General features: G+C 34.2%; 1 protein-coding gene and 1 long non-coding RNA gene across 7 annotated transcripts in view; both read right to left on the bottom strand.

Annotated features, from left to right (window-relative positions):
* Nucleotides 1–41,748: 41,748 nt before the first annotated feature.
* LOC107862066 (probable acetyltransferase NATA1-like) lies at nucleotides 41,749–52,880 on the bottom strand. The gene is given in 5 exon segments (XM_047402552.1): nucleotides 41,749–41,988; nucleotides 42,732–42,878; nucleotides 47,566–47,663; nucleotides 47,977–48,111; nucleotides 52,736–52,880. Coding segments are annotated over 5 exon segments (765 nt in total).
* Nucleotides 52,881–69,111: 16,231 nt separating this feature from the next.
* The window catches only part of LOC107848391, a 6,928-nt gene continuing 3,950 nt past the window's right edge, over nucleotides 69,112–72,089 (bottom strand). For 4 of the 6 annotated variants that reach the window (XR_007049323.1, XR_007049322.1, XR_001667985.2 and 1 more), the window contains one exon: nucleotides 69,112–72,089. This exon is cut by the window's right edge and continues 353 nt beyond it. This is a non-coding gene — a long non-coding RNA (uncharacterized LOC107848391). The other 2 variants (XR_007049324.1, XR_001667986.2) reach the window with 2 other exon arrangements.

Below are 72,089 nucleotides of genomic sequence, written 5' to 3'. Positions count from 1 at the left end.
TCATTGGTTGTACAGACATGAATATTCAGTATATTTCATTACTGTTTCCATCCACTTCTCTCTTGCCATTGTGATTCAGATTAATGAATGCATCATTTATCCCAGGTGTAGTCGTTACGAGATGGTTGCCCTCTTTCATAGGCAATCGAGCACCCTGGAGTAGATGTTCATTAAAGATTAGAATTTCATCCACCCGGTTAAGTATCTCCAAATCTAAAGCCTTTAGGATCCTAAGAAAAAAGTATGGGCTGTTGCAGGCAGACAAATCCACTTCAACCAACATCGTTGTCCCATCATCTGCGTCTATGTTTTTGGAAGGTCATTCACAAGCTTTCTTTGACTCATACTTGTTATTTTCGACATTCCTATTATCAAACATTTTTTCTGCAAGAGCCTCAGCAAGTGCTGTCTTTCCATGAACTGGAGAACGGGAACCTAACAAGAGGAAAGAATACAGAGTGTTTGATCCAGGATTATGGGTTGACATTACATTTATGATGGTTCTAAATTGATTATCTAGACCCACATGCTATGGGACTCTTTGCACAAGGAGTTCGGCCGAAAGCTGGAACAGAGCAGCAAAGAAACTTCCAAGAGAACCAGTGATTGATGTTGAGTAATGGTGAGATGCTGTGTAAACCTTATATATATAGTTGCCAAAAGTGCAGAAAAGGCACCATAGAGATCTCGAATGGCCTTGGAAAAAACTGTCCATGTTCCCCTGATCTTCCGTGCCATTAAGAATACCCCAAAACGTGCTGAGCAGTGTCTAAATATTTATCTCAAACCATTGTGATATGATGTTGATTCATGTAGAGGGGCTTTATAAAAGCTTCCAGGGCACTTTGAACCTCCTCTAGTTCTTCTTTCCCTCAAGGAAACAAAATCAAACCCTAACCTAGGGAGAAGAATAAGCCAGAAGCCTTCAAAGTTTCCAATTAAAAAAAGGACAAAAAAAAGGACAAGTGGTCCCACAAACTTGGGAGAGTTGTTGGACAATTATATTTGTTGTTTGAACAATTTCGTGCAGTTGTTCAACAACTAGGCTCAGTTGTCGAACAACTGCGCCTAGTTGTTCAACAACTTGCGTAGTTGTCAAACAACTTTGGTAGTTGTTCAACAACTGGAACAAGTTATTGAAACGGAAATTTTAAAAAAAAAAAACCTCAAAAAAGTTTTGGCCCTCCCACCTAATTTTTAAAACTTGGAGGACTTTCACTTAATTGGACAACTTGTTTGTCCTTTTTAATTGAAAGTCCTTAACTTAGAGGTGTGCATCGGTCGGTTCGGTTCGATTTTATATATTATAGATTCGGTTTATAGGTTTTTAAATATGCTAAATCAATAACCAAACCAATAAGATATTTTTTATCGATTTTCGGTTTTCGGTTTATCAGTTTGTAGTTCTTGACGGTTCGATTTTCAGTTTAACCGATAAGAAAATACTCATAAAATAGAAATAGTAGTAACTAACATGAAAAAAAATCGAAACTTAGTTGCAACCAAAAAGACCACATGATGTGTTTTAATTTACAAGAATCTTCATGTTTGAACTAAATGTTGTTAGGAGAAAGTAAAAGCTTGTATAATTGAAATAATATGTTTGTTAATTTATAGAAATTAAAAAGAAATTAAGAGAAATAAATAATAAGTCATATATATATATATATATATATATATATATACTTTTATTGGGTTATCGATTTACCCAATAACCCAATAAGAAAAACTCGAACCGAACCAATATCCCAATAACTTTTTTTATAAAACCATTAAAAAACCATTAACCCAATAACCCAATAACGATAAACCAATAACATTTTTATCGGTTCAATTTGTCGGTCAGTTCGGTTTCTGCACACCCCTACCCTAACCCAGATATGTATATTATCAAATATCTGGATTTGTATAATCAATGACAGATTATTACCGTACAGATGAAAATTGTAATTCATGGTTTGTAAACAATATTTAGTACAGGAAACAAAATCTTCCTGCATGGATCAAAGACTTATATAGCGCACATCCACAACTTCAGAACACTAATTGTCTTAGTTTAATGAGATGAATTCTAAAATATACACAAACAATTGTCTATCTTGCAAAATTAGAAAAAGAGAACTTCAGATAAATACAACAGAATTTCGGAACGAAATAATCTCTAAATATATTAATTGACATAATTATCAAGTTAATGTGAAGGGCAAAACTGAAGCTAGACACATGGGACAATCTTTTTTCCTCAGCAACCACTGTTTGATGCAGCCTGCGTGATATTCATGTTTGCACTGAAGCGTCCCAATGATTTGTTCATGCTCAAATTCTGCTAGACATATGACACAAATCTCTTCAGTTTCTATGGGATTATTTACTCCGTCTTTAGGCGTAGCAACACCATGAGTTCTTCTTTTAAAATACCTCAATAAAGTATCCTCCTCTTCCTCCACCATATAAGCCTCTTGATGACGGGTGGGAAGACTTCCAATCCTCTCAAAGAGTACCTCATGCTCATCAATTTGTTCGCTTGTTGACTGAGAATAATCCGGCAGATTTCCCCAATTTTGCCATGATCGACCATACGAATTGTCTGCTACATCGAGCCTTGCGAGAAAATCAACTACGTCATTTATAGTAATTGTGAGTGAATAGCACCAGTAAACGGCCCGAATCATAGTTGTGCGGAGTAGTTGCACCTTGATGCCTTGAAACGTACGGTTCATTGTGACGAGCTGAAGAAGACGGATGATCAACTGAAGTATGATGTCGTCTTGTGGAAGAATGATCAATGATCATAGGGGGAATTGCCTATTTGCAATTCGATCCGATGGACTTGTTGCGGACGATGATAATTTGAGTTACTCATTGTTTTTGAATTTTGCCATGATCGGCCATATGGATCTTCGGCAACATCTGGCCTTAAGAGCCTATCAACTAAATAGTGATCACTAACATTAGCTATTGAAATCGAGTTACTCATGGTTCGGTAACAAATTCACCAGAAATAATAATGGGACTTTTTCTTTTTGATTTCTTGAGAGGAGAATAGGAGCAACAGAATTAATGAAATTAGAATAAGTTCTAAGTGAGAACATTGAAGTATTTATAAGGAATGGGATTATGCAGGGTGGCTCTGAATTCCATTTATGGTAAGTTTTTAAACTTCAAACTCCGACAGAATTCTTGTTTTTTTTTTTTTGGAAACTTGGACGGAAAGAAAGTAAAAAGAAAATATTAATTGTTCACAAGATGAAATTAATTAAAAAATTTCATTTTACCTAAACAATTAATACTCTCTAGAAGTATAATGAGTTTGCAAAGTTCTAAAAAAGTATCTTAGGAATAGAATCCCAAATTTCTTATCCACTTATTAAATTAAGATAAAACTAATTACTCCCTTCCGTTTCATTTTAGTTGGCCCTCTTTCTAAAAATATTTGTTTCAATTTAGTTGTCTCATTGATAAAATCAAGAGGATTTTAATATGTTCTTCCAATAATATTCTTATCATTAAATGACTAAACAAGTTATATATATTCAAATTCATTTTATCAAAGTATAATTAATGGGGCTAATTTGGTAAAATAAATCCCTAATAAATATTTTTCTTAATGGATGTGCAAAGTCTATAGGGACCAACTAAAACGAAACAGAGGAAGTAAAATTTTCTTATTTTACCTCTACCATTAATACTCCTTGGAAGTGTAAATAAGTTTGTAAAGTTCTTAAAAAGTATCTTAAGGAGTGAATTAGTAAAATTATCCTTCTTATTTATTTTTTCTTAAGAAGTATGTGTGATCACATAATCTATCTATCTATCGATCTATCTATCTATCTATCTATCTATCTATCTATCTATCTATCTATCTATCTCTCTCTATATATAGAGGAATCATACAAGGCTGCTGATGTGGTATGTCTCAATGATCAGGATTTATATTTATCTTTTTTCCTGTTTTTTTGCCTTTTAAAATCTTATTTTTCTTCTAAAAAATAAAAGCAATTTAAAATTAATTTATCTCTTTCCTTATTAATACCACTTAATAATACTTCCCTAGAATCTCTCTATCCATTGTAATTCTTCCATTATTTTCTTCCATTGTAATATTTCTTTCCTTATTAAAGAATCTCATTAACTTCCTTTACACTCACATTCATTTCCACTTGCTCGAACATTAATTTTAAAAAATATAATTATCCATCATCTAATCAGATTCAATGTATCACCAATACACTTCTCCTTTTCTTTAATACCACGTTTTCTACTTTCCCATAAAATCTCATTATTTTGATAATTTATGACATAAACTTTATTACAGCAATTAAAGAAAAAATAAAAAACTTCTAACCTATAAATACAAAGCCAAGCATTTGGTTTCAAGCACAGAATCTGTTTCAAAGGGTTGACAAGAATATATGAAAAAATATTGTGCAAAATATTCGCCATTATTTATCAAAATCCACCTAAGAAGTTTGTTGCGTCAAAGTAAATAGATGAACGTGAGGATGAAAAGAGATATTGATGATAGACGATCCGACAAAAAAAATACAAAGATGATAAAGAGATAGATCATTGATGAAAAATATGACAAATACATTAGAAATGAGTTCAATAGGTTAGTGAAAGGGAGTGTACTTAACTTATTTTCTTCTTGGATTGAAATTCAAAGCCAAAGCATTTGATTTCAAGCACAAAATCTGTTTCAAAGGTGATACAAACATGAAGAGCACAAAGAGTATGAGGTATTGTCAAAGGTTCAAGTTGCAGATAGAAGACCCTTTTGGAGCCTTTCAAACCTTGTTCATGCAAACAGGAGCTTAGCCTTGTGAAGAACAACTTTTAATACACTCCAAGGCAGCCTTGAATATACTCCAAAGGCGCCTCAACTTAGCGGCATTATGGTCTTTTGAGACTCCCTTTCTACGCTCCAAAGGAGCACCCTTCATTAAGGGTATTTTGGTCATTTGGTTGTAATAAGTATAAATAGACCCTTTAGCTTGTATTTTCCTTAGACTTTTATGAAATTGGATATTATTCTTAGATTATAGCTTTAGTCTTGTAGTTTTATCTCTCAAACCCGAAATTGGTTCCTTGAATATATTTGAAGTTAGGGTTTCACTTGTATTGGGAAATTTGGCAAGAAAGGTATGCTTGAGGAAGAGTGTTTCCTTTGGGTCACCTAAGAGAGTGGTTTGATCTTACATTGGTGATGTGTATTTGAAGGTTTGATACACCTTCTAGTGCTATTCATTGGTGGAAGTGAGGGTCTCTCTATCTATCTTTAATTTCATGCAATTCTTCTTCTTCATCTCCTTCTAGTGTGTTGTTTTCTCTTTGTAAACTTACTGATTTTTGTTCGTTTAGTGTCCATTTCATTTTTGATAGTCATTTAGGCTATCATTTGGTATCAAAGCCTTGGTTAGGGTTGTTCCAACATCCTTAAATCTTGATTTTAGTGTTCTTATATAGAAAATCTCATCAAAAAAGAGTCGAAAATCAGAAAATACCAAAAAGATTGTGTGTTGTCTTGCGTGTTTGTTGTAGATCCAAATTTTCCAAGTTAGATCTACAAGTTTTTGTTTTGTTTTGAAGGTTTCTAGTTCTAGATCCTTTCTCTCTAGCACATAGGGAGTCTAGATCTATTTTTAGAGTGAAGTTTGGTTATTTTTGAGCTAGAACCACCATTGTTGTGGCTTGTTTGAAGCTTTTGGAGAGGGTGGCATTTTTTGGCTTGTGTTGGTGACTTGATTTGTTGCTGATTTTTAGTTGATTGAGGTTGTTTTGGCATAAGGAACCTAGATCTTAAAAAAAAAAATCAGATTTAGTGTTCATTTGGTAGGTGGTCAAACTTTGGTCAACTCTTAATTATTCATCTTGTTCTTCCATGTACATCAAGTCTTGCTAAGGAAGAATATTCAAAGAGTGCGTTTGATCCAAAAAAAGGAGAAGAAAGAGAGAGTACTTGGTGTTTGTGAAAATATATTCCTTGGTATTTTCATACTCATCCAAAAGAAAGAAGAGACAAAGGGAATAATCAAGTACAATTAAAAGTAAAACCGGGGGGGGGGGGGGGGCAAAACCCCTTTTGAATTCATTTGAAGCTCCTAAAGGGCTCCAAAACCTTCAATTTTTCCCTCCCACACGAAATTTCTTCTTCTCTTAAGTGTGTTTGGCCGAAACAAGTGTATTGAGATTTGAAAATTTTGAAAAGTGACGTCCAATAACAAGCTGCCACGTCATCACTTATACAAACAACCAAACTGAGTTCTAAAATTAGATTTCCTAGTTTCTATTTGTTGTTTCTAGTTGTTTTTGTGTTGATTCTATTACTAATTAGCTAGTAATTACCTACTGGTTTGGTAATTAGATTAGAGTCCGTTGTTTCACGTCTTCAATTTTTGTGTGCTTTTCTCGTTTTCAAGTCGTAGTATTTTTGTTGGTTCAAGTTCGTGCATCACTTATTTTGAGTCATTTCAAATGAAGATCCATTCCGATTCAAAGCTTTTCATCTCTCAAGTAACTTGCCAAGTATTGCCGGTTCTCCAACACTTGTGAAGCCAAGCGTGAGGTGAGGTTGAGTGTGAGTGAAGTGAGGCTTTTGAACTAACTCGTTTGCTCGTTTTGTAGGTTATTTTGCTTGCTGTTTTTTTCACTTAGTAGGTACATTTTCCATGAAAACCGAAGGTACTACTTCCCAACCTTTGGGAAATGATGTTATGGGAGCTTTGATGGCCCAAATGGAGGCCTTGAGTCGAGAAATGAAGAGCAGAAATGATGCTATAAGGAGTGATATGGATTCAATGAGGGGTGACATGATTAGAATTAGAGAGAGGGTTGATAGACTATGTACACCAAAATCTCCACAATTCCAAACACCTCAAGTCCAAAGATCCTATACTTCACAAAATCTAATGACTCCTCTCCATGAGTTAGAAACCAAAGAGAGTGAGCCCAAGCCTCAAGATAGAGAGAAAATTATTAGTGAGGTACAAGAAGAATGTGAACAAAGAAGGTAAAAGGAAGGGAAAACTATAGGTAGTGAAGTTGGAAGGGAAAAAAATGCTTGATTGTGGATCTTGTCCACAAAGGACCCTTTTTATTCACTAACCCAAATACTAGCATTTTGTCTAGTATTTTATATTCTCATGTGCAGGTTCAAGACCCTAGAAGTCCCGAGGAAAAGCCCAAAAAAGTTTCCTTTAAGCTCTTGACCGAAAGTTCCCATTTTGGGATAAGGGAGGAAGAAGTGAATCCAAAGGGAAACCTCGACACATTCCCTTGTAATGTGGATCATGAGGGCTTCCATGATGTGAAACCAAGTGAATAAAACACTTCTCATAATCTACAAGGTAACAAAGCTGTTTTCTACACTCCTAAAAACTTGAATTGTTGTGATGTGGCTTGTAGTAGCTAAAGTAGTGTAGTTTCGGATTGGATTAGTCAAGAAGTGTATGAATCTCCCTTTTGTGATACTCTTGGTGTTGATAGGTTGTATAAGGACCAAAATCTTGTTGTGAGTACGCAAACACTAGTTGATCCTTTAGATGACAAAATCAATTCTTTTCGTAAGAATGATTTGTGTCCATCTAGTGCTAGCACTTATAACTTGAATAAGGTTCCATTATCATGTGACAATATTATTCACAAACTACATGACCCTCTTGTAGATGATATTACCTTGGTTGAGGTCTTCACACATGATTCCCTCCTATACTACCTCTTTGCCTATGATGATAACCATGTTAATTTTGAATTAATATTATGTAGAGGTAGTAAGCTGGGTGGTTGTTTTCCTTTCTTGAATGAAGACGATTGTGCGTTTGACTCTCTAGTAAAAGGAATGGCTAACCTCCGCTTAGATTCTTGTATATTTCTTCCATTTGACCCCGGAATACTCTTGAAATGTGAAGGTTATAGTTGCTGGTCGTGCTCACTTACTTTTGATATTGATGCTATTCATGTCTTTGGTATCCTATATGCTAAGATTTTCATGTCAAATACCAAGGATAAGTGGATGTATGTTAAGTGTAAACCACCTTGGAGTGAGGATAAGTGGATGTATGTTAAGTGTACACCACTTTGGAGTGATGATATAATTGTGGTACTAATACTAACCCTCCCACTAAGAGGATTGTGTGCTTGTTTTCTTCCCTCTTTGGTTTTGCAAGGTGTGAATTTGAGGAAAAATTCCTTTCAATATGGAGAGGATGATATAAGAATGAAGATCACAAAGAGTATGAGGTATTGTCAAAGGTTTAAGTTGCGGATTGAAGACCCTTTTGGAGCCTTTCAAGCCTTGTTCATGCAAATAGGAGCTTAGTCTTGTGAAGAAGAGATTTTAATACACTCCAAGGCAGCCTTGAATATACTCCAAAGGTGCCTCAACTTAGGGACATTATGGTCTTTTGAGACTCCCTTTCTACACTCTAAAGGAGCACCCTTCATTAAGGGTATTTTGGTCATTTGGTTGTAATAAGTATAAATAGACCCTTTAGCTTGTATTTTCCTTAGACTTTGATGATATTGGATATTATTCTTAGATTGTAGCTTTAGTCTTGTAGTTTTAGCTCTCAAACCCGAAATTGGTTCCTTGAATACATTTGAAGTTAAGGTTTCACTTGTATTGGGAAATTTGGCAAGAAAGGTGTGCTTGAGGAAGAGTGTTTCCTTTGGATCACCTAAGAGAGTGGTTTGATCTTACATTGGTGATGTGTGTTTGAAGGTTTGATACACCTTCTAGTGCTATTCATTGGTGGAAGTGAGGGTCTCTCTATCTATCTTTAATTTCATGCAATTCTTCTTCTTCATCTCCTTCTAGTGTGTTGTTTTCTCTTTGTGAACTTGCTGATTTTTGTTCCTTTAGTGTCCATTTCGTGTTTGATAGTCCTTTAGGCTATCAAAAGGATTGGGAAAAATATATTGTGTAAAATATTTGCCATTATTTATCAAAGTTTGCCTAAGAAGTTTGTTGAGTCAAAGTAAACAGATGAATGTGAGGATGAAAAAAGATATTGATGATAAACGGACCGCCACGAAATACAAGGATGATAAAAAGATCAGTGATGAAGGGTATGACAAGGACATTAGAAATGAGTTCAATAGGTCAGTGAAAGAGAGTGTAAACTTATTTTCTTCTTGTATTATATGTGTATACACAATAAAATATATACCAAAGAGTTTATGAGAGTTTTATTCTCCTCCTCTTCTCTTTTTTTTTTAGGATTCCTTTATTTAATAAACCTATAAATTTATAGTATATACTCTCTCTTTCTCTCTCTCTCTCTCTCTCTCTCTCTCTCTCTCTCTATATATATATATATATATATATATATAAGTATAGAGATAGTAAAAAATAGGGAGAATACTCACAAAAATACCTGAAGTTTGACCGGATTAACAGTTGAGCATATTGAACTTTGCGCTTTGCGGGGGTCCTATTACACACCTATACTTTTTTAAGTGGAATTAATTGCCCCCCACAAAGTTATACCCAGTTTTTGACGTCGGAAGTGTAGTACACGCGCTTTGTCTTCTCCGTTTTATCAGTTTTCAATATTTTTTCACCATTATAACTATATTAAAGACTCCAAAACTCAAATTCCTCCTACAAATCAAAGTCCAAATGATTCCATTGACTTTTCATCATTTTTTTTACCATTTTAAAGAAAATTTGTCCCCAAATTTCAAATTGAAAACTTTTTTCAATAATTTTATTCAAATCGAACTAAATAAATAAAATTTGAAGAAATGGAGTCTTCAATAACTTCAACAATGGAAATACGTTATAGACTTCCGGAAGACATTCAACAATTGAAGACTTTCGGAAGAAATTTTATTGAAGTCACTTTCGGAATAAAGTTGAAATTGAAGTGTAGTACATTGAACGCAATGAAACTGGAAATTGGAAACTGGAAATTGAATTTGGATTCAAGTATAAAATTGAATTTGAATTTGAAATTATTCAAAGTTTCAAATTGAAAACTTTCTTCAAGAATTATTCAAATTTGTTTCTAGTTTCGACGAATAATTTTTTCCCCTCTTGATGGATTTTCTTTTTTGATGAAATTGTGTTCAATTTCAATTCAACAATGGAGCAACCATTGTTGAAGACTCCATTGTTGGAAAGAATAAAGAAAGAAGATAGAAGAGAAGAGAGAAGAATGAAAAAATAAATAAAAAATATAAAACTTAAAAAAATTTAGAAAATTTAGGGGTTGTCTGGGGGGGGGGGGGTGTAATAGGACCCTTGCAAAGTTCAGTATGCTCAACTGGTAATCCGGTCAAACTTCAGGTATTTTTGTGAGTATTCTCCCTAAAAAATATATAAAAAGAAAGAAATTTCTGGCCTTAAATTTGGAGTAAAATGTTAATTTTACTTAGGCAAAATTTAGGACAAGGAAATTAAGAAAAGAATTAAAAGCGAGTTAAAAATTATTGGTGAAAATTAGCAATTGCAATGAGAGAGGTGGTTAGTTATTTTAACAAGTGAAAATTAGCAAAGGCAATGAGATAGCCGAGAGGTGGTTATTTATTTTGACAAGAAAGGAGGAATGAAAATAGTTTTTTTTTTAGAAAAAAAAAAGAAAAGAAAGAGGATAAGTTTTATATAATATTGGCATTATTCACGCTCAATTGTAGCCAAGATTTATGTTCAGTTAATTAAGAGCATTACTCCTTATTACTTCCGTTATTCTGTTGTTTTTTAGTTTGCCTTTTTATTCTTCAATTAAGGGAGAGAATTAATCATGCTAAACTATGACATATATAAAATGTATACTAAATAAAATCTGAGGAAATATAATTTCTTTTTTAAATTTTCTATATGTAAAAATGGAGATAGTTATGTATAGAAATAAAAATCTCCTATAAAAAAAAAATTATAAATAACATACAAAATTAGTTTTCACAAATAATACAGTCATATACGAATAAAGAATGGCAAAGGCAATTAAAGCTTCACATTTTCCTTCATCCATGAACAAGATCTATTCATCTTTATCGGTGATAGATTTTATATATATATATATATATATATATTATAAATGATAAAAATAAGTAATTTCACTTAAAATTGGATGCATATTTTTTTTAAAATAAAATTTGATATAATGATGAAACATAGAGGAGAACCAGTTTTTTTTTTTTAAATTCTCCTTTAGTAAAATATTTTTGATGTGAAATAATAATTAGTTTGATGTTGTTATAAAAAAAAATATACCATTTTGGTCATGCGTTCATCTGAACTCATAATTTTTGACACGAAGTATGTATATATATATATCTATATATATATATATATATATATATATAAGATAACAAGAAATATTAGATTTGCATTTATAATCTACCAGTACAATGAATACAATTCTAAAACTTTTAAAAGTTGAATCCATTAAATATGAATCATGAATACATCTTTTGACTGTTATGGTACTTTTATATTTTCATAAGATTGTGTTATGATTTTAAATTTATAATTTTATTTTTAAAATAAAATTCAATTGAATACTTTTGAGTAGAAATTATCATTTTGTATTCAATTGAATGTTGTAAATATTTTAACCACAAAAAAAGAATGTGTTAAATATTTGTTTTAGTGTTTGAATGTTCAAGAATAAGAAGGAAAAAAAGAGTATTCTATAATATATCTATGTGTTTATTTTTTAATCACGCGAAGCGCGAATCTGTTTACTAGTTTTTAAATATACTAATTTAATCATATATGTCTCTCATGCGTAACGTTTGTTTATTTAAAATTAAATGATTTTGTCTATTGCAAATTTTTTAATGAAGTGTAAAAAGTTCAAACTACTTTTTAAAGATCCTTCACACTTTGATATAATAATGTAAACATAAATATATATTCTAGCGTAAGCACATACATATTTTACCATCAGAAGTTTCAAGTGGTGATGGATCATCATTTTTGCGTTTTTCATGCAGTACCTCTTTCCGTTGCTGCTAGAGACTAAGAGAGACACATCAATTTAAATTGTATTTGTGGTACGGTTATTTTTTTTTCTATATTAAAATATTTTCTAGTTTTTAAAGTCAAATCCTTAATCATTGATTACATTCTTATTACGCATTTAAAACTTTTAAAAATTTAATACTTCTTAAATTTCTTATTCTAACACTTTTATGTTTATTTCTATTTTTTTAAATCTTCTTAAAATCAAATTTAGCTGATTTAGAATTCTTAAACTAATGAAAAAAATTAGTTGTTATTAATTATGATGACTTCTAACAAGGAAAGATTTTACAGTAAATATATTTAATTAATTTTCAACTCTTATAAATTAGAAAAAAATAGTGAAACATGATTTTGTCTAAAACAAAAACTTTTAATGAATGACAAAAAGGTCAAACAACATTTCTAAGGCCATCCACACTTTTAATATATTATAGATATAGATATAGATTAATTCAAATAAATATTGTGGATTAATATGATTGAATTAATTATTTAAATCCAAATAAATATGAATTTGATTAAAGTCTGATTTTTATTGGGCTAGTCTATTGATTTGGGCTACAAGTGATGAGCCTACTTTGCTAAGCCTAATCTGTTATCTTATTCTAGAGCCCCAATTGAGCGCCACATGTCAAATGTAATGGCATGGCAAACAAGTTAAGGAGCCAATAAAATTATGCCACATATCACTATGATGCAGCAAACCTAGTGAAATCAAAAGCCCATAAAAAGGTGTCATGTCACTTAAATAGGGATTTCATAATTCAGAAAAATATCAACAACTCTATCAAGAATCACGAAAGAGCTCACGAATCAAATGCCGCAAATTTCTCTACGAATTCAAGCATTCAAGATCAGTTCATCAAGGTTCAAGTCAAGACCACAAGATTCAAGAACAATCTTAAAAGCCCTTGAATTCAAGTACAAGTCAAGATCAAATCCATCAAATCCAAAAATCAAGTTCAAATTCAAGATCAAGCTCGAAGCCCTTGAATTTGTATTTGAAAAGATGAATTAGAAAAATCATAGAGATTGTAATGATCACATATTGAAATCAATAAAATGATTGTTGCAATATTTTTCTTACTTTTATTATTATATTTTTTTCAGTCTAGAATTTTATTGTTCAATAAATTCTGGCACGCCCAGTAGAATAATCTCTACCTTACATCTCAACTTTTCCAACATCAATGTTCAAAAAAACTGAAATGACTTCTAAGAAGGTCAGCTCTCAATCAACAGCCTTCAAACCTGTTGATTCCAAATTCTCCACTGAAGTAGAAAGTATCCTTGGTGGTACTTTTGGAAGCTTTGGAGTTGTCACAATGAGCAAGGCTATCATGTTAGGAAAACAAACACATCAATTATCGTCCACACCAACTCCAATTTTTAGATCTTCAACCCCCAAAAGAGCGAGGTTCATTGCATGTGCTTCAGAAAAAAAGAAGCCATGTGACAGAGACACTTAAGAACGATGGCCATTCAACTAATGCATCATCTCTACTTACACTGCATAAGCTGAGCACTTCGGAGATCAACTTGTGCAATAATTCATGTTACTCTCCAACGTCTTCAGTGATCATGCAAACAATGGTAACTGACGCCTCATCTATGAAGGAGAAGCTTGCAAACCTGACAAAGGCAATTGAGGGTTTGACCAAATATGTGAAAAATCAAGATGCTCTGATTGATAAGTTCATGAATAAAATAGAGCGCATAATAGAAATACATTCTAACTATGCACTTAAAAAATCCCCAGAAGTGCACGATATAGAGCATCCCACAAAATAAACACCACCTACTAAAGAGGTGCAAATCTTTTCTAAGGTAATGATCCTGATTGATCAATTGAATGAGTTTACCGAAGGGACCCTCAAAGACAAGTATGATATTGTGACCATGTATTCTCTAACATACTTCAAGCCATTACTGCAAGGATTGAAGGCCTCAAAATTACTGCCGACTATCAACTCCCCAAAATTTAACAATTTGATGGTAAAGGGAATCCAAAGAAATATGTCTCACACTTTGTTAAGACATGTGATAATGTTGAAAATACGTTGACTATCTTGTAAAATAATTTGTCTATTCTTTAAAGGGAAATATCTTTGATTGGTACATGGACCTTGAGCCTAATTCCATTAATAGCTGGGAGAAATTAAAGCATGAGTTCTTGAATTACTTCTATAGAATAAGGTGCATAGTGAGCATGGTAAAGCTCACAAATACTCGATAAAAAAAGGATGAAACAGTCACTGACTTGATGAATCGATAGAGAAATTCGAGCCTAACCTGCAAAGATAGGCTCAGTGAAACTTCTGCAATGGAGATGTGCATACAAGAAATACACTGGGAGCTTCTTTATATCTTGTAAGGCATTAATTCAAAATCCTTTGAAGAGTTATCTACTTGTGCTCATGACATGAAGTTGAGCATGTATTCTCTTGAAAAATGAGTAGCGCCTATCCATGATCCACAAAAGGGAAAACATAAGTGCAAACCCAAAAGATGGATCAAGTTTGTACCCAAAAATAACAATAAATAATCCATGAATGTCGACGTGTCTCCTGTGAATTTCACCACAAAGGTGATTCAGAAGCAAAGTGTAAAGATGACTTCTCGAGCACGTCCAAGTTAGAAGTTAAATTTGAAGAAAATGAAACAAAAAAATACCCCTTTCTTTCAGATGTTGCTAAAAATTTTAATGAACTTCTTGAGCATAAGCTTATTGATCTACCAGAGATGAAGCAACCCAACAAGTCTGGAAGAATTAATGACCCAAACTATTGCAAGTATAATGGGCTTGTGGGACACCCTCTGGAGAAGTGTTTTGTCTTCAGGGATAAAATCATGTAGTTGGGAAATGAGAAAAAAAATCTTCTTTAATGACGAGAAGGCCTATTCTTATCAAATCTCTATCACTTTTGGCTCGCTCAATTTGGTTCAAATACATTTTGAAGAGCGTAAGAAGGAACCAATAGAGCATGATAATCTTGAGTTGATGAAAGTGATGATGAAACTTGGACTCTAGTGACTAGGCGGAGATGCAAGAAGACGAGCCTATGAAAAGAGCCATCCAAGAAGATAACTAGAAGGAGGATGGTGAAAAAACCAAGAAAATAGAGGCTAGTTGAGATTCCAAAGAGGGCGAGGGTAGTGAAGTATCACCGCTAAAAAACTATGACATCATGTGACTTTAGAGAATTTTTGCCAAGTTGGTTTTAAGCAATGACTGCTCAAGTCAATCTTGAGGCATCTTGATTTAATATTAACAAAGACGGAGCAAAGGGTGAAAACCTACTAATAGAAGTTCCTTCATCTTCTAAAAAGCCTACTGAACCTCTTAGCCAAGAAACACATATACATGATATAAAAATCACATTTACAAATGATGATCTTCTACTTAGTGAAACCCTAAACAACCGTCCCTTGTATATGGTGGGTCATGTTCTAAGAAAGAAAATAAATAGAAACTTGGTATACGAGGGATCTGGGGTCAACATCCTGCCTATTCGCACAATTAAGGAACTTGACCTTACTACTGATAATCTTAGAAAAGTCGTTCGATGATCCAAGGGGGTCAAAGGTCCATAGGATCGATTAAGTTAGGGATTTATATGGATGATTTCCGATCAAATGCGTTGATGAATGTGATCAATGCTAAAAATTCATACAACATATTGCTTGGTAGGCCTTGGGTATACAATAATAAAATTATCTCACCCTCTTACTATCAATGCTTAAAGTATCTTAAAGGCAGAGTGGAAAGAAAAATAGTCGTTGATGATAAGCCATTCACTAAAGCTGAGTCACACTTTGGCGATGCAAAATTCTACTTGAAGAATTATGTTGTGAATGAAAAAATGGTTGATGATCTCATAAAAACCAAGTTCAATGATCTTACAACTAAGAAGGTCGAGGATACTATCAAAAAATTTGCCACTAAGAAGCCTCCCTCCATTTCAAAAAAAGGGAATATCACACCCTTAAAAAAGAAACCAACTTTTGTACTCTACTATGTACCAAAGGTAAAGTAGGATGAAGATCATTCATTCTATACCCAAGATAATGTAATACAGGGGCTAAATCTACCTATCAAGAGAACTGACGCAATAAACCCGCCCTCAAGGCTACTTGGAGAATTTGTGATGAAAAATTCGCCATAAGATATGACACTCCCTATGAAGTGTACAAAGAACGCCTAGATCCAAATGCTTACAAGTTATTTGTAGAGGATGGATATAGTCCTAATAAGCCATCAAGTAGGGAAAATTGTCATCAGAAAGTACAACTAGGCAGGCACGTGAAGGATTTGGGTACACTCCTCCTTTTCTATCTCCATAACAAGAATGGTTAGTAGCTACATCACCTTAGAAGAGGAGTCTATTACTTCTAACAAAAGACTCTCTGTCATGACCCGAGACTAACCCCTAGTCGTAACACGGTGCTTGAAACCACAAGTGATCCCAAGCTAACCCATTAGCTGGCATACTGCTTGAGAAACTGATTTAATATATTAAATAGCTAGTTCTTCTATGCGGAAAAATAATTATAATGAAATTTGAATAAGTATGTAACTAATAAAAATTTACAATCTAATAAAACTGAGGAAAGAACTCAAATTACATGACTTACTCTAACTGACATCTACGAAGCCTCTACTATACTGACTATAGATAGTTGGAACATGCATCCAACTACCACTAATCAATACATATGAAAAATTAAAAATACAACACATTACAAGAACTAAATCTAGTTGGAGTCCCCAAAATAGGAGAACTCATCACCTGCTAGCTAAAAGCTGTAACTATCTAATTATGATGTGTAGGCTATAACTAGTACCTATATTATGAGACAATGCAGCACATAGACATATATGTGGATCAGTACTTCTGGAATGTACTTAGTAAGTATCGGTGAATGCAATATGTAAAACTGAGTAGGTACAAAATCTTAAAAATATACATGCTAAGTATTAGTAGACTCACTAAGAGACTGAGATAAATTGAAAGCTGAAGCATCATAAAACATGTGTAACAACTATAATCTGATAAGCTGGTGAATCACTACACTTAGTTTCTTAAAACTTTACTTTTATAATATAAGTAGAACTGAAGCCGGAAAACAGTAAAACGTGGATACTATATGAATACTAGGTCTGAAACTACGTGATAAAAACTGAAATAACTCGAGGATCTGAATAAACAATTATACTGAGCACGAGTGCATAAACATTTAAAACCAAACATAGCATATACTAAGATGATTTGATTAACTAAATGACTAATAGCTGAATTAACTGATGCCTGAATACTGAATAACTAGTATCAGGATACTGACTAACTGATAACTGTTTACTGATTAACTGATAACTCAATACCGGTCATGTAAAACTGAACTGTACTTAGTCTAAATAACTGGACTAAAACTGCGGAGTACTATGCATATAAGGTAAGGACTAACTGAATAACATGAAATAACTGAGCATGAATAAGTGAAAACTGTAATATCTAAGGATACAAGACCAAGAATAAATCTGTAATCTAAAATAAGTCTAAAATACTGTAAACTATATAACTGAAAGTCTGTAAACTTTGTTAAGCAAACCTAAACTGAGAATACACTAAAATACTATACTAAGACTGTGAGAGGTATCATCTAACCAACATGCCCCAATCTGAGCTAATTGGGATCCAACCTGTAACCCTAGTTAAAAGGGTGTCAGTACTATGCCACAGGTACTAACACTGGCTATATGGATCCACTAATCTGATGTCCCGAAGGACTAGGGAGTCAGTCCTAAATTAGCGGGTGACCCATAAGAGAGTGTCAGTCCTGAACTGGTGGGTGACATCTCATAATCTTATGTTGGCTACGTAGTTCTCAAACTTAAGGACTTCTACTAAGGACCCAGTCCTAACTGGAGAGTGAGCCTCTATCCCTAGGTTAGCTCGGTGCTAATCCTACTCCCAACTAACTGACACTGGTACTGGACTAAACTAAGCTCAACTAAATGTTATTATATAACTGACAATGCTTATCATGAATATGAATATCTGAGTATGCTGATAAGATTCATGGATTATGTAATACCCTATACTTATCCTAGCTCAATTCAGCTCTTAGTTGCATGGTTAAGGGGCTAAAGTCTTGAAATTTTCACTAAGTGTTGGGGACTTAGTCATTTTCAAGACCCCTAAACTTTGATGATTTTTATTTTGTTCTTTCCAACCTCGAGACGTTAGTTTTAAAGTTAATTCATGTTCAATAATGTAAGAAGTATGTCTCAGGGGAGTTTCAGATTTTTTGGACAAGGTTTGGGTCATGTTTGGATCACGAATCTAGTAAGGCATCACGATAAGATCACATCGCGGTGACCCTGTAAACCGCATTCTAGTTGCAAATTTAATTGGCCTTTTTCTCTAATTCTCCTCTCAAAGAAACCCAAATCCTCTCCCAAGAATATCAATTTAATTACTTTCTCTCCAAGGAAACCAAGAATTCAAGTTCCCCAAGTTCAAGAACCTTCAAGAAAGTATCATGAATTGTGTTTTCCTCTCAAGTTAAAAGCTTAAGCTATGTGAGGTTTAGAAACAAGGATACTCTTTCATCCTTGTTGCCAAAACTTGTTTTAAAGTTAAAACTACATGAATTACAAATTAGGGTTCATACCCAAATTTTCTTATTTTGAGTTTGTGAAGATTACAAAGATGATTTAAGTATTTATGTGCATATTTATTCTCATCTATTTATGATTTAACTTGAAGATTTATATTATGAATTGAATTTAGTTATCTTGACTTGATATTGTTGAAAGATTTCAAGGTGATTATCGACAATGAAGCTCTATTGTGAAATTTTGAAAATTTAAGTATATATGCTATATACCCCAAGTATGAGTTTTGAGATTTTAAGAAGACTATGATCTTAAGTTTCTTTGACAATTTTATATCAAGACTTAAAGTAAGGATTGATCTTTTGATCCTAAGCTAAGACATGGAATCCACATTTGTTCATCTTGATTTTGATTTAAAGCAAAGAGAAGCATACATGGTTTTCATTATACAAACCTTGTGCTATTTTAAGGTGGATTTCCTAAAAGTATGAGCATATAAGTAATATGGAAGTAGTAGTTAGCATCGAATTGGGTATGAGTCCAAGGTCACATTCCCCAAAACTACGTGCCACCATAGGTTTAAGTCCCATTGTTGGTTAAGTATAATGATCACTTAAGTTATGGTTCTATTCCGATGGTAAGGGTAGGACAACTCTCACCAACATGGGTAATACATTGGACTCCATGATAGCTCACATGGTTTATATTGGTTAGTAGAACCTCCCTAAGAAAGAATAAAAAGTAAAGCTTTTAGAACTAAGTGTTATGGCTCACTAAGTTTATCCTTATGCTTCATTATATCATTTTTATGATTTTGCAGTCTTTGTTTTATTCAAGCTCAAGGTGAGTCATTTACATTTAGCATGCATCATTTGAAAGTTTATATAAATATTCAATTATTATTTTACTTATGCATTCACCCCCACATACTCAGTACATTCCAGAAGTACTGATCCACACATTTGTCTATGTGCTACATTGTCTCAAATGTAGGTACCACTTGTAGCTCACACTTCTTCATCAGACAGTTTGCAGCTTCCAGTTAGCAAGGTAAGAGTTCTTTTAATTCAAGGACTCGAGTCAACTCTAGGTCTAGTAGTATTTATTTCTATTCAGTTGTATTAATTAGGGATAATTGGGGGTCATGTCTCGCTTACCTATAGTCAGTACTAGTAGAGACTTCATAGACAGTCAGTAGAGTTGTTGTATTTGGTTTTAGTTTTGTTTTGTATGGCCAAAGCTGTAATCGTTTTAAATTGTTTTATTTTGAGCATGTTCAACTAAAGACTTCTTTTCCGCATGTTACTTCTAGTTTTATGTATTTTAATCAATAGCTTAAGCATCATGCCAATATAGGGTTAGCTTGGGATCTCTTATGGTTCTAAATACCATGTGACGTCTAGGGGGTAGTCTGGGGGCATTACAGATTAACTGTCGGAATACTTGAAAAGCTGAATTTATGTAAATCACATAGGTTTTGGGTGTTCATAACCCACCAGCACTGAATGGAATTAACAATAATGCCATATAAAAGATTTAAAACCATTGTAGGGGATCATTTTTAAAAAACCCAAAACTTAGGCATTTCATTAAACACATGAGAGCCATGAACTTAAGCATAAGAATGGATAAAATATGTGAGAATAACATGATTACAAGACTGAAATCATAACTTAGGGATTTAACATGAAGATCACAACATTGAAATTATGTAATGGGTCATTCCATTGAAAACACTTTTAAACATATACTTGGTATCAAAAAACAAGAGGTTCATGGAGTTGTTTCATCTTAAACATGGGAAAACCATAATTCAAAAATCAGAAAGGGTTCTTGGATTCCATTGGTGAAAGGGGACCCTGGATGAACTCTCACATACCTCAACTATCAAATTCGTGATGATTCTGCAGATCAGAAACTTGAATTCCTCGATTGCTTGAGAATGGGTTAGGGTTTATTCTTCAGAAAGGAAGAGGATTTCTTGAGAGGATTTGTGATTAAAAGAGAAAATATTCTCTTTAGGGACCTAAATTTCGTGTTATAGAGTGATTGGGTAAAGGAAAAAGACCCAAATGCCCATAAAATAACAAAAATCAAAAGCTGGATGTGATGGAGGGCGTGACGCGGGCTCCAGAGCACTGGAATAGAGGGCGAGGTGCTATCACTGTTTTGGGCTTCTAAACATACCCTTACACTCATTCAAAAATTCTGAAACTTACCCGAGATGTACTTTTAACACCCCCAATCATGAATCAACTCAAAAGTCAAAGTTTTAAGGTCAGAAAGACCAAAATAAAATCATCAAAGTTCAGGGGTCTTGGAAATGACTAAGCCCCAAATACTTAGCCAAATTTTTAAATTTTGGGTCCCTTAACATGCAACTGAGAGCTGAGACTTTTATGGGATATTACAGTATCTCCCTCTTGGGAATATTCGTCCTTGAATGAAACTGGTTAGACTAAGAGTACTAAAGCAACTGAGATCATATTTTGAACATGCATGACATGACTTGGAACATGACTACATAACTGACTTTGAGCATGATATATAAACTGAACTGATTTCATGAATACATGCAATGGCAAGAGAAAAGTTATAAGACTGATATAGAAACGAGAGAGTTAACTTATGAGTAAACATTACTTCAAGATGGATCTTGTTTCATGAGGAAAAGATGAAAGGTTTAGGACATAAATACTTGAGTAATTACAATACATCTACCCTTGGGATATTTCGTCCCCAGAATGATACTGATTTGGCTAAAATACTAAGGAAAGACTGAGATGATGCACGGGTCACTTACAGACTGAATCATGACTGGATATATAGAATTTAAAACTGAGGCATGATGCATGAACTGAGCTGAATTCATAAATTACCTGGATGCAAACAAAATTACCTCTTTGAATAGCCATATTCATGAGACTCCGAATAGTATGACTAGATGGAAAGATGGAAAATCATAGGAACTTGTCTATCTAACTGCTAGACTAGATTACTGGCTATACGGACTAAATCATACTAAAAGCTTTTACTCAACTATACATTACACTTCAAAACTACACTTCACTTGAGGCTACTTAAAATATTCACATGGGCACTGATAACTCAATCTACTGAAGTCTGAGTTGAACTGAATTATGTCACTATGATCAAGCTAACTTGAATCTACAAAGTGCACACATAACACTGTGATACTATTTTGAACCATGAATTCAATACCCCATACATTTTCACAGCTTCTCATCTCAAGAATAATTCTTCTTACCACTTCAACAACTAAAGTCAACCCCTTACCGAGAATTCACTGACGCACAATACATTCATCCACTTATAAACCAACATAAAATTCAAGCCTATCTTCATAACCACATGTCACACCCAATTTTTCCTGCAAAAAGTGGGATTCAACGTGACTACTCTTTTGGGATTGCTTAAAGAGGTGTAAAGAGTTGCCACCTAACGAATTAAGGTGCGTTAGGGCATAATTCTAGGCTAACTACAAACCTATTTCGTTATTTTTTTCTAGTTCACCATAAATTCGTGTAAGGGTTCAAATTACCTCGAAAGAAAGGTGTTAGGCACCTTTCGAAGTCCACAAAGGTGGTTCCCGATCGAATTTATATTTTACATGGGGATTTCATATGATCAAATAAGGGTCTCTTATTATTAACTTAATATTAACTAAGAGATAAAGTAATGAATAAACAAAGATCCTTTATTTATTTCTAATTATTGACTAGGTGGAGATAAAAAATAAGACAACAAATAATGTAAAGTAGATAAGCGAGGAGAGAGAAGAAAAGTAATTTCTAATAGAAATATTTATTAATTTAAAAACCTAAACTACCCCAAGCAAATAAGCATGTAAAGTCAAAAAGAACGGATTTGAAAAATCAAACAAAAGAATGTTTTTGGCTTCATTCGGATCGAAATCCCAACTTGTTTAATCATTATCCTACGCATTAGCTGGCAGTCGAATTCTTAGTGATGATGTCATAAGTCGTGTAATATATGTTGAGTATCATCACTTTCGAATGACTACCCCCCTCCCCCAGCTAGGCTGGTTGTTAACCTAAAGGCGTACTAAAAAAAGAGATAAAACTAACGCCTTTGAAATGCCTATCGTTCCAACTTAACGTCCAAGATGCATTGGACTTTATTATTTTGGGGTTGTGGGCTAGACAAACAAAGCTATATTTCCTAGAACTAGAAGCACGTAAAACACAAAGGACGTCAAGTAGCACGTAATGGTCTCAACGAAGCTTCTTGGTTAATTAAGAGTGATTAAGGTATTTGACATGTTGAACAAATAATCCTTTATTCATTTTGGATAAACCTATAGACATGGTATCTAGGTGTCACATAATTGTTATCGATGAAGGAATATTGTTAAATAATTTTTAAACGGTGTTGTAAATTTGTTGAGAATAAAAGAGGCATGTCAAAATAAATATGTTGGGAAGTGACACCCATAAATTTTGTTATGCAAAGCATATTATTAAAAAATATTGGAGATTAATTTTAGGATACTAGAAAATATATTTACTTGCTAAAATAATTAACATGTTAAAGATTACTTCAAAAATATTGTTGGAAGTTCATTTTTAATGCTGAAAATTTATTTTTTTTATGCTGGAATTTACTATGAACATGCTAGAAAATACATTGACATGCTTAAATTTAATGTTTAACACGCTGGAAAATATATTAACATGCTTAAATTTAAATTAATATTTTGGATGTTAGTTAAAATCCCAAAAGAAAGATTTCTTATTGGATCAATTAATAAGTCGTGGATTAAATTTGCCTAAGCGATTCACATATTAAAAATCTAAGATTTGTTTTCCTAAGTGATTCACATAGCACATAATACACATAAACCTAAGTTGTGTTTGCCTATGCGATTCATAGAGCACATAAATCCCGCCCCCAAGCATTCCTTATATTTTATTATTTCATAGGAGCATTTATACAAAATTACAGACCAAAAAGGTAGAATTAAACTAAAGTATAATGTAGTCCCTCTCAACCTCAGGTGACACTTCAATTCCCAAACCTATTCAACATAATGACATAGCATGACAAGAAAAAATAAACAAACGAAATATTGTGGCATGACTTCAAACACACACGCACACAAAAAAGATGGCCAAACAATGATATAGTAGCCAAAACACCAAATAATTCCTATAGACATGCTTTATAATCTCATCACATAAGATATTGAATTGCATCGACAAGAAACTTACCTATAAGTTGCAAAGAAAAATTAATAAAGAAGACCTTATCACAACAGTTGAAATAATAATTGAGGGGAATTGACTTCCTCCTTCAAAACCAAAATGCCCAAGGATCTTGATAATAATTATGAACGTGACTTGAACGGAGCAATTAGCTGTGAGAATTCAAAAGATCAAGATTAAAGCATAAGATATCGTCAAAGTATAGAAGAGAAGGAGTATGAATGATGTTTATCTTTTGTATATGAGAGAGTAGAAAGGATTAGGAGTTGAATGAAAAAGTGCAAAGAAAAGTGATTTATATAGCACCATTGTAACGCCCCAAAATCGGGTCCCAAGACGTCACATGGTGCTTAGGATCACAAGTGACCCCAAGCTAACCCTTCTACTGGCATAACTCATAAGCAACCAAACAAAAAGTATAAATCTATACAAATCTGCGGAAAATAACTCTTTTCTGAATATGATAGATACAAAACTAAATTTACAAGATTACAACTCTGCTTCTACAACCAAAACTGAAATGGAATACATCAACTTCTACTGACTGTCTATGAAGCCTCTACTAGTACTGACTATAGGTATCCGGGTCATGACTCTCGACTAACCCAACTAAATACGACTGAATAAAGAAAATACAACACTTATCGAACTATATAACTAACTTAAGTCCTTGAATCAAAAGGACTCATCACCTACTGACTGGATGCCGCGATCTGACTGGATCTGAAGATGTACACTATACCTTGTACCTACATTCCAAGAAAATGTAGTCTACATACGAATATATGGATCAGTACCATGGAAACATACCGAGCATATGGGGGTGCAATGCATATATAAAATAATATCTTAATATCATCACAGTTTATAAAATTACGCATGCTAATATAAATGACTCACTTAGCTCGAATTAAAATCATCATAATCATAAGAGAGTAAAATATATTGGGTGAACATGTGAGTCATCATAATAAATCTCAATTCACTTCCATCTCAATTCCGAATCATCAAAGCAATCAAATCTCATAACAATTCTCTTTGGAATATATGTTCATTAAATCTTTCAAAAACAATGACTTTCTCAAACTCAGTCTTTCAAACAAATATGTTTTTATCTCAGATAAAAGAATAAGACTTTTCATATTAGATAGGAGAATACACACACACACATTGGGAGATCTCATAATCGACATAAACCATGTGAGCCACATGGAGTCCAATGTACAACCCACGTTGGGGAGAGCCATCCTATCCTTGCCATTGGAGTAGGACTATAAGTATCAAATCCAAAAATTAGTGATCACTATATATAATCAGCCTCAATTCTGGCTCCTATGGGGGCACGTAGTTCTAGGAAAGTACCAACACGGCTACCCCTTTTTCATAATAAATCAAAATGTGGATTTCTTTTCTCATTTGAGTTCAAAAATAACTCTTTCAAGACCAAAAGGTCAAATCATTCAAATCTCAAAGTGTGCATAACACATTACTTTCAAAAAAATCATAATTCTCAAATGGGGTTCAAAACCCATATATCAATACTTGAGCAAAATATTTCAAGATTCACACTTTATGTAGCAAACATTTATAATTCATATGAAAATCTGGAGATTCAACTTGAAACATGATATTAACATCAATATTCAAGGAATTTATCTTCAAGACATCATAAAAATATAATAATCTTTTGAACAAGAGCGTAGGATAATAGTTTCTATCTCAAATTTATATCAAAGCATGTAAAATCATATATCTTTGTAAAATAATACAAATTTTGGGCACAAGAACGAAAGGATGTTCTTATTGAAAAACTCCACAAACCTTAAACTTGAAGCTTTGAATGAACTCTTGACCTTGGGAATCTATTCGTGAAAATAATGAATGTTTCTTGTAGCCCTCGAAATGGGGATTCCGAATCTCGAAGAATTATTGAAAACTAATGGTTGAATCTTGAGATATTTGAATTTTTAGGTTGAAACTCTAATGAATGTTCTTGGTGATTTTGAGAGAAAGTAAATTTATTTTGGTGTTATGGGAGTTTAATCCCGTGTTATAGACATATATAGAGGTATTTTTGGCACTTGGAAGTGAGGTATGCGGCGCATTGCTTATTGCACACATTTAAGTATGCGCCGCATTGCTTATCGCACACATTTAAGTATGCGCCGCATTGCTTATCACACACCTATTCCAGTAGCCATGTGCGATTGGTTAGGCGACGCACTCTACTTCACAAAGCCATAACTCCTTGCTCGGTGTTGGATTTTGATGAAATTGGTATCGTTGAAAAGATAATTAAATTTTCTACAATTTTATAGGTCTTGGGATGAAAAATTCCATTTATATTAAGAGATATTCATGTTTGAAGTTGATCCTTGTAGAATTGAATGTCAAACTTTGGATGAATCAATTGGTCTTAGCTCAACTTTGTTCTAGGTCATTGCTATGAAAATTTTTCACCTCTAAACTACTACATAGACTAGGATAATGATCATGAAACTTGTATTCATGTGAGAATCACTTGGCTTAGAGCTTAGACACGCAGTAATGACGGTTAGAATTCCAGCACGAAAATACGGGGTATTACAACCATCCAGTAAAAAATAAAGGAAGGAGAATATTTAATCTCTCCATTAAAGAGATTTTTTTTTCCTTAAATAAATACACTGAATCAATTAAGTAAAACAAAACAGGTCCTATTTACCATAACAGACAAATCAGAATGTATTCAATTATATTTAAACCAACGATTCGGACAATCAAAATATTAATCAAGCTGTAAAATGGGACAAAGATGATATTTTTTTCATATACAATTAAAATGCACAATCACATTATAATTAAGGGATATCATCTATTTTAGTTAAGGAAACAAAACAATCACAATCCACCGAGGGAATCAATATACTACTGTAATCATGCGAGTAATTCAATCAACTAAATCATATTTCATTTTTAAAGTTACAAAGTGTCAAAGACCGTAAATAAGCACAAAAGAAATTCCATGAAATCAATCCTAATTAATATCTAAGGTTAATATAAGTTCACAATAATTGGACATGATAGCATAAATGTTCACAACTTCACTAATTTTGTATAATAATAAAGAGAAACCTGTCAAAAATAAAGCAAAAGAAGGGTAGTAGAGGCTGTAGGCAAGACTTAAACATGAAAACTAACCTGAGACGGATTCTCATATGTGAATCCGCTATGCACTTAATAATTTTATTTTTGTGATGTGCTGTCGTCCTCATTGTCATTTTGATTGGCTAAGAAAGACAAGAAAGATGGAGCGATGACGTTGTTTCTAGCAGCGGTGCAGGTTTTGTCGGTGGAGATGCTGGTGTCATGGGGGGTTTGTTGACAGGAGCAGCGCAGCTAGAAAGGTTTTTGAGGTTCACCGGTCATGGGAGAAGTTCAATCTTGAGGCTGGTTCGCCGGAGGGTCCTCAGCTGCATAGCGGTGGCGGCATTTGTAGCATTACTTGAGAGAGAGGACGAGAAAAAAGGGGGTCGCCAGTCATGGTTATCCATCGACGGAGCCAACAGGGTTTCGATAATGGAGAGAGAAAGAAAAGGAGGAAATAAGGGATGCCACTTTTTGGGGGTTTACAGGCCATGGAAATCGGTGCCATGGTGGTGGCTGGCCGGTGGCAGTGATCGACGGTGGTGTTTAGAGAGAGAAAGAGCAGGAGGCTATGCGGATGATTTTTGTTGGAATGGGATTAGGGTTTCTTTTGGTGTATAAAAGGAAAGAAAAGGTGATTTGATCTCAGCCGTCGGATCAATTTTTCTCCACGACTGAGATTAAAAGGATTTTAAAATAGGCTAAAATTGGATTTTATTTTTGAGATAAAAAATTGAAATCAATTTGTCTAAAATTGACATCAATTAAGTATAAAAATGGCTAAAAATTAAATATATAGGAAAATCAAATAAAGTAGGATATTATTTTAAAAATAATAATGATTAACAATACTAATACTAATAATAATAATAGACAATGTATTTGTAAATCGTGAGTGTACATATTTACGAAAATGATTTAATAAATATTAATATAATTATGTAAAATATTATATTTGAATTAATAAATTTTAAAAAGTGATAATAAAGCGTAATAAAATAATTTGTATATTTTTAAAATCATGAATGTGACATACCAATATCTATTTAATACAAGAATAATGTATAAAAATATTAATATTTAAAATTAAATAATTTTAATAAAACATAGCCTAAGAGAGCATCGGGAGGTCAAAATTGGGTGTCAACAGCTGCCCCTTCATTTCTTGAGAATGATGAAAGAATTGTCGAGCAACGAAAATTGACGTAGTAGCCAATTTTTTTTTGACCGAGTAGAGGATTTGTTAAATGAGAGCGACAGGAGGTGATTTTAAAAATAACGCGGCCGAGTCTTTGGTTTTAAATTGCCTACATATCTCTGGTTTTATAGGAATCAAGCCGTGTGTAGTTCTAGATATAGGAATGAATAATATTTCTAAAGAGTGTAAATGATAGAGGACGAGAAATCAGCGATGGTATTATGGATCAATGACATGGGAATCAATAGAATTTGGGAACAATGACATGAAGAGGGGACTAAAAGTGAAATGTTGGTGAGTTTTGACTTGAGTTTGTGTGACAGACGGCTAAATAGGGTAATATTTCAAAAACAAGAACAAAAAATATTTCTGTTTGTTACTCCTTCTCTATCACCTACGTACTTTACAATATACTAGATAACAAAGGTTAAAGTATGCAAACAATAAGAAATTGATAAACATAAAGTAAATATGGAGTAAAAAAAGCATATTTGTTGTACTGTTGGATCAGCCGTTGGGCTTCTCGATATGATGTTGGATCAGCTATTGGGCTTCTCGATGCAGCGTTGGATCGGCTGTTGGGCTTCTTAATATGACATTGGATCAATTGTTGGGATTCTCAATATGACATTGGATCGGTTATTGGGCCTCTCGATGTAGTGTTGAATCAACTATTAGGCTTATCGATATGATGTTAAATCTCGTAATGCAGCATTGGATCAGCTATTGGGCTTCTCAATATGACATTGTATCAACTGTTGGGCTTCTCTACATCACATTGGATCAGTTATTGGGCCTCTCGATGTAGCGTTGGATCAACTGTTAGTCTTATCGATATGATGTTGGATCGGCTGTTGGGTCTTTCGATGCAATATTGGATCAACTGTTAGGCTTCTCAATATGATATTAGATCGGCTATTGGGACTCTCATTGCAGTGTTGGATCAGCTATTAGGCTTCTCGATATGATATTGGATCAGCTGTTGGGCCTCTAGATGCAGTGTTGGATCAACTATTGGGCTTTTCGATATGATGTTAGATTAGATGTAGGGCCTGTCGTGATAGAATAATTCCTATCATCTGTACTTGTTAGTCCTGCCACTTTTAGCCCAACTAAATAAAATAGTTAGCATGGATATATATGTATATATAGAAGATTAAACAATGTAGTGAAAGAAACCATAACAATAATAATAAGAGGAGATAAGAAAGCGTATCTATAGTACTATTCGATCAGCTATTGGGCTTCTCGACATAAGTTGGATTGGATGTTGGGTCTCTCGCGATGGTGTGATTATGTCATTTGTACCTATTAATATAGTACTCAAAGAAAAATTGTCAGTCAAAAAGAAATATTGAATTGTATCTTGCTCGATTTGACTCCTTGGTCGTTATTTCTACTCAATGGATTGTTGGGACTTGTACTCCATCATGGTGAAATTTTTGAGGAATTCTAAAAATTTTTAACCCCAGTTTAGAATGAAAGACACCTTTCACACGTCATTGTGAAATTGATATATTGTTTACTTGTGAAAATTTTTTAGGCGTATTTGAAACCTCAAAAATTCTGCCCCAGCTTTTGTCGTTGGAGTCTTATATTCCTGTACCACTCAAAGAAAACATTAGTCTAAGAGAAATGGTTGTCCTACATTTGAATATCATAACCTCAATTATAATCTGCCTTTCTATGCTCAATAGTTAGGCCTATTAGCCTGACGCTTTGTAAGAGAGGGAAAAGAAAATATTTTATTAGATTAAGACCAGACCCAAAGAGGGATGCCTATGTATCCAAATGGAAGTCAGGTAGAACGTAGTTCATGATTATAAAGAAATACAGATAAGATAGAATAGTGTTATTTATCCATAAGGCGGATAAATGGAGACTGACAACATCGTTTATTTTCATGAGTGGTGCATGTTGAAGGAAACTGTTGAGAGGGTGCGTGAGTAACGCAAGGATAAGGAGATTCAGTCCAAATAATGTTTTACCTTGGGAGAGAGAAAAGAGAGATGAAATCTTTTTGGATATTGAGCATATTTTTCATATTGCAGATTCTCAATAAGATAAACAAGTCGAACGAAAATTACCACATAACACATAGGTTCAAAACATAATAAATATAAAACAAAAGGCATTCTAGGATGAAGACTAAAACTTAATAAGTGATCTAGGCGTAAAAATTTGAGATCCTAACGCACGAAACATGATAGCAATAGAACATGATGTCGATTTTCAATTGTGATTGTAAAGAAGATAAGTAAGATAGGAAATGAACAAGGTCAACTTTTGTTGAACATCAGACTTGTTGATTCTCATCATATTGTTGATATATCCAACTCCATTAGAAAAGGACAAAATAGGGAAAAAGCAAATTTTACTATGATGAGACCAAACTCATTAAATGAGTGCCTACATATCCCTCATATAGGGGAATCAGGTCGATCGTAGTTCAAATTGAGACTTATAGAAATTCAAACAGCGGGATGAAGATAAATTATAATTAAAATAACCAAGAAAACTTGTCAAATATAAATGCAAGAACAAAATAACAAATACAACATATGCATATAAGTCATGAAGACATTAATAGATTTATCAGGATGTATATTCCTTAGTAAAGAAATATACGATTAAGATCTAGAGAATAAGAGTGGTTTTGACAAGGTCCCTTCAAGCGGACGACTTGAGAGTGGGAAAGCTCGTGGCTATCGACTTACCGCTGATCAACTGATCCACAAGGTATTTCCCGAAAGGTGATTTAGGAAAAAATATCCTTGTACCCACACAACCGTTCATAAAAGAAAAATAAAGAAGGTTCCAATTTAGAGGAAAATTTGAGCGAAATGCCACTTATATAAAGCAGTAACACACAGCACATAGCAAAAAATATAATAACACGCTTAGCGATATAAAAGTAAATAAACATTAAAGCACATAGCCAACAAAAGGGGAAAGAGGGAAAGGGTAGGCATGGAGAAAATAAAACACACAATAAATCATGATATAAGAAGTAATAGTTTAATAGAGAAGATAATTACGAAAAAATAAAACAAAGAAAATAACAGAATCCCACATAAAACACAAGATCGTAATGGTTATAACCTAAGAGCCCCAGCAGAGTCTTCATTCTGTCACGCCCCATTTTTCTTGTGAAAAGTGGGACTCGACGTGACTACTCTTTTGGGATTGTTTAAAGAGGTGTGAAGAGTCGCCATCTAATGAATAGAGGTGCGTTAGGGCACCATTCTAGGATAACTATGAACCTATTTTGTTATTTTTATCTAGTTCACCAGAAATTCGGGTAAGGGTTCAAATTACCTCGAAAGGAAGGTGTTAGGTACCTTTCGAGGTCCACTAAGGTGGTTCCCGGATGAATTCATTTTTTACGTAGGGATTCTTTGTGATCAAATAAAGGTCGCTTATTATTAACTTAATGTTAACTAAGTGATAAAGTAATGAATACACAAACATCCTTTATTTATTTCTAATTATTAACTAGGTGGAGATAAAAAAAAGACAACAGATAATGTAAAGTAGATAAGCGAGGAGAGAGAACGAAAGCAATTTATAACTGAGATATTTATTAATTTAAAAACCTAAACTACCCCAAGCAAATAAGCATGAAAAGTAAAAAAGAATGAATTTGAAAAATCAAACAAAAGAATGTTTTTGGTTTCATTCAGATCAAAGCCCCAACTTGTTTAATTATCATCCGACCTATTAGCCGACAATTGGATTCTTAGACAAGTGACAATGTCATAAGTCATGTAATATATATTGGGTCTCATCACTTTCGAATGACTACCCTCCCCTTCAACTAGGCTGGTTGTTAACCTAAAGGCGTACTAAAAAGGGGATAAAACTAACGCCTCTAGAAATGCCTATCGTCCCAACTTATCGTCAAAGATGCATTGGACTTTGCTATTTTGGAATTGTGGTCTATACAAACAAAGCTATGTTTTATAGAACTCAAAACACGCAAAACAAGAAGAACGTCAAGTAGCACGTAATGGTCTCAATGAAGCCTCTTGGTTAATTAAGAGATGATTAAGGTGATTGACATGTTGAACAAATAATCCTTAATTCATTTTGGTTAAATCTATAGACATGGTATCTAGGTGTCACATAATTTCTATCGATGAAGGAATATTGTCAAACCATTTTTAAACATTGTTGTTAATTTTTGAGAATAAAAGAGGCATGTCAAAGTAAATATGTTGGGAAGTGATACCCATCAATTTTGTTATGCAAAGCGTATTGTAAAAAAAATATTGGAGATTAATTTTAGGACGCTAGAAAACATATTCATTTGCTAAAATAATTAACATGTTAAGGATTACTTCAAAGATACCGTTGGAAGTTCATTAACATGCTGAAAATTCATTTTTTGTAATGCTGGAATTTACTATGAACATGTTGGAAAATACATTCACATGATTAAATTTAATGTTGAATATGCTAGAAAATATATTAACATGCTTAAATTCAAATTAATATTTTGGATGTTAGTTAAAATCCTAATACCAAGTTTTCTAATTAGATCAATTAATAAGACGTAGATTAAATTTGCTTAAGCGATTCACGTATTAATAAATTCTAGATTTGTTTGCCTAAGTGATTCACATAGCACATAATACACATAAACCTAAGTTGTGTTTGCCTACGCGATTCATAGAGCATATAAATCCCGCCCCCCAAGCACTCCCTACATTTTAATATTACATGGAAGCATTTATACAAAATTACAGATCAAAAAGGAAGAATTAAACTAAAGCATCATGTAGTCCCTCTCAACCTCGGGCGACTCTTCAATTCCCAAACCTGTTCAACACAATGACTTAGCATGGCAAGCAAAAAAAAATAAACGAAATATTGTGGCATGACTTCAAATACACACACAAAAAAAAGGTCAAATAATGATATAGCAACCAAAACACCAAATAATTTCTATGTCCATGCTTTATAGTCTCATCACATAAGATATTAAATTGCTTTGACAAGAAACTTACCGGTAAGTCGCAAAGAAAAATTAATAAAGAAGACCTTATCACAACAATTGAAATAATAAAGTAGAATTGACTGTCTCCTTCAAAACTAAAATGCCCAAGGAGCTTGACAATATTTATGAACGTGACTTGAACAGAGCAATTAGCAGTCAGAATTCAAAAGATCAAGATAAGAACATAAGATGTCGTCAAAGTATAGAATAGAAGAAGGAGTATGAATGATGTTTGTCTTTTGTATATGAGAGAGTAGAAGGGATTAGGAGTTGAATCAAAAAGTACACCAGTTAGTAAAAAATAAAGGAAGGAGAATCAGTCCATTGAGGAGATTTTTTCTTTAAATAAATACACCAAATCAATTAAGTAAAACAAAGCAGCTCCTATTTACCATAACAGACAAATCAAAATGTATTCAAATATATTTAAACCAACGAGTAGGACAATCAAAATATTAATCAATCCTTAAAATGGGACATAGATGATATTTTCCATATACAATTAAAATGCACAATCAGATCATAATTAAGGGATATCATCTATTTTAGTTAAGGTAATAAAACAATCACAATCCACTGAGGGAATCAATATACTACTATAATCATGCGAGCAATTCAATCAACCAAATTATATTTCATTTTTAAAGTTACAAAGTTTCAACGACAATAAATAAGCACCAAAAGAAAGTCCATGAAATCAATCCCAATTAAAATCTAAGGTTAATAGAAGTTCACAATAATTGGATATGATAGCATAGATGTTCACAACTTCACCAATTTCGTATAATAATAAAGACAAACCTGTCAAAAATGAAGCAAAAAGAAGGGTAGTAGAGGTTGTAGGCAAGACTTAAACATGAAAACAAACCCGAGTCGGATTCTCATATGTGAATCCGCCATGCATTTAATAATTTTGTTACCTTGATGTTCTGTCGTCCTCATTATCATTTTGATTGACAAGAAAGACACAAAAGATAGAGTGGTGGCATTGTTTCTAGCAGCGGTACGGGTTTCACCGGTGGAGACGCTGGTTGCATGGAGGGTTTGTTGACTGGAACAGCGGTGGTTGGAAATACTGTTGAGGTTCACCAGTTATGGGATATGGTCGGTCTTGAGAACGGTTTGCTAGAGGAGCTCAGCCACATAGAGGTGGTGGAGGTTGTAGCGTCACTTGAGAGAGGCCAAGAAAAAAGAGGGTCGCCAATCATGGTTGTCCATCGGCGGCAGCAGTGGGGTTTCGCTAATGGAGAGAGAGAAAAGGAGGAAAGAAGGGACGCTGCTTTTTGGGGGTTTACCGGCCATGGAAATCGATGCCATGGTGGTGGCTAGCCAATGGCAGTGATTGAGAGTGGTGTTTAGAGAGAGAAGGGAGAATGGAGATAGAAAAAGCAGGAGGCTATGCAGTTGATTTTTGTTGGAATGGGATTAGGGTTTCTTTTGGTGTACAAAAGGAAAGAGAAGGTGATTTGATCTCAGCTGTCAGATCAGTTTTGATCCACGACTGAGATTAAAAGGATTTAAAAAGGGGCTAAAATTGAGTTTTAATTTTGAGATAAAAAATTGACATCAATTTGTCAAAAATTGACATCAATTGAGTTTAAAAAATAGCTAAAAATTAAATATATAGGGAAATCAAATAAAGCAAGCTATTATTTTAAAAATAATAATGATTACTAATAATAATGGATAATGTATTTATAAATCGTGAGTGTGAATATTTACGAAAATGATTTAATAAATATTAATAGAATTATGTTATATTTGAATTAATAAATTTTAAAAAGTGATAATAAAACGTAATAAAATAAGTTGTATATTTTTAAAATCATGAATATGACACGCCAATATCTATTTATAACAAGAATAATCTGTTAAAAATATTAATATTGGAAATTAAATAATTTTGATAAAATAGCAGCCTAAAAGAGCATCGAGAGGTCAAAATTGGGTGTCAACACCACACACGAACTTCTAGGCAAACAACCACAAAAGCATCTTTCTCATATTCTCTAAACTCCTATCAATAACAACTTTCATGCACTATTCTTAAGAAGACACTCTCAACTTACCATGACATATACAAAAAGCTTAACCTCTATCTTCCTTCAACACTATAGCCTTAGATACAACAAGCACACTAGAATATTTTCTTAAACAAGAAATATTTACTCTCTCCCATCTAAATAATTACTCATCACCACTATCATTACATAAGGAGAGGTCACTGAAAGGTTAGAACACGAGGACCTAAAACATAAAAGAATACTATGCATAGCTTGGACACTTAACTAAGGCCTGAGGAATAGAGTATCAAAAGCATGATTTCATCAAATAGAGATAAACTGAGGACATACATGATATAATCTGAATTTCACTAATCATTAAGAGTGTACCATGAGTACCTACTGCTGAACATTCTGTAAAATATTAGTACATAAGTCATGAGTTGCATGACATGAGTTTGGAGTTCATAATTTCATGGAATATGATTCTTACTGATGAGTGAACTATAACTCCTCATACAAGGATCTGGAAGCATACGTAATTCTATGAAAAGTGCATGAATATGAGCTTTGATCATAAGGCTGAATTATACGACATGAGTAGATGTCGTGATAACTGAAATACAACACTTTGCGCTGAGAAAAGAATGGGTCCGGTATCTTCCTCCCTTACTGTTGTTCTACAACACACTGGCAGCACTACTAAAATCTAAGAGCTTGACTTGATTACTTATTCTACATCTCCCTCTTAGTTTTAAGCTATCATGCTAAGTCTATGGACTCTTAATAAATTCTAAAGTGGACTGCAACCTTTTTACTCTAGAGTATGAGATATAACAACACATATCGATAATAATCTCACCCTGAAGGACTATACCTGACAATGTAAAACCCACTGCTAATACTTTCTTCTGAGATAGAACTCTTAACTTTCTATAGTCCCAAAAATCATCATACAATAGCTTAAACACTGACTAACTTAGAATTTTCAGGGGTAACACCTGATACTGAGCTCACACCATCAAGAATTTCAACTTTGCTTTTGATTAGCTCAATCATCCAAGATTCAAATTTAGATTCTAACACTTAACACTAATATCCCCAAAACTTTAATGAACCATACTAAATTTTTTCATAGCCTACTAATATCATATCCCCAAACTTATATTTCTTCCTAAACCATGAGAATTATCACTACACCAACATACCTAACATCAACAACATATAATTTAGAACCAACATACATAAATTCTTGCATACACTACTTCAAGCCTACTGATTCACTTTTCATATAGATATCCCTATGATACATAATCTGTTTAATCCAGATAAAACTATCCCAACTCTGCTAATGCTAAACTTCTGGGTTCATGCTTCTAACTCTAGATCATATGCTATCAAAGAATTCTGAGAAGGGATCTGAAAGCACATCTGACTTTGGCTTAGTGCGTGATTTTCATGAACATGATGAAGTCTTTCAAACTTCAAAACTAAAAAACACTACTGGGATACTTTCTATCCTGCGTGCAATCCCATAATTGTATATGGGGAATATCTGAGAAAACTCTTTCTATTAGGATTTAAGTTGGGCTATTTCTGTAGCCTAAAAAATAAGGCAGAGTTGGTATGAATGGATTCATGTAAAAATCTGCATAAGTTCCCTAGAGAACACAACTACTACATGATCCGAGACATGAAAGAAGGGAAATATTTCTTAAATTCCTCGTAGCCTCTCGAAGAAACGTGCAGGTATCTCCATACCATTCCACAAGACTCTACTAGACACGACTTCTTAGATACCCTAGGACACTTGAAATCTGTGCTCTAATCCTAAGTTTTTCACAACCTGAGACTACCCTCTAGTCGTAACACGGTGCTTGAAACCACAAGTGATCCCAAGCTAACCCATGAGCTAACATACTGCTTGGGCAACTGATTCAATATATTAAATAGCTAGTTTTGCTGTGCAAAAACATAATAATAATGAAATTTGAATAAGTATGTAACTGATAAAAATTTATAATTTGATAAAATTAAGGAAAGAACTCAAATTACATGACTGACTCTGACTGACATCTATGAAGCCTCTACTATACTGACTATGGATAGATGCAACATGCCTCCAACTAACACTAATCAATATATATGGAAAATAAAAAATACAACATAGTACAGGAACTAAAACATATTGGAGTCCCCGAAATAAGAGAACTCATCACCTACTAGCTGGAAGCTACAACTGTCTGATTATGATGCATAGGCTATAACTGGTACCTACATTATGAGACAATGTAACACATAGACATAAATATGGATCAGTACTTCTGGAATATACTAAGTAAGTGGGGGTGAATGCAATACATAAAACTAAGTAGGTACAAAATCTTTAAAACAAGCATGCTAAGTGTTAGTAAACTCACCAAGAGACTGAGATAAACTGAAAGCTGAAGTATCTTAAAACATACATAACAAATCTAATCTGATAAGATGGTGAATCACTATACTTAGTTTCTTAAAACTTTACTTTTATAATATAAGTAGAACTAAAGCTGAAAAATGGTAAAACATAGATACTGTAAAAATACTGGGTCTGAAACTACATGATGAAAACTGACATAACTCGAGGTTATGAATATACAATTATACTGAGTACGAATGCATAAATATACAAAACCAAACATAGCATACACTAAGCTAATCTGATTAACTAAATGACTGATAGCTGAATACTGAATAACTGATGTCTGAATACTGACTAACTGGTACCTTAATACTGATCAACTGATAATTGTATACTAATTAATTGATAACTCAATACCGGTCATGTATGACCGAACTATACTTAGTCTGAATAATTGGACTAAAACTGTGGAGTACTATGCATATGAGGTAAGGACTAACTTAATAATGTGAAATAACTAAGCATGAATACGTAAAATCTGTAATATCTAAGGATGCATAACCAAGAATAAATCTATAATCTAAAATAAGTCTGATGTTTGAAAGACTGTAAACTATATAACTGAAAGTTTGTACACTTGGTCAAGCAAACCTGAACTGAGAATACACTGAAATACTGCACTGAGATTGTGGGAGGTATTATCTAATCGACATGCCTTAATCTGAGATAATTGGGGTCCAACCTATAACCCCAGTTGAAAGGGTGTCAGTACCGTTCTATAGGTACTAACATTGGCTATGTGGATCCACTAATCTGATGTCCCAAAGGACTAGGGAGTCAGTCCTAAACTGATTGGTGACCCCTAAGAGAGTGTCAGTCCTACATAGGTGGGTGACTTCTCATAATCCTATCCTGGCTATGTAGTTCTAGAGCTTAGGGACTGCTACTAAGGATTGAGTCCTAATTGGTGGGTGAGCCCCCATCCCTAGGTTTGCTCGGTGCTAAATTCTGCTCACAACTGAACTGACACTGGTACTGGATTGAACTAAAATCAACTGAATATTATTATATAACTGATAGTGCTCATTATGAATATGAATATCTAAGTATGTTGATAAGATTTATGGATTAACTATCTGAATACTTGAAAAACTGAATTTTTGTAAATCACATAGGTATCGGGTGTTCATAACCCACCAGCATTGAAATAAATTAACAACAATGCCATATAAAAGCTTTAAAACTATAGTAGGGGATCATTTTTCAAAAACCCAACACTTAGGCATTTCATCAAACTCATGAGAGTCATGAACTTAAGCATGAGAATGGATAAAATGTGTGAGAATAACATGATTACAAGACTGAAATCATAACTTAGGGATTTAACATAAAGATTAGAACATTTAAACATGTAATGGCTCATTCCATTGAAAACACTTATAAACATATACATGGATTCAAATAATAGGTAACTTTAGGATTCGTGGATTGTTGAATGATCATTTTGATGTGCTTGTTTTGGTTTATCGCATTCACTCAAATGTATTTATTTCACTAAGGGATGCCCCGAGATAAAACTTATTCATCAAAAAATGCCCCAAATATTATGTACGCGAAGGATGTTCGTGATCAAGGCCCGAGGAATTGGGTAGAGCATAGTTTAGGGTAGTTTAGATTCTCATTTTGGTAATTTTTTTAATTTTTGGACTGTATTAATTGGACTGGAGATGGACATTATATTTTTAGAACTTTGGTTGTTTGTTTGTTCGTTAGTTTGTGTATGTGTTTCTTTGCGAGTTTATCATCTCACTGTGTCATATTAGCCGATATAACTTAACAAAGCGATGATGGTTGAACCACGAAACCGAGGAATGCCTAACACCTTTTCTTCGGTCAATAGAATTCCTTAACCAAACTTTCTGTTCATGGATCAATTTTGAGAGTCAACTATTTTTTAAAAGGAAATTTAAAAAGGTGACTTGGCACTCCAAATAATCTCAAGTGGCGACTCTGGAGTTTAATTGCAAACATCCTTTTTTGAAACATATTGTATTTTGTGGCTTTAATAGTTAAAACCCTTTTGAACATTAAAAATAATTTCCTTTTGGTAAAAAGAGTGTGATATATGAATGACTTGCAAGCCTTGGTATGACGATACCAATATGGGAATGACTTAATAAAAGACTCCATGGATAAGAATTTGTGTAAAATGTTTTAACTTTTCTTTAAAGAAAATTGTGTAGTTTAATCGAAAAGTATATGTCCTCGTGATCAACTCTCGAAACTTGTGTTTTGCCATCATAGGGATGTCGTACCTTTATTGGATGACGAATAGTGTACTTAACATGAGGATAATATGGTGGCTCTGGTCTATTGGTAATTTTAGCGTAATCTCAGTACTTGCAGCAAACATGGACTGACGCCCTGCCGATTAGGGAGTAACAGATCTATATAGCTCATAGGTTATAGGATGATGGTGAAAAGCTACATAGTTCAAGATTAAGTTTTAAAGGTTTATGTCTTTATGCCCCTTGTCCTTGGTTTCTTACTTTATTATTATTATGGATGTTGAAATAAGTTATGACTTGCTTTATCAAATATTTAATTCCTTTTTCCTTGGTTGCATGCTAGTACTTGTCATACTGCTTGTTCCCGCATGCTACACCGTTTCATGATGTAGGTTTGGATGCACATTCTCGTAATTTTGTGAAGCACTAAGGTGTTCATATTCTCTGTTGGACAGTTGTTAAGAAGTAGCGAGTCCTCCATCAATCGGAAGACATTGTTACTTTTCATTTATATTTCTGTTCCAGTATTTAACGATTTTTATGATACAGTTAGGGTCATGTCCCGACTTAGAAATTGTTCTTAAAGTTAGAGGTTACGTGTACGATGTTGGGTAATTGGTTGGATTATGTTTTTAAGATATTGACAGTAATTTATTCAAAGTTTTGAACTTATTTCCTTATGAGCTTGTTTCTGCAACTTTAGATATGACTATGCTTATGATATAATGCTAAGGGGTCATCGCAGACCTTCATTAGTTTTGGATGCCCGTCATGGCCAGGACAATGGTTTGGATCGTGACATCCTCATTAATAAATGAGAATAATTTTTTTAAAAAAAAATTATTCAATTATATAACATAGAAACTTTGATGATTATGAAAATTTATCAACAAGATATGATTAACTTATGTGTACACTGAACTAATTATGCACAAAGATGTTACATAAATTATATTTATTTAATAAAAATTACATACTATTTTTATACTTTGAGTTTAGGCTAGAGCTTAGCACAAAGATCCTATAACACGTGTATATATATATATATATATATATATAACTCAAATCATAACCAAATATAACTTAAATGAAATCATTAAACAATGAATGTTTTCCTTTGTCACTGACAGCAACCCATCCATTTTCAACCATTTTTTTTTGTGTGTGTGTGAGGATAAAATTTATGCTTCAACTTCTAAAAGTTGAACCTCCCGATGTACTATGGTATGAATTTTTATCCCCTTTGTTGACAGTGTGGTTGATATAGTTTGTTGCATTATCTCTCGTTACAATAAACTGAATTAGATATGATTGTATAAACCAATTTCACATTTACATCATGCTTCACAAAAATCATGCAAATTTTGCTGGAAGATGCTTCACACTAAACCATTGTAAAATTGAAAAACATCAAAAGAAAATTGAAATAAAAAATTAGGCTTTTTATTAGTTTGGTTTGATTTATAAATATAAGAAATGACATAATAAATTTAAATTGGCAAATGAGAAATTTACAGATGTTGGAGTACTCCAGCCGTCATAAGAGAGGACCACCATCTAACGAATCAAAAAAATTTGTATGGAATGTTCTACTCTTGTCTGAACTTTCCAATCAACCAATCCTACGCTAGAGGGTGACGAAGGAACACCAGTTCTATTGGTCGCATTTTTGAATCTGCTCACACGATCTGAACAACTCCAACTTATGTATTCCCCTAGTATCCTCTTCACAAAATTCATTACATACAAGCTAGAATAGTTCTATCTAATTAAATTTGTCAGCATCATCCAACAACAATAACATATTCATTGTGAACTTATATGGAGTTCGAAGAGAATAAGATATACTACTCTTATTTTTATAAGGTAGAAAAGCTGTTTTTGATAGATCCTCGACTCAAAACTTGTCAAATCGATTAATCCCTTCACTAGAAAGCCTAAACTATTTGACATCTTGCATAATATAAGTTCACAGTCCAAGATAAAAATCAATTGTATTATTATTCCATCCAACAGTAAGCCAATCAACTTTAGTGAACGCCATTTTAATTGCCTGAGAAACAACAGCAAAAAACAACATTTTCCCAAATCTACACTTTCTATAACACTCTCTAACGTACAAAGAGGAAGTAGCTAGCTACAAAGATGTTATTATCTTCATCAGTTTATAACTGTTCAAATTCTAAGTCTAATATAGGTGAATTGATATTGGGTGTATTCATGCACTTTAGTGTTGCTATCCTAGCTTATTTAGCCTTGTTTTGAGGATGATTCATGTGCTTTATGTGTTAATAATGATATAAATAAGCATCTAAGTGTTCAAGTATGTGTTAACAATGTGTAAAGGTGTTTTCAAATAAGTTTGGGTTCAAATCGGTCATTTAGATATGGACCGAGAAAACTAGTTTTACTAGCTTGAGCTAAGAGTCAAAACTAGTTTTCTCATTTTGTAAATAGTCCAATGACGTATTAGATCATACTTTTGTTGAGGAACTTGACCATAACACAAAGATTTTGCTAGATTCAGCTGCAGGTGGTCAATCTTTAGAGATGACGTATGATGAGTTGTATACTTTATTGAACCGAATTGCACAAGGAAATCCAGAGTGGTATTTAGACTCAAGTAGTGCTACTAAAAAAGTTGCAGATGTTTTGAAGGTGGATCAGCTTACTGAAATATCTTCTCAAATTGCTTTATTACAAAATCAGTTGACTACATGGCTTAACAATATGAAATTGAGTGTGACACAACTTACAACCATAGTGAATACAATTCAGCAGACAAGCACTTGGTGTGTGGTTTATGGAAATAGTGGTAATTCGACGAATATACTGCTGCTAATCCTGAGTCTGTGATGTTTGTGGGAAATGTTTAGAGGCCTCACAATGGGAATGCCTACAACATGAAGCGGTAGGATCAGCCACTAAATCAACAATGGAACGCCCAGCAACAACAGTTTCAGCAACCCCAAGCTCAAGCAAATTAAGCCACAGGCAATCTAGAAGAAATGATGAAACAAATTTTAACTGCTCAAGCACAATTGGCAGCAGAAATCAAAAGCCAGCAAGCAGCTACAAGGAGCTTGGAATTGTAGGTGGGTCAGATAGCAGCAGCACAGAACACTAGACCTCAAGGTAGGTTGTCAAGTGATACTGAAAATTCAAATTAAGTCATGGTAATCACTTTGAGGAGTCGTAAATAGCTTAATGATGAACCTCCTAAGAAAACTAAGGAGGTAGATACTGATTTATGCCTAAACAGGTAAATGACCAAGTTGTTGAAAATTCAAGAAAGTCTGAGCACTCAAAATAGAAAATTGCTGAAGAGGTGAAGAAGATCCCACCAATACCTTTCCTATAGAAGCATATAAATGCAAAGGAGAATGCGTTCTTCAAGAAGTTCTTTGACACGTTCAGAGAGTTGTACATTAACTTACCTCTTTTAGACGTTTTGCAGGGAATGCCCAAGTATGCCAAGTACTTGAGGGATGTGGTCTCTAATAAAATTAAGTTGCATGATGTGGATGCAGTATCACTCACTAAAGAGTGTAGTTTTGTGGTGACTCAAAAGATGCCCAAAAAGCTTAAGGACCCTGGAAAGCTCACTCTCCCCATCCAAATTGGCAGCAGCGAGGTAGCCCATGCACTTAGTAACTTAGGGGTAAGCATAAAATTGATTCCCCTATATTTGTTCAACACATTGGTCTTGGTAAATCCTAGACCAAGCTTTGTGCTATTACAGCTGGCAAATGGGACCATGTCTCATCCTGAAGAAGTTATAGAGGATGTTGTCATAAAGGTTGGTAAATTTTTTATTCTTGTTGACTTTATTGTTTTAGATTCAGGAAGATTAACTGGTGCCACACATCTTGGTACATCCATTATTAGCGATGGGAGGAGCCTTAATAGATATGAGAGAGGGCACGCTCACAATGAGGTTGGGGGATAAAGAGGTAGTTTTTAAAGTGTACAAACCACTCACCACGTTGTCCTACTATAAAGATTTGTGCATGATTATTGTGATTGAAGGGGATAAGTGTGGGGTGGTGGAGAATATTACACAAAAGACCTTTTTGGACGACCTCATTGAGTAGCCTAAGCCTTCGATACTTCAGCTCGACAAGATGCAGAATGATGAGCCTAAAAAGGCTAAAGTTGAAAAAGTTTTTGACCTTGAGAGTGTACACTCGAGAGGTCAAAAATGAATAATAATATAGCCTTCAAGTGTGAAGAAAAGGATTAAAGAACTTGGTTAAGTTGAGTTGGGTCATTCCACGACACTAAATCAGGCGCTGCTTGGGAGGCAACCCAAGTTAAGTAGGTATATTTTATTTTTAGTGTTTTAGTTTTTACTTTACGTATTTTTGGTTTTTGTTGAGTCACAGGTTGATGGGAAGTCTGAGTACCAAAAAACCTGAGCTAAGGAGCATGGCGAAGACTGAGTGTGGGGTCCCCAGACCCTTTTGATGTTTAAAAATGCTACTAGCTAGTCCTAGAGGCCTCAAAGAGTATTTCTATCTCTACTTTAAGTATACTTTGGGGACAAAGGAGATTCTTAAGTGTGGGGTAAGGAAAATTCCTATTTTTAGGGTAAATTTAAAAAAAAAATAGGTTACGAATAAGTAGGATGTTCTTGTTGATGCTATATTTGACTGCATGGTGCAAGTGTTTTATTGTAAAACCATGTTGATAGTGTGAATTACTACTTTTGAGACTTCTAGGCTCTTGATTATGACTCTTGTACTTGTTGTCTTAATGTTGAATTCATGTGATTATTTGGTTAAGAGTCTATGATGATCCTACTTGAAATTGAGTATGTGCCATGTGTGTGTGCGTATTTTTTATATTCTTTGTTTAATATGATGTCTAAAACTTTCCTGATTTGTGTACAAAGCAAAATAAAGAGTGTGGGTTTAGGAGATGATATAGGTATTTCTTTGATAGCCTTATTTTATACCTTCTTTTTGACCTACCCTAATGCATAATCCTAGCAAACCCCGTTGAGCCTTTAGTTTTTGCTTTGGTGGCCTTATATGTAGCCTAATCCCTTCTTTGATGAACCTTAATTTTATCCAAAAGCTCCTAAGTGCTTTAATGTAAAATTAGTGAGTTAAAAAGTGTGAAATTGAAAAATAAAAGAGGTGAATTGGAGCCCCAAATTTATAGTTATTGATTTGTAAAAATTATTCTGTTATGGTTAGGAGTTAGAGGAATTTGTGCTTAAAAAGTTCCTATTTTTAGTCCAGTTGTTACAATGAACCCCTTTTGGCCCTGATCCTTCTTGGACATTGTGCACCTCAACTAAGGCAAATCGCTTAAGTTGAGGGTGGCTATCATAGGGGTGTGGAGCATAAACTGGGTCCAAAAAGGGGTAGAATTGAAAGATATGTACTTAGAATACTCCCACCATAGTTCTTTTGAATGAGCTTAATGAGATGGGGTAACAACATATAAATGAGGTAGGCAAAAGTGGTGTAATTTTATTGTTAGAAGATTGGTCTTAATTGCATAATGAATGTATTAAAATACTTAGGAAATATAGCCACTATTAAGCCAAAATAGTTCCTACCCATCCCTTCACGTACATACAACTGTTAAAGACCTACTTGATCCTAAGCTTAACATTCTAATATTAGTAGAGTACTACAGTAAGGGAAAGCATATGGTTCATTATGTGTAACTTGTGAATTCTTTATGAGAGTGAGCATAACTTGATTTTTGTACCCATTTTGTTATTAATTACATTTATATGAGTGATTATAGGCAACTCTGTTGTTGTGAGGGCACATTTTTAATGAATGTGGGTGATTTGTATGATGTCTTTTATTTACCAACACGGATAAGTTTTCCAACTTGGTGAGTCAATTCTTGAGGCTAGGATATTTTTAAGTAGTATTCTTGAACTGTCAATTGTGTATAGCATGCTTAGTGTAGAAACTTACATTCTGTGTAGTCATTGTAGTACTATATTGAATGACTTGCATGTAGTAGTAGTGTATAATATCCTTAACCTATGATGCTTAGAGTAAAGAGTTGTTCGAGGACGAACAAGGCTTTAAGTGTGAGGTGGTGATGTTGGGTGTATTTATGCACTTTAGTGATGCTATCCTAGCTTATTTAGCCTTATTTTGAGGATTATTCATGTGTTTTATGTGTAAATAATTATATAAATAAGCATCTAATTGTTCAATTATGTGTTTACAATGTGTAAAGGTGTTTTCAAACAAGTTTGGGTTCAAATAGGTAATTTAGAGACAAAACGAGAAAACTATTTTTACTAGTTTGAGCTAGGTGTTGTTCTTGCCTATCGTGATGGATTCTAATGTGTTAAATGAGTTTCAAATGGTTTAATAGAGTATTTATATATGGAAATAACTTATTTATAATATGCAATGGTCAATTTAATCAAACTAAGAGTCAAAACTATATCTTAAAGACCAACCTAGGCAAGCCTAGTCTTAGCTCGTGTTTTGAGTTCACCGTTCTTGATTTTGTGTTGTTTTTATCTCTAAACCATGGTTTAAACTGATTTAGGATCTTTTGTGAGCTAATTATAGTGATATATTGATGATACAAAGATTGGAAATCCATTGGAAACACACCACAAAAGCTGGAATTAAAGACAAAGCACAAGGTGAAGGTTGGATGTTGAAATGGCACATTCCAGTGAACCAACATGATTTAGGTGTGGCGTATTACTCTTACCATAAGATAATCACCATGGAGAATTACTCTTTCCACTAGATTTGCACCGCGATGCACTAATCTTGCCCATGAAGAAAGCATCGCGGTGCGTTGGTAATTCCCTACACGGCTTGGAGGTTTCAACTATAAATAGGATTTGTTTTACACATTGTACTCACTTTGTGACATCTTGGAAAAATTGAGGGGCTGATGCTACACATTTTAGGTTTAATATTCTTTATCTTTAGTTTATTTCATGATTTGGATCATCAATTCAATTAATTAGATGATGATTATGTCCATTAGAGGCTAAACACCCCTTTCCGGGGTTAAGGCCAAGAACATGTTTGCTATCATTATGAATTGATTTCGTTTGATTTGCTTATCATATGTGATTGTTCTTTCATCCTTGTTTCAATTATTTTAAGGAGTAGCTAACCTTAGAATACATATATTGCCAACCTTGTGATCTTAGGGGGAATAGGAAGATAGAACATGGGGATAAATAAAATAAGGTTCGTATTCTTTTATGAAATAAGGAATTCTAATTAGCATCTAGGATAGGTATGTACCTAGAAGCCTTGCTTGGTTCTTATGTAGGATGATAACTTTAAACACTTAATTGGATTATTACATCCCCGCTCAATGATGTACTTGTAATGTCTAAGTTAGGTAAACGGTTAGAGGTCGGGAGACCATGATCATATGATAAACCCTACGAATCAATAACCAAGATAAGCGATTCAATGAATGAATTTCAATAGCGTAGTATAATTGTTCGACGTTCTTTAACCCTGGGCTTTACTCTATTGATTGTCTTAAGTATTTATTTTATGCAATTTTTTACTTACTTTAGTTTACAAACTTCAAACTCTTTTCGGTTACTTGTGTATCAATTTAATCTTGATTGTGAACTTGAATTGAATAGTTGTTGGAACTAGTCCCTGTGGGATCGATATTCCGCTTTCTTTAAGGCCACTCTATTACTTGGTAGACCACAGACACTTACTTGTGCGCTTGGGCATTGTCATGAATCAAGATTGATGGTTTTCAAAATTGGGGCGACACTGGAATTTTTAGTTGTTTGTTGTGGAATACCATTGGATGATACTTCAAGAATGAATGTGGTCATTTAGTGCCTGTTTGGATTGGCTTTTGGTTTTAGACTTATAAGCTAGAAATTGTAAATCTTTTTGTTTTTGGCTTATAAGCCATAAGCTAGAAATTCTAACTTATATCTTTGGGCTTATTTTTAGCATTTTAAGCCAAAAACCATAAGTTAAGATTTCTAACTTATGACTTTTGGCTTATTTTTAGCATTTTAGCTTAAAAATTAAGTGCTCATAAGAACTTTTAAATATACCCAAACACTTCAAAAGATTTTGAAAGTCAATTTTAGCTTAAAAGCACTTAAAATAATCCAATTCAAATGGGCTCTTACTAGAAAAAGGGCACAAATTATTGGAATTGAAAAGATTGGTAGAGATGGAAGTTTTGGTGGAATTAAAAACCTTAGTATAATTGAGATATTTTTCCATTTGATACATGAGTTTGTGTTGGGTTATGGGTCTTTTTCCTTTTTATGTGGATAAATAAAGCCCAACTTGAATCAATCTACTTTGTCTATAGGCCCATTATTATGGGGCATATATAATACATCTTTTCAGGTCTTATTTCACTATCACAAAGAGAGTATTAGCAGCCACAAAAGAGAGAAAATAGAGAAGATTTTCATCCAAAAATTCTAGCCACAACAGTCAACTTCAAATTGCGATTCCTGCTTTGTCTCTTGTTCGACTGAGCTGATTTTTCTAAATATTGTTCCTCTTATCTCAATATTTGATTAGAAACTGACGGAATTGGATTTGGTAGCCTATAGCTCATGTTTTTCATCCCTAAACAGCATATGCATTTTAGTGTTTTTGCCTTTTTTCATTCTCTAGTTTTGATGTTATCTTGTTATGTTGTTGCTCATTGTTTGGCACTTGATTGGTGCCAATTTTGGAGAAAAATATTATAACTCTTGGTGATTATAGTGCAAGTTTGGTCCCGTGGACTTTTACTCTTCACATTGAAAGGTTTTTCCACTTAAATTTAGTGTCTCTTGCGATTGATTTCATTCTTGTATTATTGTATTTGTGTGGTTGATATATTTGCTGCCCATAATTTACTTTGGTTGGATTTGCTTGTATCATCTTGGTTCACATTCAAATGGAAAGTTTACACTTGGATATTCTTCTTTTGCTACCCTGTCGTATACTTTGATAGTGCCCTTGCTTCTTTTCCAACAAAGTGGTATCAGAGTGTAGGTTGTTGTTGATTATCGATTTGAATGATGGAAATAAATATAAGCAAAATGGTATGTTTGAATATTAATAATTATCATACTTTGAAAGGCAAGATGAAAGATCTTCTATTTGTCAAGAAAATACATTTGCCTGTGTTTGCGTCTACTAAACCTCAATCCATGATAGATGAGGATTAGGAATTTAAGCATTTACAGGTTTGTGGCTAGATTAGACAATGGGTTGAAGATAATGTTAGAAACCATATTGTGAATGAGACACATGCCAGAATTTTGTGGGACAAGCTCGAGACACTTTATGCTTCAAAGACTGGCAATAACAAGTTACTCCTGCTTAAGTAATTGATGAATATCAGGTATAAAGAGGGTAGTCTTATTTCTGATCATATAAATGATTTTCAAGGTGTCCTTGACCAGCTGTCCGAAATGGGTGTAAAGTTCGATGAAGAAATTCAAGGACTTCGGCTTCTTAATACTCTGCCAGACTCTTGGTAAACTCTTTGAGTTTCCTTGACTAATTCTGCTCCCAGTGGTGTTGTAACTATGGAATATGCTAAAAGTGGTGTCTTGAATGAAAAGATGACAAGAAGATCTCAGACCTCATCTTCTTCATCTTTACACTCTGATGTTTTGGTTACTGAAGAGAGGGGAAGAAACAAGTCAAGAGGTCTAAACGATAGAGATAAAAGTAGAAGCAAGTGGAAGTCTAAATTTAAGAATGTTACATGTGACAATTGCAACAAAAAGGGGCATATCATGAAATATTATTACAAGCATAACAGAGATATGAGATAACAAAAGAAAGAAGGCAATAATAAAAATTGTGTTGTTGTTGTTGATAATAATGATCTTCTTGTTGCTTGTGGTGAGAATGCCATTAATCTTGTTCGTGATAAGTCTAGCTAGTTTGTGAATTTTGGTGCTACTTCTCATTTTACGCCAAAGAAGGAATTATTTTCTTCTTATAGTCCAGTTAATTTTAAAATATTAAAAATGGGCAATAATGATGAAGTTAAAGTACTTGGCATTGGCACTGTTTGTTTAAAAAGTAACAATAGTTCCAAACTAATTCTCAACAATGTCTAGTATGCTCCAGATGTTCGCTTGAATCTGATTTCGGTAGACAACCTTGATGATGAGGGTTATGTTAATACCTTTGATGATAGACAATGGAAGCTTACTAGAGGTTCAATAATTGTGACTCGAGGTGTCAAGTTGTCTAACTTGTATGTATTTTAGAACTCCACTTCTAGAGGCTCAGTAAACTTTGTGAAAAATGATACTTCATCAGAGTTATGGAATAGAAGGTTGAGTCATATAAGTGAGAAGGGGATTGATAGTTTGTCTAAGATAAATTTTCTTTCAGGAGTGAAACAAGCAAAGTTCAAGAAGTGTGTTCATTGATTAGCCAATAAATAAAAAAAAGTTTCTTTTCAGAGTCATCCGCCTTAAACAAAGCTTGATTTGCTAGAGTTGGTGCATTCTGATTTGTGTGGTGATTTTAAAGTAAGGTCTCATGGTGGTACAATATACTTTATGACTTTTATTGATGATCATTCTCGCAAGCTCAGGGTATTTCCTTTGAAGTTCAAGAATCAAGTACTTGATATGTTCAAGGGTTTTTAGGCCTTGGTTGAGAGACAGACAGGAAAGAATTGAAATGCATTCACTCAAATAATAGTGGTAAGTATATAGGTCTTTTTGATAGATATTGTAGAGATCAGGGTATTCAGCATAATAAACTCCTCCAAAACTTCTCAGTTGAATGGTTTAGCAGAGGGGATAACAGAACTCTAGTTGAGAGGGTTATATGTATGCTTTCAGTGCTAGGCGGCCAGATTCCTTCTGGGCTGAAGCACTTAATATGACTGCTTATGTTATCAATTTATCTCCTATCGTTGCTTTGGATGGTGATGTCCCTAACAGAGTTTGATCTGGTAAGAATGTTTCTTATGATCATCTTAAAGTCTTTTGGTGTAAAGCCTTTGTGCATGTTCTTAAAGATGAAAGGTCAAAGTTGGATGTTAAAACTAGACAGTGTATCTTCATTGGTTATGGTCAAGATGAATTTGGCTATTATTTATATGATCCAGTTGAGAAGAAACTTGTTAGAAGTCGTGATGTTGTGTTATTTGAAGACCAAACAATTGAAGAACTCGACAAAACAGATAAGGTTGATTCTCAGAGTAGTGAGAGTCTAGTTGATATTAATCCAGTTCCTTTAACTACTGCTCCTAAATAAAATTTTCATACTAATGAAAATTAAGTTGATAATGAAGATGATGATCATGTCCAGAATGGCCAATAATATATTATTAATGCTTCAGTGCAAGTTGATATGGCTGATCAGCAACCAGTTATTGATGCTTCAGAGAATTCTCTAAGATGATCTAATAGAGAAGGAATACTTTCATCTCATTATTCTCCTAATGAGTATGTACTCTTGATTGGCGGGGAGAACCTGAGAGTCTTGATGAGTCCATAAAGTAAAGAAAAGGAAAAGTGATCTAATGTTATAGAATATAAGATTAAATCTTTGCATGATCATACCTTTGATTTGGTTAAGCTACCTAAAGACAAAAAAGCTTAGAAAAATAGGTAGATTTATCAGGTGAAACATGAAGATGGTAACCTAGTTCCATGGTATAAGGCTAGATTAGTTGTGAAGGGATTTTACTAAAAAAAAGGGAGTTACTTTTGATGAGATATTCTCTCCAGTTGTGAAGATGTCATCCATTTTTGTGGTTCTAGGCTTAGCTGAAAGTCTAAATTTAGAGGTTAAACAAATGAATGTTAAAACTTTTTTTCTCCATGGTAACTTAGATGAAGAAATTTATATGGAGAAATTTGAAGGTTTTGAAGTCAAGGGAAAAGAGAATTATGTTTGCAAATTGAAGAATAGCGTGCATGGTTTGAAACAATCTCCCAGGCAGTGGTATAGAAAGTTTGGTTCCTTTATGAGTCAGCAGGGCTTCAAGAAGACTACTTCAGATCGTTGTGTTTTGGTGAAAAAATTCTTTGATGGTGACTTTATTATTTTTTTGCTTTATGTCGATGACATGCTTGTTGTTGGTCATAATGCTTGTAGGATTTAAAAGTTTAAGCAAGAGTTGAGTAAGTCTTTTTCTATGAAGGACCTAAGACCAGCAAAGGATTTTTGGCATGCAGATTGTCCGTGACAGAAAAGCCAAGAAGTTGTGGTTATCACTAGAGAAGTACATTCATAAAGTACTTTGAAGGTTCAACATGGATAAGGCTAAGGTTGTCAGTACACCTTTAGCTATGCATTTGAAATTGAGCACGAAGTAGTGTTCTTCCAGTGATAATGAGAAGGAAGATATGAGGAATGTTCCTTATGCTTTAGCTATTAGTAGTTTGATGTATGCAATGAATTATATAAAACCGGATATTGCTCATGTTATTGATATTGTTAGTCGTTTTCTTTCTAATTTGGGAAGAGAACATTGGAATGTTGTGAAGTGGATTATGAGATATCTTTTCGCACTTCTGGTTTGTGTTTTGGTACTGGGAAGCCTACTCTTTATGGTTATACTAATTCAGACATGGATGGTGATGTTGATACTCGCAAGTCTACTTTAGGGTATGTAATACCCCATAAAATCCTAAGCTTAACTTAGTCCGTTAGAGCTTGAAAAGAGGTCCCACACTTAGAAATTTCAGCTAAGTATTTACACCTAGAATTATTTTAGCCTTCATAATTTGGCGATCTTATTTTACGACCCTTGTGATCTTAAAATGTCGATTCTTTGATTGAATCATGATCAGGTGTGTCAATAGGTTACTTCGAGTGAGTTTTGGGTTTTTCAGACCTCGCTTGAATCATATTCAAGTGGCCAAAATAGTGGGTCGACGCAATCTCGACGGGTCGCATCACCCATCGCAGTGACGAATAAATTTTCCCCAGCTTTTAGTGCAATTCTAGTGAACCAGCGTGAACTCGATGTGGTGCGTTGGTCATCGGATTGATTCCATCGACGCGGTGCGTTGCTCACCACATCACCAGGCACGTTTTCAGTCATTAAAACTCTGCGTCCAGAGGGGTATTTGGGTTATTTTCCCACCCTTAATCAACCCCAAAAACACGAGATTAACCTACTCTAAAGGAAAAATATCTCATTCTCTCTCAAATTTACTCAAGAACAAATCGTAGCATTCAAATTTCAAGATCAATCTTCAAGAACACACCATCAATCTTCACGAATTTACTTACCAAGGTGTGTTAGGTGTTCATCCAAGGGTTTCCTTCCACCCTTGGAGTTCAAGAACCTCTTTTAAAATTTCAAGATGATTGTTTTCATGTATTCCATGTTGAGTTAAAATGTATTCATTTTTATGATTTTATTTGGGTTCTAATCCATGATTAATTACAAAATTCATGTGAATTAAATAGCAAGTGTGTAGTTTTATGTAGTTTCATGTTGGAAACCCTTGAATTTGTGAGTTTGGAATTGTGATCAGGATGCTTTTATGTTGACTAGTATTATGTGCATAAACTATGCCCCCAAGTGTTTGATATAATGTTCATGAGAGTTGAATAGTGAATCATGACATAATAGTATTTGTACAAGTTCATGCCATGAAAGTGTTTGCTAAAATGCCTCAATGAATAAACTGTGACAAATTAACTAGTTATCATGTTTTCAAGATTATGCTGTGTTTTTAATATGTATGCTATCGAGTCCTGGGGGTATCTAATGCCCAAAAATTTATCTGCTACCAAGATTTACAGTAGTTTCAGGATAGTCTCAGTGATGTCACGTACAGTAGTACTCAGTCAATAACAGAACTCAGTATATTCAGTCAGTTAACAAAACTCAGTGAACTCAGTCCAGTTCAGTTAGACAACACGATCAGTAACAGTTTATTCAAGCTTAGTAAAGTCTAGAAATCAGTTCAGTGTCTATTCAGTTGGGAGTAGGAATCAGCATCGAGCGAACCCAAGGATGGGGGCATTCCTGTCAGTAAAAAGGGCTTGACTCTTAGTAGCAGACCCTGCATTACAAAACTACATAGCCAGCGTAGGTTGAGATATCTTCCTGATAGTCTAGGTTTGATACATCTCGTACGAGTTTTCCTGCCAGTGAGGGTTAACGAAAGGGATTCCTTCCAGAGAGGTTTAACTTACAGCTATTATTAGTATCCCTTGGCAAGGTGTAACACCCTTCCAACTGGGGTCACAAGTTAGACCCCAACTCAGTTTATAATCGGGGTATGTCGGTTAAACAAACACTCCCACAGTTTTAATTTTAGTTTCAGACTCAGTATAAAACCTCAATTCAGTATCAAAATCAGGACTATCAGATACAGTCACCCAACTCGGTTTAGAACATAGTTCAGTTTTACAAAATTAGGACTATCAGAAATAGTCACTCAGTTAACAATAATACAGTATCAGTAAACTTAGATATCAGTCATTCAGTTCCTAGAACTCATTATTCATTATTAAATATGATCTTAGTTACAGTATACGTAGTTATGTAAACAATATTGCATAATCAGTATTACGATAGTTTCAGATATACATGTACTCACACTTAGTTATATTCATGATTTCTCAGCCAGTTACTATTCATGCATATGAACCCTTGCATTTAGCCTTACCTCACCTAGCATACCAGTACATTCAAAGTATATACGCTTACCTTTCTTTTGCGCAATGATGTCTTATATCATAGGTTCAAACGCATGGGCTCTTGACCGTACCTAGCAGTCCAGATTATCAACAACAGATTTAGTGGTGAATCCTCATAGTTCGAGGATAGAGTATTATTTCAGTTATAGTACTTCAGTCGTCGGGGTTAGTTGAAGGCTTGTCCTATCAACTCCATATTCAGACAGTTCAGTTAGAGGCTCCTCAGGCTAGATTATTTCAGAAAGTTGTTCAACTTTTAGTATTATTTATCAGTATTTAGTGTTTGATTTTAGTTATGAACCTTATGGAAGATTCAACCAAATTTCCACATTATTACAGAGTTATTGTTATTCAGTGATTGCAACAGGTACCAGTCATAGGTTAGCTTATGGTCCTTCAAGATTATGAGCACCGTGAGATGTCTGGGGTGCAGAATCAGGGCGTTACAAGTCATTTGGATACTTTTACAGGGGGAGCTATGTCTTGGCAATTTAGGTTGCAAAAATGTGTTGCTCTATCTACTATAGAAGTTGAGCTTCTTGCTGCTATTGAAGCTTGTAAAGAATTTGTAATACCCCAAGTTTTCATGTCATAAACCTCTTATACATTCTCATGAGATCAGATCCAGTACAAAGTAATGGTTACTCATAAGTTGACACTCTCGTTTCTATCTTAGCCATATAATTATTTTCATGAGAATTCAGGCACATGCAGTTCAGTTCAGTGAATCATTATGTTTGAGATTCGGTGATTCAGTTTGTATCAGTTGTACAAGTTAGCTTAAATATTGAGATTCCTCTTTGTTTCAGCTTAATTATCCACATTCGATGACGAATGTTCCCAAGGGAGAGATAATGTAATAACCCGTATTTTCATGCTAAAATTCTAACCGTCGATCTTACGCGTCTAAGCTCTAATCCAAATGATTTGAATGTGAATACAAGTTTCATGATCATTATCCTAGTCTATGGAGTAGTTTAGATGTGAAAAATGTTCATAGCAATGACCTAGAACAAAGTTGAGGTAAGACCAATTGATTCATCCAAAGTTTGACATTCGATTCTACAAGGGTCAACTTCAAACATGTATATCTCTTTATATACATAGAATTTTTAATTTCAATACCTATCAAATTGTATATAATTGAATTAGCTTTCCAACGATACCAATTTCGCAAAAATTCGATACCCGAGCAAAGAGTTATGCCCATTTTCGTGAGGGACAGTAAGAGTATGCGATTAGTTAGGCGCCGCCCAACCAAACTTAGGTGATTGGTTAGGCGCCACCCAACTTGGCTTGTGCGATTACTTGGGCGCCGCCTAAGTCAGTTCTAAGTGCAAAAAATACTCCGTTTTGACTTATATCAAGGGTGTTGAAGTCATTTCACACCCTTAAACCATCCCTAATCACTCCAAATCATTGATAAGGGGTTTTTAAACACATAATTACAATCCCTAAGCCCTAAATCAGTCAATTTACAATCCAAAACCCTTCCTCTCTTTCCAAGAACAAAATCTAAGTTTACCTCTAAAAAATCAAGAAGTTAAGTTCTGAATTCAAATTTCTCTACAAGGATTCTTTCAATCAAGCTTGAAGGTCCAATATTTCAATGAATCTATTACCATAAAGGTATGTGGGGTTTTCAACAAGAGCCTTCTTTTGTTCTTGTGCCCAAATTGAGGTTTATGTTTAGAAATATACATGATTTTATAGGCTTTATTATGAATTTGAGATGGAAACTTATATATTATATTTTGTTCAAAAAACTATGATATTTTGATGCCTTGAAGTTGAATACCATGAACTTTGATGATAATATCATGTTTAAAGTTAAAATTGCAGATTTTTTTATGAATTATATATGGTTGCTACATAAAGTATGAATCTTGAAGTATTTTGCTCAAGTGTTGATCTATGGGATTTAAACCCTCTTTGAGATTATGATCTTTAGTGAAGTAATGTGTTATACACACCTTGATATTTGAATGATTTGACCTTTTGGTATTGAAAGAGTTATTTTTGAACTCGAATGAGAAAAGAAATCCACATATTGATTTTATTATGAAAAAGGGGTAGCATGACGGCTCCCGATATGAATTGTTGAATTGTGCTGTTGTGGGTTTTCTTTTAAAATAATCTAAGCAAAGTACGGGAGTAGTCTTTAGCATTGAGTGGGAGGTATAGTTGTGATTGGTACTTCCCTAGAACTATGTGCCCCCGTAGGATGTGAGCCTAAGGCTGCTTGATAGAGTGATCACTAGTGAACCAAAGGTTAAGGTCCTACTCCGATGGCAAGGATAGGACATCTCTCCTCAACGTGGGTTGGACGTTGGACTCTATGTAGCTCACATGGTGTATGTCGGTTGTAAGAGGCTCCCAATGTGTGTATGTGTGTACCCTCCTATCTAATATGAAAAGTCTTATTCTTCTATCTGAGATGAAAACATATTTGTTTGAAAGACAGAATTTGAGAAAGTCATTGTTTTCTAAAGATTTAATGAACATATATTCCAAAGAGAATTGTTATGAGATTTGATTGCTTTGATGATTTGGAAATTGAGATGGAAGTGAATTGAGATTTATTATGATGACTCACATGTTTCACCTGATATATTTTACTCTCTTATGATTATGATGATTTTAATTCGAGCTAAGTGAGTCATTTATATCAGCATGCATAATTTTATAAACTGTGATGATATTAAGATATTATTTTATATATGCATTGCACCCCCATATGCTCGGTACGTTTCCATGGTACTGGCCCACATATTCGTATGTGGGCTATATTTTCTCAGAATGTAGGTACAAGGTATAGTGTACATCTTCAGATAAAGTTAGTTCGTGGCATCCAGTCAGCAGGTGATGAGTTCTTTTAATTCAAGGGCTTGAGTTAGTTATACAGTTTGAGAAGTGTTGTATTTTCTTTATTCAGTCGTATTGAGTTGGGTTAGTCGGGAGTCATGACCTGGCTACCTATAGTCAGTACTAGTAGAGGCTTCATAGACAACCAGTAGAAGTTGATGTATTTTGTTTCAGTTTTGGTTGTAATCTTGTAAATTTAGTTTTGTATCTATCATATTTAGAAAAGAGTTATTTTCCGCAGATTTGTATAGATTTATACTTTTTGTTCAGTTGCTTATGAGTTATGCCAGTAGAAGGGTTAACTTGGGGTCATTTGTGATCCTAAGCACCGTGTGACATCTCGGGACCCAATTTCAGGGCGTTACAAACTTGGTATCAGAGCACAGAGTTCAAGTGTCCTAGGGTGTCTATGAAGCCATGTCAAGTAGAGTTTTTTAGAATAGTACGAAGATGTCTGTAATTTTCTTCGAGAGGCTACAGGGCATTTAGGAAATGTTTCCCTTCTTTCAAGTCTAGGACCGTGCCATGAAAAGGTTCTCCAAGAAACTTATATAAATTCTTATCTTACTCTATTCTGACTAACTCTGCCTCATTTCCAAGGTATCAAAAACAGTTGAGCTTCATTCTCCATAGATAGTTATGGGACTGCAAGAGAGCTAGAAAGTATCCTGTCAGTACTTTTGAGTTCCAAAAACTGAAGTGCTTTATCAGGCCTGTAGAAATCGTGCACAAAGCCTGAGTCAGATATGCTTTCGAATTTCTCCTCATAATCCATAATGATAATCTATACTTCTCTATCTATGTCAATGAAGTAACATGTTCGGCAAGTTCCAGTTTCTCCCCAGATAATGCTTTTATAATTGCTGGCGGAAGTTTTTGAAGTTTTATAAAGTGGCTTGAGAGGAGCCTTCTAGTATGTTATAAGTCCATCAGACTTTAAGTTATACCTTTGTTCTTATGAGTTATTTAATTAAGACAGAGTAAGGTGTATTCTTAGATCGTTGAATGTTGTGTGTCAAGTTTCTATCTCTTGTATTATGTAATCTTGTTATCATTATGTTTGTGAAAAATCAAAGTCTAGTGAAGCCGTGTGAGGCCTATTTGATTCACTAGCATAGTTGCTTTGTTATTCATCTAATTTTCTTGTTCAAAATACAAAACCAAAGTCTAGTGAAGCCGTGTGAGGCCTATTTCGATTCACTAGCAACTTGTTGTTTATCTTGTTGTTCTGGTATTAGTTGAAAGTGTAGGTTTCTATGTAGTGACAGAAGTAGTAACATTTAGTTGAAAGTCTTGTATTAGTTGAACTTGTGGATTTAGAAGTGTAGTGGCAAGAATGGTGGTAAGGGTGATTTATTGAATATGTATAGCTGAATTTTTGCTTATGATTGAATTAGTAATGAAGTGATATACCCTTGTTTGTTAGTTTAGTGAAGTTAGAGAAGGAGATTATTGGTTAAGGTGGATTGTTGTTTGCTTGAAGTATGAAAAGAGTTATTGATGGTATTTGTTATGCTAGGAAAGTATAGGTTTTGATGGAAGTACTTGGTGGTTGAGTATTGTTAATTTAGGCTTTTCTGAGATTGCAAGAGGAAGTTTAGTTGAAATCTATAGAGCTATGAAAGTAATTTAGGTGTGAAGATGGGTAAATAGTAATGATGTGAAGAAGGAGGATGTGTTAACAGATTATGAATAAGATAGGCCATATGATTATGATTATAGAAGCTAGGAATTAAGGATAACATATGGATGGGTTTTTCAAGAATGAAGTTGGTAAGTTAGAAATTAGTTTATTCTTGTGAGTTTAGCATTTATTTGTAGATATTAGAATGATGATTATGGCTTAATCTCGAGAATATGTAGAGTATGCCTTTAGGGGTATTTGCCTTAAAGTTATATGTGGTTTTAATGATAGGCTTGAATGTCATGTTGGGTGTAGGATGATGTATGCAATATGCACTAGTGAATCCATATCAAGAGTTTTAAATTAGTCATTGAAGTGGTAAGGCATATTATGCTTAGGGTGTGAGCTCTAAGAAGATATAGAATATTGAACCTTGTGGTTTAGACTAGTATTATGGTTTGGCATGTTGTATCTTGTGATTTAGTGTTAGGCTTGATCATGGTGAGAGAACTTAGTTTAGTTTAGACCTTAGAAGAAAGATTTCACAGTGCCAATATGAGAATTATAAGTTGAATCAAACGAGTATGGTATTTAAGGGGAATAGTATAGTTGAGAGAGAATTTGAGAAGTGATGCTAAGCTTGAAAGTAAGAAGTTGTGTTGCCTACGGCCTAGCAATCCTATCCTAGTTTATGAGTTATATAATTATAGTCCGTGCTATAGAGTTATATCAATGTTATAATTCCTTAGTCAAATGTCTTGTTCAGAGCATGCCCAAAATTCTTTGCTCCCTAATGTCAATAGAATTTTGTAGAAAAGTGCTGAAGAAATACTCCATTTGAGTATGGGTAGTCAGTATGATCCAGTCCATATAGCCTGCAGTCTAGTTTAGCAAGCAAGGAGATAAGCTCCTATAGATTCTTAATTTTTCAAATAGTCTTACTATCCGCAGTCTTATACGTATGTACATTCCAAGAGGCAATGTGTTTGTGTCCAATTAAATTATGAATTCAGCTTAGTTCATGCATCAATTTCAGTTTTAGATATTAAGTCATGATTCAATTCATAAGTATCCTGTGTAGTATCACAGTCTCTTCCTAGTATTTTCATCAAATTATTATCATTCAGGGATGAACGATCCCAAGAGGGGGATGTTGTAATACCCCAACTTTTCATGTCATAAACCTCTTATCCATTCTCATGAGATCAGATCCAGTACAAAGTAATGGTTACTCATAAGTTGACACTCTCATTTCTATCTTAGCCATATAATTATTTTCATGAGAATTCAGGCGCATGCAGTTCAGTTCAGTGAATCATTATGTTTGAGATTCAGTGATTCAGTTTGTATCAGTTGTACAAGTTAGCTTAAAGACTGAGATTCCTCTGTGTTTCAGCTTAATTATCCACATTCGAGGACGAATGTTCCCAAGGGGGAGATAATGTAATAACCCGTATTTTCGTGTTAAAATTCTAACCGTCGATCTTACGCGGCTCTAATCCAAACGAGTTGAATGTGAATAAAATTTTCATGATCATTATCCTAGTCTATGGAGTAGTTTAGAGGTGAAAAATGTTCATAGCAATGACCTAGAACAAAGTTGAGCTAAGACCAATTGATTCATCCAAAGTTTGACATTCGATTCTACAAGGGTCAACTTAAAACATGTATATATCTTAATATACATGGAATTTTTCATTCCAAAACCTATCAAATTGTAGATAATTGAATTATATTTCCAATGATACTAATTTCGCAAAAATCCGATACCCGAGCGAAAAGTTATGCCCATTTTCGTCAGAGACAATAAGGGTATGCGATTGGTTAGGCGCCGCCCAACCAAACTTAGGTGATTGGTTAGGCGCCGCCCAACCTGGCTTGTGCGATTACTTGGGTACCGCCTAAGTCAGTTCTAAGTGCCAAAAACACTCCGATTTGACTTATATCAGGGGTTTTGAAGTCATTTCACACCCCTAAACCGTCCTTAATCACTCCAAATCATTGATAAGGGGTTTTTAAACACATAATTACAATCCCTAAGCCCTAAATCAGTCAAGTTACGATCCAAAACCCTTTCTCTCTTCCCAAGAACAAAATCTAAGTTTACCTCTCAAGAATCAAGAAGTTAAGCTCCGAATTCAAAGTTCTCTACAAGGATTCTTTCAATCAAGCTTGAAGGTCCAATCTTTCAACGAATTTGTTACCATAAAGGTATGTGGGGTTTTCAACAAGATCCTTATTTCATTCTTGTGCCCAAATTGAGGTTTACGTTTACAAATATACATGATTTTATAGGCTTTATTATGAATTTGAGATGGAAACTTATATATTATATTTTGTTCAAGAAACTATGATATTTTGATGCCTTGAAGTTGAATACCATGAACTTTGATGATAATATCATGTTTAAAGTTAAAATTTCAGATTTTTTATGAATTATCTATGGTTGCTACATAAAGTATGAATCTTGAAGTATTTTGCTCAAGTGTTGATATATCGGATTTAAACCCTCTTTGAGATTATGATCTTTGGTGAAGTAATGTGTTATACACACCTTGATATTTGAATGATTTGACCTTTTGGTATTGAAAGAGTTATTTTTGAACTCGAATGAGAAAAGAAATCCACATGTTGATTTTATTATGAAAAAGGGGTAGCATGACGGCTCCCGATATGAATTGCTGAATTGTGCTGTTATGTGTTTTCTTTTGAAATAATCTGAGCTAAGTACGGGAGTAGTCTTTAGTACTGAGTGGGAGGTATAGCTATGATTGGTACTTCCTTAGAACTATGTTCCCCCGTAGGATGTGAGCCTAAGGCTACTTGATAGAGTGATCACTAATGAATCGAAGGTTAAGGTCCTACTCCAATGGCAAGGATAGGACAGCTCTCCCCATTGTGGGTTGGACATTGGACTTTATGTAGCTCACATGGTTTATGTCGGTTGTAAGAGGCTCCCAATGTGTGTGTGTGTATTCTCCTATCTAATATGAAAAGTCTTATTCTTCTATCTGAGATGAAAACATATTTGTTTGAAAGACAGAATTTGAGAGTGTCATTGTTTTCTAAAGATTTAATGAACATATATTCCAAAGAGAATTGTTATGAGATTTGAATGCTTTGATGATTTGGAATCGAGATGGAAGTGAATTGATATTTATTATGATGACTCACATGTTTCACCTGATATATTCTACTCTCTTATGATTATGATGATTTTAATTCGAGCTAAGTGAGTCATTTATATCAGCATGCATAATTTTATAAACTGTGATGATATTAAGATATTATTTTATATATGCATTGCACCCTCATATGCTCAGTACGTTTCCATGGTACTGACCCACATATTCGTATATGGGCTAAATTTTCTCAGAATGTAGGTACAAGGTATAGTGTACATCTTCAGATCCAGTCAGTTCGCGGCATCCAGTCAGTAGGTGATGAGTCCTTTTGATTCAAGGGCTTGAGTTAGTTATACAGTTTGAGAAGTGTTGTAGTTTCTTTATTCAGTCGTATTGAGTTGGGTTAGTCGGGAGTCATGATCCGGGTACCTACAGTCAGTACTAGTAGAGGCTTCATAGACAGCCAGTAGAAGTTGATGTATTCTATTTCAGTTTTGGTTGTAATCTTGTAAATTTAGTTTTGTATCTATCATATTCAGGAAAGAGTTATTTTCCGCAGATTTGTATAGATTTATACTTTTTGTTCAGTTGCTTATGAGTTATGCCAGTAGAAGGGTTAACTTGGGGTCACTTGTGATCCTAAGCACCGTGTGATGTCTCGGGACCCGATTTCGAGGCGTTACAGAATTGCTTTGGATGAAGAGATTCTTGGGGGAACTTGGTTGTGCTCAAGAGAGGTATGTGCTTTATTGCGACAGTCAAAATGCTATTCATCTTGGAAAGAATTCTACATTTCATGGTCGGTCTAAATACATTAATGTGAGATACTATTGGATTCGAGACGTGTTGTATTCTAAGTTGCTTGAACTTGAGAAGATTCATACGAATGATAATGGTTCCGACATGATGACTAAATCTTTGCCAAGAGGAAAGTTTGAAGATTCTTACATGATCGCCAAGATGGCGGTTTCCTCCACATAGTTGGGAGGGGGAGAATTGTTGAGTTATAGGTCTTTTTCCCTTCCTCTATGGATAAACAAAGCCCAATTTTGACCTACCCACTTTTTCTCATAGGCCCATTACTACGGGGCATATATATAGATCATTTTAGGTCTTATTACATCATCACAAAGAGAGTTTTAGCAATCACAAAAGAGAGAAAATAGAGAAGATTCTCATCCAAAAATTTCAGCTACAATAGTCAACTTCAAATTGCAATTCCCACTTCAGTTCTTGTCCAACTGAAAGGTGGCTTTTCTGACCCATCTCTGGCTCTAGCCAAGTCTAATTTAACTCAGTTGCTTCATCAACTTCTTAATTGATCTACTGAAACTTGAAAGCTTTGAGTACATTGGACAGGTGCATCTTCTTTGCTGCAAAAACACAAATCTGGCCGACTTTTATCATACCAAGAAATAGAAATAACTCAGGTAAGAATTATATATTTTGAAGGAAGGGTCATACAACCAATTCGAAATAATCAAAGTATGCTTGAAACCTCATAAATAAATATCACTGTTCATTTATTGACATTAACTTATATGTTAGAAATTTTCATGTGATATTTCACAAGTATTAATATAAACATCGTAAATATTTTGTTGACTGAAAAAATTGACGTTATAATTTTGCGACATTTGAGCTAAGCATAAAAATAAATGTCGATAAGTGGATTTGCAATATTTGTATGAAGTAATATAATTTATAAATGTACTCGTACGTCTAATTTCTTGTAGAGAACCATTTCACATTGATAACAACATCTAATTAAAGATGACCGAAGTGTAAAAATACCCAATTTTGGATTACCATTCAAGTCATGTACTTATAAAAGTCTCTATATTCACTCTGGAATGACTTCAGGCATGACGTGCCTAAAGTTTCGTATGGTTAAAGTTCAATCATTTCTCTGATCTCGGTAAATATGGGATATGGCTAAAGTTCAGTTATTTTGGACTGAATTCTTGCCATATGTAGTTGGATTGAATCATTTTATCTTAAGTTCATGCCCATATGGTTTGAGTTCATCCATTTTTACTTGAACTTTAGACATCCAGTCATATGTAAGTTCAAGTTGCATGTCTGAAATTGTTCCAGAATGAATTCTTTTTCAAAGCCATTTGAAAAACAAACAAAATTTCATAGATCCCTAAGACTTGAAATCAAGGAGTAACAACCACATAATACATTGGTTCGCGCTTTCATCAATCACCACATTCAAGCCTATCATTACTACACCTACTTTATGGATCTCCCCACCAAACACAGCAAATTCAATCACTCTCACAAAGATTTTTTTTGCCACATATCTCCTTCCTAACTTTTTCACATAACGAAAGTTCATCTCCTTCTTTTCCCCTTCACCTATAACCTTAGCTAAGGAAATCACATCAAAATTTTCACTGTCAAGAACATCTACTCCCCTACCTAAGACATTACTACGCTTTCATAACCACCATCATATTAATATACGGAGGGTTATTGAGGGATCCGAGCATAAGCATCATGAATGGGAGTAACACTATTCGACTATAACTTATAATGATTGCATGACTCAAGGTAGGATATGAGGTGAAGATACGATACAATAGACGCAAAGTACTTCATATATCAAATGCCTAGATCATAGACAGATGGTAGTTTGGATGTAAACATACATAACATGAGTTCTTGGGATTGGCATAGTGATAATCACGTGAGCATATATCATGAGCTATATAACATAAAGGTGGAATTCATGAAGTCAACGATTAAGACAAGGATTGACAATTGAAGCAATTGCTTCTCATTTTCAGAGATGAGATAATCATGAGTTTTCATAAACCTTATCACTTTAGGCTAGACCCAACATAGCATGAATCGGTAACATATAGCAAGCATACTTTCTTAGGACCAAGCATGATATGAGATATGGATCCGTGGGTCATGAGCATCACTACATAGAACTTGAATACTTGAAAACTTGGATTACTGAGAGACATTATTACTTCTAGTTTGGAGGTCAGAACATGAACATAAGCCTATAGGGAATTCAAACCATAGGCATAGGCATAACTTGAATACATGACGTAAGACATTAGTGGAATGACCTCTTAAATTGAAGTAGGAGGAGCTTGCTTGAATAGGAATAGATTTGTCATGACTCTTCCCTGAAACTTGCCACCATGAGAAAATTCAAGACCTACCTTAGTCCATCATCTCCCCCTTAGATCAAAGTCACAATCTTAGACTTGCGGACCTATCCTCATATCAAATCTATAGCCACAACTCTCAACACAAAAGGGATATCGCCATACACATAAATGCTAAACTTTCCCTAAAAAACTATACTCTTAAGGCCTTGTTTTCCGGAAGTGCTACTCTTAACTTTTGCTAGCCTCTATAGCCATCACCCTACAACTCACACTCTCATGAGCATACATATCCACACCTCCTTATCACATAACAATTCATTCTCCATTACTTAATATACTCGTATTAAACCTCTAATTGCATAACTTACAACTTAACAAAATTTGTAAAACTATACCAAAGGCACATACTGCCTACCTATATTTACTCAATTAAGCTCTAAAGAACATCACACAAAAACTCCTTAGTCTTCCCCATACTACACAATTCAACAACATAAACTAGGTACACATGACACTTATACCCATAAAACCTTATCTAACAACATGCTATCTGGGGTTCAACTTATTCTAATATACCTAACACTCTTATCCACTTAATGACTCAACCACAATTCATCGTTTTACCTTAGTCCTCATGTACATATATAATAATTATCCACTCTTTCTTCCACAAATTGCCAACCTAGGCCATTTCACATCTCACATTAAGCCTACTAATTCATTCCAAGAAAACATGTATAATTAGTTTTAAGCCACTATTCTTACCACTACACTCCACATCTAAAGTTCAAGTCTATAGTCTAGCATCAATCATGCACCACCGATGAAGCATGCCACATACTATACTAGGCCATCAAATTGGGAAACCAACCCATATACCTCATTTTACTTAACTACTACCTGCAATCACATCCCCTTCATGACATTACTACTACACCTCAAAATTCACTACATACTTTCTCACATGTAGTACTAGTTTACAACTACTAGAGAAAAGACAATCAAGACAGTAAGGTCACATAATAGGGATAGTCGATCTTAATCTTATAACATAACCCATTACGATCTTATCAACATATTTTACTTTCTCACATCATATTTACTTACTCATGCATACATCCCCCCACTACCTTCAAATTTCATATACACCAATGAGTCTCTACCCAGAACTTATTGACTAATCTACCCCTTTCCATTCACAGCCTATAAATGATTTGTATAACCACCATAACTATCCACTCTGGGCTTCTTCCCTATTTTGAATAAATAGCAATCATAGCCAATCATTTCCGTCACACAATACCATACAATCTACAAATCTTTCTACAACATTAGCATATCACCATAAAAGAGTAAACCACTCCCCAATCAAGGGGTATATAACTAGAACTACTTATTTATGCGAAAGTCACCCTCACTCTAACTTCTAAACTTCTAACTTCATATCACTAACTTCTGTACCATCTTACTACTAATAGGCCACGACACATTAACATATACTACTACTCGGGTGGAAATACTGTTCCAACATTCTGTCATATATCTCTGCCCTTAAGCATGACATTTGTAACAAGGATTTTGAAAGGGACCGAGTACACTTCGTACCTTACGCTGAAAAGCACGATTTCATTAAGATAGAGGTATACACTAGAATCAATACACTTTGAAGCACTACTGGACTCCTTTCAAGTCCTTGTGCTATCTTAAAACTTTGTGGATAACTCAATCAGAAAGGACCACATTGCTGGGGATTTAAACTCTTGGACTTGTATCGCCTCGCCAATGAGGCCGAACCTATAAAATTAGAGCAAGGAAGAAATTTTGATAACATTTGTATGGACGACGCTATAGCACGAACTAGAGTATGAAAGAATAGGAAATAACTCCTAAATGCCCGGTATCCTCCTGATTATAAGTGCGGTGCACAACACATCCATAAGCAAGACTCTACTAGATACGACTTCGTAGACACCCTGGGATCTTGAACCATGCTCTAATACCAAGCTTGTCATGATCCGAGTTGAGGCCCTGGCTGCGACAGGCATCCCGAACCATGAAGGCCCGAGAGACCCCTTAGCATGTAATCATAAGCATAATCCATACATAAATCAAAGTGCGGAAGATATAATAATATTTAATGGAGATTCATTATGATTCAAACTGTGTCAAGAATATTAGGACAATACAATACTCAACTCTTGTCTACGAAGCCTCTAATGAAAACTAACTATCTAGATTGGGACAAGCCCCCAACTGGACCATATACTGAAAAACTCAACGTATAAATGAATGCCTTCCGAAAGATGGATGGCTCAACAATTATGTCAAATCCCAAGTGTTCTACTGATGTGATGGATCATGGGGCTATACCGCATAACCTAAAATACACTGAGGTCAATACACAAAGGTACTGATACTTAGAATAATCCAGAAACAAAATATATTTTTATACAACATAAGTGAGACCATTTCATAGAAATATGTCAGCATAAAATAATTGAAAATACATGGGCATAATTTAATGAACTTCAAAACATCTTCTAGAAATCATGACTCAACTCTTTGTCTTACTTCTGAGCTAGATGGTACACCTTATATTTCTACGATCCCAAGGGCTATATGGAATCCGTCCTTGACTTGGCGGCCAAGCCCCAGTCTAAGTTTGCTGCAAGGATTTGGAGTCTCTGTTTTCTACTACGCCATAAGGCCGTTGCCAGCGTATAATACATATTATAGGACATCGTAAACCCGTATCGACAAAATACGATTTTGGGCTATGAGATATCTGAACTCAAACCTTCTTCGGATAACCAACTAGCTCTCTTTAAGCCCATTTTCAGTTCTTTAAAACTATGTTTCATGCTTATAAAATATTCAATGCTTATTCTGTTAAGGGCATATCTTCATCGAGTATCGTCATACCTAGACTTGCTAGTCATTCATATCATATAAAATCCACAACCCTTCTTTTAGTTAAGACTCAAAAGCCTTTAGCATAAGAAATAACCCTTTTTGAAAGCGTGCAAACGATAATGCATAATGGTTAAAGAGGCATTTAAACTCAAGAATTTCCATCATTCATAAACCAGCCCAACATTAGTTATAGATAAATCTCATTATCAAAAAAGGGATCTTAAGTCATGCTCTTGAAAACAATTCACAATTCATACCATGCAAAGTCCATAAACTTCATCATGGCAAAAGGGAATTTCACAATTCACATTCGTAAATCACTTTTCGAATTTAAATCACATATGCACGAGATTATAAATCAATTTTATGGAAAACCTTATGATAATTACGTACTTTCATCAAATTTAATTCTTGATGCATGTTCATAAAATAATTTCCCAAAACTCATTACATATACATACATATATAACTTTAAACGCTACCAGAAATTACCCCTATGGTGACAGTTGCAAAACCATTGCAATAGATAGAAAAATCGTTGCCATAGCTCTACCGCAATGGTTCAACAACCATCCTATAGGTGGCCGTTGCAGCAGGTCTATGGCAACAGTTTATGCGACGGTTGTCTGAACCGTCGCCATAGGTCAAGCTATGACCTATGGCAACGGTTATTTTTTGACTTATTGAGACGCCTATTTTCATCTATTGCAACGGTTACAACTGTCGCCATAGCTTAGACCTGTGGCGACGGTTATTTTTTGACTTATTGACACTTATTTTCATCTATTGCAACGGTTACTAACCATTGCAATAAAAGCTATTACAACGACATTAAACCGTTGCAGCAGCATCTATTGCGACGTTTGCAACAGTATCTATTGCAACATCTATTGCGACGTATTGTAAATTAGTATTTACATACACAATAAATTACAATAAACAATTATAAACACATCATAAAACAAAATCATTCATTAATAATCACATAATCCAAAATATGGAACAAATTAAACTAGTAATCTATATCCAAAAGCAAAATGTATGTTAAGTACTCAAATGATTAGTTAACTATGTAGTATTTACATACACAATAAATTACAATAGACAATTATAAACACATCATAAAACAAAATCATTCATTAATAATCACATAATCCAAAATATGGAACAAATTAAACCAGTAATCTAAATCCAAAAGCAAAATGTATGTTAAGTACTCAAATGATTAGTTAAGTTTTTATATAGTATCAAGTTCTAGTCGCGATAAGTTTCAAGAAATTCTATGTAGCCTGTATTCTTCTTCTTCTTGTGTTCTAGCATTTGTTTTTTTCGTAAAGTTGCAAGTGATCCAGCTGAAACAAAGTTCTTTAACTTTCTGATGATTTCTTGAATACCCTTGTAGATTCATGATTGTTCAAGTCACTGCAAGTTCAAAAAATAAAATATCAAATAGCATGTTACCACTACAGACAAACAAATAACACCCTTGTTATAGACAAGGAAAAGCCTGAAGTCCTTGAACTTTAAGAACCTGCATAAGAAAGCTTCTCAACATAAGGAAGAAGCTCGATCAGGTCATTTCTGTCTATTACCTGTCTTTTGCAGAGCAAAAAAATTTCCCAGAAATATCAGACTTCAATTTCCATGTAAATTAGACATTTCTACGTATCTACGTTTTAGACTTCACTGGCACTGGACTTCTCTAAGCTTTCCCTAATTTCTACGTTTGTTTAATCCTTATTCAGAGATCAGATTTACATGGTTCAACAAAACAGCATGGTCAAAGCCGCTTGAGAAGAATGAGTAAGATATGCCCTTAATAGGTAAATAAAGCTACAAACTAGAAAACATAGAGAGCAGCCTCTTAAACAATATTCTTCAAACTCCAAACAAGGTCCTGTATAGAATAAAAGAGCAAACAAAATTTATAAGTAATACACACAGCAAGGGTTAGATACAGAACTTAAGATCATTCTTAAAAAGAAAAGAGCGTCCCATTGTAAAAGAGAAATAACTTACCTTTGTCAAAAGCCAGGTACGACAACACAGCAAGGGTTAGATACAGAACTTAAGATCATTCTTAAAAAGAAAAGAGCGTCCCATTGTAAAAGAGAAATAACTTACCTTGTCAAAAGCCAGGTACGACAACAATCTCCACAGGCAAAATGAAACTTTTAGCAGAATAACATTTGGAACAACCACTTAGGAGAACTAATTAGACGCATTCAGAGGAATGTTCAATAGGCAACTTACCCAAGAGCAGGAGCAGAAAAGGATATAACTAACTTTTACGTCCCACTTACCAATTTTCATTCCATAAAACAGAAAATAGTGAAGGGGAAAACAACTTTGAGAGGGGGGAGTATGAGTCAGATCCTATTCAAGGTTAACAAAAACAAACAAAAAAACTAATGAAATGAACGCTGATCAGCCAATTCAGGCGTCATGGATTTTAAGGAGTAAAGAAGGTACCTAATACTCTATACAGTAGAGATTTTAATATTGAATTACAAAGAAATAGAGAGAAGGGTCCTAAATTCAAAATCAGAGGGCCAAGAATTTGTTCAGTGTATAAAACAAAGTCTGAAACTTAGCTGTCTACCAAATCTGATCGGAGCTCTAGTATATGTACAATATGTTTGACAAACTCAAAAGCTAACTGATTATGCAGACAAAGGGAAAGAACAACCTATTAAGAAGAGTATAATAAAGAACGAGAATTCAACATCACAGGTGATGTGATTATCTGAATGTGGTAGGAAGTATATCAACACCGGACTCAAAACTCCGGCAATGCAACCAAAGAAATGTTGCTTTTTGTTCATGAGTAAGAGAGAAGTCAACTCACACATTAGAGATCATATACTCATAACACTAACAAGAACCTAAGGTTTCCTGGAACCATGCGCATATTGGTTCAGAATTTAGTGAAATGACCACGAAAGATCTAACAAACAAGAAGCAATTACCATACCATCCATCCCAATTCTCGGTCCAGATTTTCGGTTTCTTCCCAGAATTTGGTGTGAATCCATCACAATAGTATGTATTGCAAGTATCTATCTGTTAAAAGAAAAATTCTATAACATAACAAGATAAAGAAAAAGTAAAATACCTGGCCCTAAAAAGGACTAATAATAACAGGAGAGATAAATAGATCAGGGAGAACTCACTGCTGCTTTCAAATTAATAAACTTAATCCAAAATGTTTAGGAAACCAGGGCTTGTTCATATCAAATCAGTTTCCCACAGTTCATGTGTTTGGTTAACTTGAAAATTCAATTGACTGTATTTGTTCTACATGATAAAGAGTTATATTTTTAAAAATTTTAAAGTGAGATACAAATTGATCAGTTTCTACACCGGCTTAACTTTTACAAAAGAAACTCAAGAAATATGTCTGCATATTTGCATAGAACTTCTAAATACTAGTTTTATGCAACTCGTTCAATGAAGTAACTCGTTCATGTCAATGATTTCGAGCAGTATTGCCAGAATAATTCCTATTTGTCAAACTAATAAAGTGCAGTTATTAGACATACAGATACTGATATTCTAATTAGTGATTTAGGATAAGAACCTTCATAACCTGCAACAAAATGATAAGACCACCTTGCCACGAAAAGAGTGACTCCGCTATTATAAGATCAACTATCTTTCTAACGTAGCACTCCCATCTCCTCCTGGGAAAAGTGTTTCGATTTGTCAAATTGCAATCTTCCAGGAGCCAAAATATTGCTCTTAAACTACCTCAACTGCAATTTAACCAACAAAGTATTGGAAAGCCAACTTATTTTTTGCTGCGTCAATCAGTCAACCAACAATGCCACAATTCCAAATGAATATTACTAAACAGATACAAAATTTACCTGTAAACAAGGAATGCCCAACAAGGAACTTGAAACAACAGATTTATCATATAATACAAACTAAGG

The sequence above is a fragment of the Capsicum annuum genome, unplaced genomic scaffold (genome assembly GCF_002878395.1).
Source record: "Capsicum annuum cultivar UCD-10X-F1 unplaced genomic scaffold, UCD10Xv1.1 ctg2389, whole genome shotgun sequence".
Lineage (NCBI taxonomy): Eukaryota > Viridiplantae > Streptophyta > Magnoliopsida > Solanales > Solanaceae > Capsicum > Capsicum annuum.
This window is presented reverse-complemented; position numbering and strand designations above follow the sequence as displayed.